Consider the following 72,089-nt stretch of genomic DNA (forward strand, 5'->3'; position numbering starts at 1 on the left):
ACATTTGTTGTGAGCAGTGGAGGATTGTTACTAGAAAAGGAAACAGTGACCCAAAAAGCCAGGGAACTATAGACGGGTGAGCATGATGTCAGTGGTGGGTATGTTATTGGAGGGGATTCTGAGGGATAGCATTTACATACATTTGGGAAGGCAAGGGCTGATCGGGGTAGACAACGTGGCTTTCTGCATGGGAAATCATGTTTCGTTAATTTGGCTGAGTTTTATGAAGAGGTGACAAAGAAGATTGATGGAGGCAGTTTGGTAGACATTGTCTACATGGATCTCAGCAAGGTGTTCATTTAAAGAACAAAGAGCAAAGAAAATGTACAGCCCAGGGACAGGCCCTTCTCCCTCCAAGCCTGAGCTGATCCAAATGTAATGTCTAAATCTGTCAGTCAATTCCTAAGCATCTGTATCCTTCTGCTCCCCACCTACTCATGCATCTGCCCAGACACATCTTAAATGAATCTGCCATGCCTGCCTTTACCACCTCTGCTAGCAATACATTCCAAACGCCCACCACCCTCTGTGTGAAGTACTTACCGCGTGTATCCCCCTAAACTTTCCACCTCTCACTTAAAAAGCACGACCACTCGTTATTGAATCCTTCACTCTGGGAAAAAGCTCGTCTCTATCCACCCTGTCTATACCGTCCATGATTTTGCAAACCTCAATCAGGTCCCCCCTCAATCTCCTTTATTCTTGTGAAAATAAATCTAACCTACTTATCCTCTCTTCATAGCTAGTATTTCATTCCAATTGGTAGACAGATTAGCAAGTTTCAGTCACGTGGGATACAGAAGAAGCGAGTCACAATTGGCTTGAAGGAAGAGGGATATATTTCAGACTGGACGCTTGTGAGCAGCAGTGTGCTGTAAGAATCAGTAATGAGTTCACTGCATTTCATCATTTATGTAAAGGATTTAGATGTGAATATCGGGGCCATAGTTAGTCATGTTACCGATGACATCAGAAATGTGTTGTAGTAGATTATCTCAGAGTACAACGAGATCACAATTAGATGGGAAAAAGGGGCAAGGAGTGACAGATGAAGTTTAATTTAGATAAATACGAGGTTTTGCATTTTGGAACGGCAAATCAGGGCATATGTTATACACTTAATGGCAAGGTCCTGGGACGTGTTGTGGAACAAAGGGACATAAGGCTGCAGGAGCATTGTTCCTTGAAAGTGGTGTCACAGGTAGACAGAGTGGTGCTGAACTCATTTGGCACATTTGCCTTAATCAGTCAGAGCATTGAGTATAGGAGTTGTGGTGGCATGTTGCATCTGTACAGGATGTTGGTGAGGCCACTTTAAGAATACTGCGTACAACTGGGTTTTCTGCAGAATTGACTTACATGGATGTCCTGGGAGGTTTTAGCTTGAGGGAGAGGCTGATTACGTTGAGGTGTTCCCCCCTGGAGTGTCAGAGGTTGAGGGGTAACATTATAGAGGTTTGTAAAATCGTCAGGGGCATGGATATTCTGAACAGCCGTGTTCTGCTCCCAAGGATATGGGAGTCCAGAACAAGAGAGGATAGGTTGAAAGGGAGAGGGCGAATTATTTAGAAGGGATCTGAAGATAAATGTTTCACACAGAGAGTGGTGTGTGTACAGAAAGTGCTGTCAGAGGAAGTGATCAAAGCGGGTACAATCACAGGAGTAATATTGGCTAAATGCTGGGAAATGAGACGAAATCAGATTTGATATCTGATCGGAGTGAACGGATTGGACTAACGGGTCTGTTTCCGTTCTGTATGACTCTCTGATTCTATAAGAGGGATGACGAATAATTCTGAAAGGCTTTTCAAGTCGGAATTCTCTTCACTGGAAGGTTATCGTGTCTCTGTGTTCACATTGATTGAAAGCTATGTTAGTTAAATATTTGACAAAGAAGTGAGTCACGGATAATGTGATACAGACAGGAAAGTGGGGCTGAGACCACAACCTGATCAGCTACAATCTTAGTGCCTGGTGGAGCAGACTCAAAGTATCTAATGACCCGCTCCTGTTCCTATGACCCATGTTCCTGTGTTCCATTCAGCTCCTCAAACTAATAGATAGGAGCAGTTGGAGGCTACTTTCTCCTATAACCTTTTGCACAGAAACAGAGGAGACCTTTTGGCCCTTCAAGACTGTGCCACACGCTTTGAGGTGATTTGGGAAATGTAATTGGAAAATCCAGGCTGGGTATGAAAGAGGCCCCTCAACTCTCTTTACAGAGCTTCCCTTCTCTGCAACTTGTGCTTCATTTGTTGGTCATGTTGTAGACCCAGACTCACTGAGAATACAGCCCCCATTCCTCACCCAGAGATGGGGCATAAAATGCTCTGGTCTCCCTACCTGCAACATTCAATAACAGAACATTCATGAAAATAATACTCACTAACTTTCCAATAACAGAATGTGAGAACATCAGAAACAGGGGCAGGTCATTCACTCCCCAGGCCTGCGTTATTCTTCACTAAGATCATGATTGATATGCTCTTGGTCTCAAATCTTCTTTCATAGCCAATTCTTCATAGCCCTTACCTCTCTGAAAAGTCAATATCAATCTACCTGCTCTTCAAATACATTCAGTCATCTAGCTCCCCAACGTTCTTGAGAAGAGAAATCCTGACATTCAATAACACCTGTTTGAAGAAAACACTTGCTACTCCTATATCATGGCCTATTGATATGAACAAAAGAGGTTGACACAACGGTTCAGGGACAAATGACTGGTCCCGATATCAAGGCAGTGATTGACGCCTGTTGACATCAAGGAGCTTACCAAAACTGGATATAATGGGAATCAGAGTAAACTCTCCAGTGTTCATCATCTTAGTCCTGGGTCACCTCTTTTGGAGATCCTCAGGGTAGCTTCCTCTTCACAAACATCTTCAGCTGCTTCATTAATGACTCCCTGCCCCATCCCTCCCCACCACAAGATCAGAATTGTGAATGGTGGCTGAAGATTCCACAATTTTCAGAACATTTTGTTCCCTGTCAGCTCATGAATTGGTCTGTGTTTGTGTGCAGCAGGACCCAGACTCCACTGAGACTTGTGCTCTTCAAGTGTCCGTAACATTCATGTAACAGGACTGGCGGACACTGCACATTGCCACAGTAAAAGAAGAGTTCATTCAGCATCTCATGCTGTTTTGAAAGGAATATGAGGAAGTCATTCAGCCCATTGACACTACTGGCGAAGAACAGGGACAGCCCATTCAGTGCCTCCAGCCTATTACTCAGGAAGAGAAGGAGTCGAGTGTGATGGACCGCACCAGAGCCTCTCGAAAATATTTGAACGTGGTTTCCTAGACTCAATTTTTTTATATTTTAAAAGAAATGTAAAGTGTCCGTCCCAGATGCAATGTGACAGGTCAGACTACTCGGTGTGAAGCAAACCACCATCTATTTAAACATGAAAGTGAAAATGAAACCAAAATAAGAGGAATTTAGAATAATGTAATTCTATTGGACAAGTTAACAGAATACTAGGTCTAGGAACTATTACTAATAAACTTTTCCAAATTAGGAAAATCCCATAAACACAGCCCTTGGCAAAAAGAAATATTCAGACACAGATTGTCACAAACATTTCTCCAATCCAGGAATTAAAAACAACATCAAGAAAATAATTCAGAGAGAGTAGCAGCCAGGAAATATTCACTGAAGCTTCCAACTCTGTGGAGACCCCAATAGTTTCTGATGTAACTGAGAATCCCAAACAAAGAGAACCTCATTTATGAGAGCTGGCCACACCCATTCAGGCTGCATTCAAATAAACACAAGGCCTCCCTAGCTGTTACTCAAGTGGTCTTAACTAGCCAGCTTGGTAACGATCGTTCAATCTCTCTCTTAAAAGAAACCAGGACAAAATAACCTCTTAAAGGTGCAGCATTGTCACACTAGTCAGTACAATGATTATCAAACAGGAACCAGGGGTAACAAGTCAGGCCCTAGGCCCTGTCCAATCGGACGAGGTTGAAGACAGTCAGTCCCTTGAGTCACTTATACAGGAACAATAGGAGGCCATTCCCACCTCAATGCACTTACAAGGGGGCAGAATGAGGTAATTTATGCTGATTCATGATGAATGTCTTATGCCCAAAACGTCGATTCTCCTGCTTCTTAGATGCTGCCTGACCTGCTGTGCTTTTCCAGCAATCAACGCTCTCCTCTGATCTCCAGCATCGGCAGTCTTAAGTGTCTCCTAATTGATGCTCCAAGATGATGACCAAGTGGGGCAGAGGCTGCACAGACAAACTGCTCCACGTTGTTCCTCCTGACTCCGTTGCTCATGATATACACATGGGACTTTGACATGGTTCTCTCGTGGTGAGGAGGGAAGCCAAATGTCTTGTGTGAAGTGTCAGGAAGGTACCCTCCATCTCCAAGAAGCCAGCCTCGTGTTGTCTATATAGAGTGGAAGCTGGTGGGAATGGCTACCTGTTTCAGATGGAAGTTATTGTGGCTGCGATTGGGGATTGTGAGCAACCTGACGTTCAGTACAGGGTTCACTCGCCGACTGCACAATAACGTGGGGAGAGTTCATTTATGCATATAAACTATTAGGAAGGCCATGTTAGACTGATGAATGGACTCTCGAATTTGAAATAATGTTGATCTTGTTCACGTTGATCTTGTCTAGTGCACGTCCTGTTCAGTGTAACTTGTATGCCTTACTCTGTCCAAGTCTATTTCCACCCTGTGATCTGTGTGGCCATGCTTACTATGATCTTCCTCCACTGCTCATAAATAAAGTGTTTCCCTGTACTGAGGTACATCTGACAATAAATCAAACCAATCAATCCTGGGTAAAGTATCGAATTTCGCACCCTATCAATATCTCTTTTGGAATTAAGAGATCGCTGCCACTCCTTGTGTTTCAGCATCACCATTTCTTCGTCTCTCACAGCTCTACAGATTAAACACTCAGCTTATTCAATCTATCCTCATGTTATCATCAGCCGTGTCTGTGGAAAGGAGATCATTCCTTGGAAAGGAGATCAAATCTGTACAGAGTGCCCCTAATGCTCTCTCAGCAAGGCTCTACAACAGCAGGATGATGGCTTTACTTATGTACTCGAATCATCTTAAAATGAAGCACAGCATACCATTTACTGCACCCATTACTTACACAGGGTTTGATTCGGAACAGTCAGCATAGACTTGAGAGTAGGATATCATATTTCCCATATTTCTTAGAGTCCTTTGATGAAGTGACGAGGAAGTTTGATGAGGGCAGAGTAATAGACGTAGTTTCTATGGATTTTGGTTAGGCCTTTGATAAGGTTCCACACGGCAGGCTGCTCTGGAAGGTTACATCACTTGAAATGCTGGGGGAACTGGCTAATTGGACACACAGTTGGTTTGATGGTAGGAATCAGAAGTTTTAATGGAAGGATGTTTGTCAGACCATAGGCTTGGTCCTTGGCTGTTTGTTATCTATGATTTGTTTCAGAATGTACAAGGTATAATTAGTAAGTTTGCAGATGACACTAAAGTAATTGAGAGCATGATCAGTGAGGAAAATTATCAGAAATTGCAGCAGGTCCTTAATCAGGTGGGAAATGGGCCGAGAAATGGCAAATGGAATTTAATTTAGAAACGTGAGATCTTGCATTTTGGAAACTCAAGTCAAAGTCGGAGTTTCATGGTGAATGGGAGGGTCTTAAGGGGTGCAGTGGGCAGAGAGACCTTGGTGTTCAGGTGCACGCTTCTCTAAGAGTGGAGTCACAGGTAGACAGGGCAGTGAAGAAAGCTTTTGGCACACTGGCCTTCATCAGGCAGGATATTAGGTATAGAAGTTGGGAACTTATTTTGCAGTTACACAGGACTTTGGTAAGGCCGCACTTGGAGTATTGTGTTCAGTTTTGTCATCTTGTTATGGGGAGTATGTTATTAAATTAGAAACAGTGCAGAAGAAATTTACAAAGACATTGCCAGGACCCAATGGTCTGAGTTATAGGGAGAGGTTAGACAAGCTAGGACCTTTTCTTTCGAGTGTAGGAGATTTAGGGAATCCTTCTAGATCTGTATAAAATCACGAAGGGTATGGATAGGGTTAATACTCTCAGTTTTTTTCCAAGATATAGACAATCGAGGATTAGAGGGATCAGTTTAAGGTTAGAGGGGAAGGAATTACAGGGAACCTGAGGGACCACCTTATTACACAGAGGATGTTACGTGGGTGAACTGCCAGCAGATGTGGTTGAGGGGGATTCATTAACAACATTTCAAAAGCATTTGGATAAAAATGTGTATAGGAAAGGACTGGAAGGATATGGGCCAACTGCAGGGAAATGGGGTTAGCGTCGATGGACATTTACAAGGTGGACTCGAAACTCTCTGTGAAATAAAACCAAACACCCAGAAAAGCTCGACTCACCTTGTAGTCTGTTAAAATATGAGCGACACAAATCTCCTAGATTACACAATTTGACAAAAAAATTAACAAGTTAGTTTCTTAACTTTAATAGTAAACGCTATACAACAACTATTCACAAATAAAAGCCCCTCTTTTCTTAGCTACTTACTATCTGACTCCAACTCTGTAAAACTGTGCTATTCCAACACCCACATATTAAACATTACAATCTCAAGAACATACAGTCTCTACCTTCCCTGCTGTGTTCACTCTTTCAGCTGCTGATCTCCCTGGGTCATTTTTTTATTGCAAGTAACTTTACATGAACATGTATCTTTGATAGAGACTGTTTGAGATGGTCAGTTAGCACTCCTGCTCTACAGCAGTTACTCTGCTGTTGGATTGCAGTTGCTCTCCATCCAGTGTTCAAAATACTGGGTTTATATGCTCCACATGATATATTAATTCTCATAATTTGATTGTGTTCCAGGAGTCCAAACAATAATATTCAAATTCTGTTGGCTTCTGGCATCCTGAGCGTTATTTACACTCTTTGGTACATTTGAATGGCTGTCAAAACAGCAACCAAAACTCAGGTATCCATTTCTCAGCTATTGTTGACATGTGGAATAGTGTGACCTTTAACTGGCAATTGTGGCTTTAATTTATATTCAGCAAATCCCGTTCAGTCTTAAAGTGCCCATACATGTTTTTGGCCTCATAACATCTCCACGCTTCAGAAAATAAAATGAACCTGCAGAATGAAAAGATGGATACATTTCTTCTCCTCTAATTCTTAATCCCAATTTTATGAAATGCGAAAGTATGATTCTCAGTTATATAATTCATATTAATTCTGCACAGATATATAACACTGAAATAAGTCAAATCTTATCTGCACTTTTTCCTTTAAATCCGCGAAAACCCATCTGCTTTCACATTGTAGGAGCCACAGCATGTACATTTTGTAAGTTTAAAGTCGGTAAGATAAGACTCCAATGAAATAGTCTCATATTCTAGTTTTTAAATATTCCAAAAAATGCGAGATATTTGTCGTTGTCCACAACCATCTCCGACAATATGTTTCTCACGTAAATATTAAAATATTGTCAGGCCAGTACGAAACTTAATCATTCTTGTTCAATAATGGGGACGTTGTGTTTATTTCTGGTGGATATTGAGTTTTTTTCAACAAGTAGCTACTGGGCCACTCAATTCCCTCATCATATTTCTGTCTCAATACATCTCCGAGCCCTATATACCAAGCATCAGACACAATTTTCAAAGGTTTTCAAAATATTTGGTGCAGCTAAAACTGGTGCGGGGTGATTAATCCTTCTTTAAAATTCTCAAATGCCTCCTGGCATTGTTCTGTCCACCACAATTCTGTGTTCTTCTTTAGTAAATCCATCAGTGGTGCCCCATAAAGTGCTGAAGTTTGGAACAAATTTTCCGAAAGAATCCAGTCAGTTCCAAAAATCGAAACACCTCTTTCTTCGAGGATGGTTGTGGAAATTCCTCAAAGCCCTTTGTCTTTGTGTGCCTGTGGTCAACCTTCCATGTCCAATGTCATGTCCCAAGAACGTCCCTTTTGCCTTCTCAAATTCTGTTTTCTTTCAGTTTATTACCAAGTTTGCTTCTTGTAATCGTTCAATCTGCTCTGCCTACTGTAAAATATGAGCTTTCAATCACTTGCTAAAGATCACTACATCATACAGATAAACTGCACAATTTGTTAATCTGGCCACAACTCTTTTCCTGAGTCTTAAATATGGCTGGTGCATTATTCATTACTATGAAATACTCGATTAAGTTTTTCTGTCATCTCCAGTATCTTTACTAGATGGCTTAACTGACTCCACATTTTTATTTAATTTGAAATGGGCGAATAAACTTGTCTTTGAAGGGACTTATTACCACTGGTTGCAATACTAATACGTCATCCCCACGGGAAATCTTCAAAGTTTCAGAGTTTTTATCTGCCACCTGCTTCAGTCTATGTTGTGCTCTTCAGGTACCGTTTAGCCAACTCACCTACTCCATCTACTCTCTCCTTCACCTCACACACATAATCTAAGTGTGAGATTTCCGACGTCGGTCCTGTTGATTTATATTTAATTAATTTGAAATGACCTCTCACTTCATGTACGAATATTAACTCAAAGAAAGTAAACGGAGTAGATTTATTTGGGGCATCTCTAATGGCAAGCAATATAATCGAACACCTTTGTTCCACTCATTCAGGTAATCATAACAGTACGCACGTAACATGGTCTTTAGCATCTGATGCCAACTTTCCAAGGCTCCCTGGGATTCAGGATCTGATGCACTTAATTTAAACTGCAGTTTGCTGAAGCTATCCATGACTTCCTTAAATAGCTGAGCGGTAACATGAGGCCCTTGGTCGGACTGAATCTTATTGCAAAGCCCACAATCAGTAAAGAACACTACCAAGCCCTCCACCTCCCTGTTTATCTTTACACACCATAATGAATTGCCTCTGGAAATCTGGTACGCACATCCATTATGGTCAGCAAATATTGTTTTCCACTTCTATTTAAGAAAGGGGAGCTACACAATTAATCATAATCCTCTTGAAATGTTCTTCGAATGCAGGAATTGGCAAGAAAGGTGATGGTTTTATTACTGCCTGTTACTTATCTACCATTTAGTATGTATGTCATGTACGAAACAAAAACTACATCTTGTGCATTCCATGCCACTAGGAATGCTTCTGTACCTTAGCCTTAGTCTGTACACCTAGGTGCAGTTAGTTTATGAACTACCCGTACCACTGTGTGCTACCGGTAACACAATCTGGTGCACTTCGGCACATTTCCCTTCTGCAGTAACCTATCGGGGTCTCCATTTTAATTTTAGGATTATATCTTTAAGTTAATAACGTTCGACAATATATTCTGATGTCTTTCCTTTGTGTGTGCATGTGTATGTGTGTGTATACATCTGTTGTAAGTCCATTAGCCTTCCTGGACTAAACACCTCTGCCTGATCCTCTGCCTGTTAAGGTTTTTCTTCTACATCATCACATCAAACAGGGTGTCAGTTCACTGAGCATCAACTCATTTGTCTTTTTAGTTCGTTTTTCCGTCCTGCTGTAACATTTGACAGTGGGACCTTGTTACTATACAGTTTGCAAAGATTCCTGGGTATGTTTCTTTTAACACCCCACTTGCCTAGTCTTCCTTTGGCTTCTCCACCACAAGGGGTACCTCTCCCACCTCGGCTCCTGCGAAATTGTTCCCAAGCACAAACTGTATTCCTAGGACTGACACTCTGTTACTCCCTGTCAATGTTACTTCCCCAATCTTGATTTGGCATTCCTTCCTGATGTTACAGAAGAGAATGCTAAATTTATGTCCCTTTTCCACAAATTATCACGTTTTTGACTAACATGCCAGAAAGAGTGAAAATACGTTCACCTCTTATTATTAGCGGCCGAGGGAAAGTGAGGGATGCAGATGCTGGAGATGAGAGTTGAATACTGTCGGGCTGGAAAAGCAAAGCAAGTTGGTGGCATCCGAGGGGCAGGAGAGTTGACGTTTCAGGCGTAAACCCTTCATCAGGAAAGTTGGGGGTAAAGGAGAGGGAAGGGGGTTGAGAAATAAATAAGAAGGTGGAGGTGGAGCTGGGTGGAAGGGAGCTTGGAAGGCGATAGGTAGATGCAGGTGGGGTGTGATAGTGATCGGTCAGAGAGGAGGGTGAAGTAGATAGGTGGTAGGATAGCTGTAACCCTCAAACTGTACAGCATCAACGTTGACTTCACCAAATTCCCGAACTCCCCTCCACAACCTCTCCCAGATCCAACCGTTCAACCTAGCACTGCCCTCTTGAACTGTCCTAATTGTCCATCTTCCTTCCCAACTATCCACTCCACCCTCCATGTCACTATCACTCCCACCTACATCTTCTTATCGCCTTCCCAGTGACCCTCCCACCAGCCTACCTCCTATCTTCATATTTATCCTTCAGCCCCATTGTCCCTTCACCACATGCCTCAGATCGGTTTATGCCTAATATTCGATTGTCCTGCTGTTCGGATGCTGCCTGATTATTGTGCTTTTCGGCCCCACACTTTTAAACTCTCATCTCCAGCATCTGTAGCCCTCACTTTCTATCGGCCTCTAATAGTTAGTGATGAAAGTATTTTCACTCTTTCTGGCATGTTAATCACTTTTCAACTATTAGAGACGGAGCAGATCCCGTATTTCACAAAATTATAACGTCTTGTCCTTCTCTTCCGTTCTTTCTGAGTAAACTTTATCTTCAGAGGCGAATTCTTTCAGAGATCAGGCACTGCCTCCAAACCTAGACCCTGCCTCGGTTGTGCACTCTCCTGCAGCTCTTCGCCTCCACTTGGGGTCTCCTTTACCAGTTTCACTAATGCCACTGGCTTAGCCTCTTCTACCACATCTTTCCCCAAAGTGCCTCCCTTCAACGAGCAGCACTGTGTGTCCCAGCTTACTGCAGTGAAAACACTATTTTCCTGTTCCCTTCTTAAACCATCAGCAGTGTAATTTTATTTGTTCCACTCCCTTATAGTGAGAGCACCTGAGGCCTTTCACCTCCTTTCAAACCCCTTGGGCTTCTTTTCTCACCTGTGGTAAACTATTGTGTGCTACTGTTCGCTTTGTAATGTGTGATCTTCCCTTCTCCCAATTTCCATCCCTCACAGGATGAAAATCCTCCCAGACGTTAAATTTCTTCTCATGCACCGATGCATATTTACCTGCCATTCCTGCCGCGCTTCTCGTTTCTTGAAATTCCTGTTCATTCACATGAATTCTTACCATCACTGGAAGTGAGTGTTTAAACTTCTCCAGCAGAATAATCTCCCTTCGAGACTCACAGATCTTCTCCATTTTTAAGTTCAGCACCCATCTATGAAAATGACTGCGGTTAATTCTTTCAAACTCAACGTAAGTCTGACCTGGTTCCGTCTCTATTTTTATGAACTCCTGTCTATATGCTTCTGGTACCAATTCATAACCAATCAAAATAGCCAATTTAACATCTGCATAATCTCTTGACCCCTCATCTGAAAGCTCTGCATATACCTCACCAGCTGTGCCCACCAGCTTACTGGCATTACCCGCAAGTTCACTGGACATGTCATCTGCCGAGCCATTTTTCAAATGAAATAAAAAAAGAGGTTTTGACATTTTTCTCACCGAAATTAGGCAAGGTATTAATTTAGTTGTGTACATCCCTACGTTCTCCCTTCATCTCCATCCTGTTAATTTAACTTTCTTGTCTAATTCCCAACTTCTGAATTTGAAATTCTCTCTCTCTTTCTTTTTCCTCTCTTTCTCTTCCTTCTCTCTCTGTTTGCATTTCCTTCTTTATCTTCTAACTTCAGTTGCCACATTTGCAATTTCGTTTTTTCTAACTCCACTGCAATTGTCTGTTTCTCTGATACATCAAAATGCTTGACCAACTCCATTACAATTTCAGGCTAATTCTCTGGCAGCTGGTGGAAGTTAAAATCAATTGTCAAAATATTAAGATGCAAAATCTGGTGTCCGTAATAGTGACTTTGACGCCAATGTCGATTGTCAACACCAATTTGCTTCGCAAATGTACTTTCAGGAAATGAATCTCCCGTGCTTTCCTGGTCTGGCCTAGACGTAACTGCAGAGACACGGACATGTGATAAACTTTTCAATGATCAAGGAATCCACCAACCAAGACATTCTATTGTATCAAACTGTTCCGAAATCTCAAGGATAAAACCAGACAGAACACCAGACCCCAGCCTCAGTATCGGAAAAGGGAATGAGAAACTCCACCCTGTTGACACTGTAGAGACCTCCTTCCTAACATCTGAGAGATTGTGACAACATTTACAGACTACACAGAAACATCGGGAATGGCGTAGGCCATACAACACATTGAGCCTTCCCCATTCCAGTTCATGTTCAAACATCTCCTCAATGCACTTTTCCCACACACTGTACACATCCCTTAATGTGATTAACTTGTGAAGCTATAAAATAGAAAGAGCAGTCGTTCCATTGGTCTGTCGATTTTCCTCTCCAATTGAATATAATGATACCGGGCCCTTTATTTCCACATCGTAATCCTGCTCTCCCACCACCCCTTTACTGTCTCTAAATTCTTATTTATATTCAGTGTCTTGGCTACCAGGTGTGAGCGAATTCGCCAGGGTCACCAGTGTCTGAATGCAGACATTATTCTCATCTCATGAAGAATGGCCTGTCTGTACCTAATTCTGTGGCTCTTGTTTTAGACATCAGAGCCTGGTGAATTATCATCACTGCTTCCAATCTGTCTCTCCCTGTCAGAGTTTTATATATCTCACTGAGATCTCCACCCATGTTTAATGGATATTGTGAACAGCTGGGGCCTGAGCACCGATCCCTGTGATACCTCAGTAATGTTCCTCTGTTAAAAGAAATGTTGTTTCTCTCCTTATTTCCTGTTTCTGGGTGTGACTGGCTGGGCCATTATTTATTGCCTGTCCCTAGGTGCTCTTGAGAAGGTGATGCTGAGTTGCCTTGTTGAACCGCTCCAGTCCACTGTGGATTCAGTGATGGTACTACCATTTAATGCCAGGGGGCAGTGGTTAGATTGCATTTTAGTGGTGATGGTCACGGTCTGGCATTTGTGTGGCCTGAATATTACTTGCCACTTGTCAGCCTGGATACTGTTCAGATCTTGTCGCATTTGGACATGGACTGCTTCAGTATCTGAGGACCCACAAATGTTGCTGAACATGGTGCAACATTGGCGACCATCTCCAATTCTGACCTTAAAATGGCGTTAAGGTCATTGATGAAACAACCCAGAAGATGTTTGGGCCTAGGCCACTGCCCGAGGGACTCTGACAGATTTGTTCTGGAGCTCTGTTGACTGACCCTTTATCAATCATGACCATCTTCCTACATGTCAGGTATGATTCTAATCCAGCGGGGTGTTTGCCACTGATTCCCATTGATTCCAGTTTTGTTAAGGTGCCTTGATTCCTAACTTGGTCGGAGGCAGCCTTGTTTTAAAGGGCTGTCACTCTCACCCCACCTTTGGAATTCAGCACTTTTGTACATGTTTGAAACAAGGTAACGAGATCATGAGCTGAGTGACCCTGGTGGAACTCAAACTGGGCGTCATTGACTAGGGTATTGCTGAGCAGGTGCTGCTTGAAAGCACTAACACCTTCCATCACTTTACTGATGATAGAGAGTAGACTGATGGGTTGGTAATTGATCAGATTGTATTTGTTCTACTTTTTATGTATGAGGATACCTGGGTAATTTTCCACAGAATCGGCTAAATGTTGTTGTAACGATGCTGGAACAGTTTGGCTAGGTCAGTGACAAGTTCTGCAGTTCAAGTTTTCAGTACTATTGCCAGAATGTTGTCAGGGTATGTCCCGTTTGGAGTATCCAGTTTCTCCATCTGAATCTGGAGGAATCTGGATATCACATGGAATGAATTGAATTGGCTGATGACTGGTAACTGAATTACTGAGGACCACTGGATGAGGCTGAGATGGATAATCCAGTCAGTACTTCTGACTGAAGATTGTTGTGAATGCATCAGCCTTATCTTTTGCAATGAGGTGCTGGGCTTGTCCATCATTAAGGATGGGGATAATTGTGGAATTTCCTCCTCCAATGATTTGGTTAATTGTCCATAACTTTTCTCAACTAGAAGTGGAAGCACTGCAGAGCTTAGATCTGAACCGTTGCTTGTGGGATCACGTAGCTCTGTCTATCACTTACTGCTTCTGCTGTTTGGCACACACGTTGTCCTGGTTGGCGGCTTCACCAGGCTGACACATCATTTTCAGGTATGCCTGGTGCTGCTCCTGCCCTCCTGCACACTTCATTGAACCAAAATTGATCCTCTGGCTTGATGGTAATTGTTGTGAGGGAGATCTGCCAGGCCATGAGTTTGCGCTGGCGTACAATTTTGCTGCTATTGCTGAGCAACAGCACCTTGTGGAAACACAGACTTGAGCTGCTAGATGTGTTTGAAGTCTGTCTTATTTAGCACGGTGATAGTGCCACTGAAAATGATGGAAGTTACTCTCAATATGAAGGTAGGACTTTGTCTCTATAGTGACAATGTGGTGGTTACTCTTACCGATACTGGCATGGGCAGATCCTTCTACTGCTGGCAGATTAGTAAGGACGTGGTCACGTATGTATTTTCCTCTTGGTGGTTCCTTCATCACCTGCCATAGACCCAGCCTAGCAGTTATATCCGTTAGGACCCGACTAGCTTCATCAGTAATGTCGCTGCAGAGCTACTCTTGGTGGTGGACATTGAAATCCCCCAACCAGAGTACATCGTGCGCTCTTGCCACCCTCAGTGCTTCCTCCAGATGTTGGTCAGCATGGAGGAGTACTGACCCATCAGTTGAGAGAGGCTGGTACATGGTAATCAGCAGGAAGTTTCCTTTCCCTAATGTAAACTAACGCCATGAGACTTCATGGGATACAGAGACACTGTTGAGGACTCCCAGAGCAATTCCCATCCAACTGTATCACACTGTGCCGCCATGTCTGTTGTGTCAGTCTTCTGGTGAGATAGCAGATATCCGGGAAAGGTAATGGGGAGTCTGGGACATAGTCATCCTCAACAGAATCATACCTTACAGACAATGTCACGCTGTTGCTTGACGTGTCTGTTTATTTTCATTCACTGTTTCCTGCCAGCTGTCCTATTCTAGAAACATGTCCATATCTTCGCCCCAATCCACTCAGATTTGATTTTGCAAACTGGGCTTGGAACTTTACCAAAACCTTTCTGAAAATCCACATGTTTTACATCCATTGGTTCTCTTTCTTTTGTCTCCCAATCTGTTTCTCAAACATAATTTCCATTTCATAAATCGATGTTAGTGTTGTCCACGGACATTACTTTCAGTCCCAATAAATTCTCCTAAACCATTTACTTATTATGTTCTCTGTTCCATGTACTATAACATTTTTCCACACCAGACCTGGTTTGTCTAGTATTCTTAAAAAGTTCTATAAAGACAGAACTGAATAAGTCGTTTCATAGTTCTGCAATTTCCCTGTTTTCCCTTCTCCATTCTCTGGTTTCAGATTGTAAGGAAGCTGCACTTGTTTTCTCATATCTCTCACATTGACATAATTTGACAAGCTATTACAGTTCAGACTTATAACCCCTGTGAATATAATCTTCAGATACGCATAAATTCCTTCCTTAAGCTGCTCAATAACTGACCATCCGCAACACACACTCACAGGAGCATAGATTCTGTGCCAAAAGAAATGCAGCAAAATCTACATTAGTCCCACTTTCCCACACCAGGCCCATAGCCTGGAATTTTATGACACTTCCAAGTGCTTGTCCAAACACTTTTTATTGGTTGTGAGTTTAGCTGTGATAACCCCCTTCTCAGGGAGTGCATTGCAGATTCATATACCCTCCTAGTGAAGAAAAAATTAAACCCCCTGTAACCCTCAATCCTTTCACTTTAAAGGTGCGTTCCCTTGACTCTCTGCCTAAAATGAACAGCTGCTGTCTATCCACCCTGTACATGCTCCTCGTTAGCTTATCCTTCTGAATGACGTCCCGCTAGCCTCTCTGTTCCAAAGTAAACAAACCGAGCTTATCCAGCCTCTCCCCAAAGCTGATATATTCCATCCCAGGGAACATCCTGGTGAATCGCCTGAGTTCCCCCTCCAGTGTAATCACATCCTCCGTGTAATGAGGCTCCAAGAACGGTAGACAGCATTCCATCCCTGCCGAACCAAAGTCCTGTATAACTCTTACAATCGATGTGATGATGAATAAAGGCTATACCGACAGCCGCGTGTGACTTCTTAACTAACCTATTACCCTGTCTAGTCACATTCATGGATGTGTGGAGAAGCACCCTCTGAGATTCCTAGTGTGCTGCCATTCATTGAGTCCTCCCCTGTCTGGTTCCTTCTTCCGAAGTGCATCACTTCATATTTATCAGGGTTACATTCCATCAGACATTGATCTGACGATCTGACTAATCCATCTGTAACTTCCTCTAGTATTAACCTTCCTCCTCACTGCCAACCACTGGGCCATTCTTTATGTCAAACATAAAGTAACTTACCACAACTCCCACCTCCTCTATCCACACCCCTCCAGATTCACAGCTACACCATTTATGAATACCACAAACAATAAGGGACACAACACTGATCACTGTCGTACACCAGGGAACACTGGTCTCCAGTCACACAAACAGCTTTCTCCCACCAAAGGGGCAATCTGTGTTTTCTGCCACTAAGACAATTTTCATTGTAACTTGTCATGTTATCCTTGATACTGTAAGACTTTATTTTAATTTTTCAGTTTCCCATATGGAACTTTGTCAAATGCCTCTCTGCAAAATTAAACAAGCAGCCTTCTCAAACTAATTCAATCAAATTCATTAAATGTGACTTCCCTCTGATAAAGTCCTGATGATTATCCCGGATCAAACCTTGCGACTCTGATCCGAGTTCAATTTTCTCCTTCCCTATTTTCTTCAGAAATTTCCCTAGAAGTCATCTAATACTCGATCGTCTATAGTTCCCTGGTCTACCTCCACCACCATTACTGTGAAGTGGAATCATATTAGCTTTTCTCCAGTTCTCTGGTATCTCCCCTTTTGTCAGATTTTAATTAATATTTTCAGTCAGGGTCTTTTCTCCCTTGTCTCCAACAGTAGCCTGTGATAAATCTCATCCTGAACTGGGGATTGGTCCAAATTTATTCCAGACAAAGCATCAAACCCCGGCTCGTATAGTAGATCAATCTTTTCAAAAGCTTTCCAGTCCAGCTTCTCGAATTCTGTCCCTGTCCCCTCCTTCTCCGAGGTAAAAGAGATGTGAAGGTCTCATGTCACAATCTATCAACGTTCTCCAGCTTCACACACAGATTGCCCCTTTGGTTTCTAATGACACTAACTGTTTGCTGATTGTTCTGTCATACTTGTACATGTCGAATATCGTGGGATTCTCCCTGATCTCGCCTGTTTGCACTTCGCCATATCCCTGTGTTATTCAGTCCCCTCTCTGCTTCTACGTTTCTTAGTTTCACTGCAATCACGTCACATCTTTTGAAACTCGAGATCACAGGCTGAGTGTCCCCATCAGATAATCTTTCCATCTTAGGAGTTAATCTGGAGAATACCTTTTGCAGTTCCTCTGCAGTCAGTATATTCTATTTTAGATTGAGACTCCCAACTCTAAGTTTATTCTCACCAACATTCTGTGCAACTGGTGCACGACATCTTCTATATTCCAATTACATTCACATGAATGTAACCCTAATTTTTACTTTTTCATTTGCATATGTTCATCCTTTTACCTTTCGCTTTAACATCTCTTATAGGCTGACTGTGTGAGTTCTTGAAAAAATGCTCCTGAATATCTAACTATACGTTATCCATTGGTTATTCATTGCCTATGACAAGTTAACCGGTCTGTAGTTTACCACTTTCCATCTTCATCCTTTCTTCAACTGTTGCGTATTATTATTTGCCTTATCCAGATTGGCTAAATATCTTTCGGGAATGTATTGGAAAATCACGTGAAAATCCTCAATGCAATCAATATGTATATTGATGCTTCCTCTGAAATTCAGATGAAGTACATCTGATCTGTCAGATTTATCAATACTCAATCCAGATTTCTTTTCAAAGATGAGCTCAACACTGATAAATGATCTTAGACTTTACTTGCACAAGTCCCATGGTCACTTGTTATTTCTGGGAGTATTTCTGGATATTCTTCCTTGAAGATAGACACAACGAAACTGTTTCTTTTCCCGGCGATTTCTCTGTTCTCTGCAATAAATGATCCTGTCCACACACCCACTGTCTCATATTTGACCTTGTTTTAATTTTTATTTCATACATTGATAGAAGCTTTTTTAGCAGTCTTTATGTTTTTCTTTTTTTTTTGCATGCTTTTTTCCTTTTTGATTTTTTTCTCAGTTTCTTGGTCCGACTTTGCTGGTTCCTACATTTCTCTGAATCCACTGTCTTACTGCATTTCTCGGAATCCACTGTCTTACTTCGGGTTTTTCTAAGATGCTTCCTTTGATTCAATAGGTAGACGAAAGTGGGGCTGAAAGTAATAGTCGGAGAGGAGCGTGGACCAGATTGATGGGAAGGAAGGTGGACAAATAGGAACGTTCAAAGGGTGGTACTGAGTGGGAAGGTTAGACTGGGATAAGATCTGAAAATGTGTTGCTGGAAAAGCGCAGCAGGTCAGGCAGCACCAAGGAGCAGGAGAAATGACGTTTTGGGCATGAGCCCTTTTTCTGGAAGACTGGGATAAGGTGGGGTGATGGGAAATGGGGAAATCCACCATGAACCCTGGTGGTTGGAGTGTCCCAAGGCAGAAGTTGAGGCTTTCTTCCTCCAGGCTTCCGGTGGTTCGGGTTTGGCGATGGATCAGGCCCAGAACCCTCATGTCTTTGGCAGAGTAAGAAAAGGAGTTGAAGTGTTTAGCCACAAAATAATGGAATTGGTCAATGTGGCTGTCCCAGTCATGTTATCTGAAATGATCAACAAGTTGGCGTCCTGTCTCGCCAATGTAGGGAAAACTATATTGAGTTTAATGCATGGAGTCGATGAGGCGTTCTGTCTCCCTTCAACACCTATCACTTTCAACCCCACCTTCATCTGCCTTTCACATTCTCAGCTATCTCCCCCTGCCGGACTACCTTTCCATTTATCTCTCAACCCCTTTGGCCCATAAGCCTCATTCCTGATGGAGGGCTTATGCCTGAAACGTCGATTCTCCTGCTCCTAGCATGCTGCCTGATCTACTGTGATTTTATAGCACCACACTCTTCGACTCTGATTTGCGGCATCTGTCGTCCCCACTTTCTTCTCACACCTTCAGATCTTGCATGACTCAGATTTACAACAGTTACTTCAAATAAAACAAAAACTGTCGTGTACTCAAACATCAGAAACCCAATACATTGTGTTCACTGTTCCCAAAAGGTCCTTTACAGCAAAGTTTTCAATTAGCTCTTCTGATCATCCAACAACAATTCCTAAATAACCTGATCTCGAGCTCGGTGCTCGACATAATGTTAACGCAAACCATCTCAAACGTGTTCATGAAATGCATTTTTCCCAGCATTACCATTCAGTTGAGTTAACACAGTTTAGATACAATTTAAACAGTACATTATTCCTGCAGTACTCACAAATGTGTAGATCTCATGCCCAACATTTGTATTGCAGCTTTGACTTTGATATATAATTCCCATCAATGTTTGCTCCTCCTTGCTTTGTTTTTACACTCCACGTTACAAGACAGTGTGGAATCTGATAACGTGGGCTCTGGGGAAATTAATGGTAGAGATCACCTCGCCACACCATTTATGATCTACTCAAGTGTCATTGTGAGATTTTCCCCAGATCTTCCGTTATGCTGATGGATTAGAAAAGGACAATTATTTTAAACAATGCAGTGTTTTCCCCGAGACATGTGAGACTGCCCTAATCTGGGTAGGAACCTTACACCAGGCTGGTAAAGTGTTGCTGCTGCTGTATAGGATCTTAGTGAGAATGCATATGGAGTGGTGTGTACAGATTTAATCTCCTCACTGAGGAAAAGATATTGTTTTGTTTGGAAGAAGCTCAGAGATGGTTCCCTTAATTGATTCCTGCAATGAAGGTGTTAACTTATAAAGAAATGGTGATCAGGTTGATCCAAATGTCGTTGGAGTTTACAAGAATGAAAGATTATCTTATTTTAATAAAGATAACAAGGAAGAAGTCAACATCTGAAGCCAATTGTACAAGTAATGACGGAATTCATCCGTTCTCCAGTCTGTTACACAGGAACAGCAGAAGGATATTCAGGCCTTCGACCCCGTTACGCCAGAATAGGACAAGGTTATTCAGCTCCTGGAGTCTGATATACATTTACAGGAGGAGGTCAGCCAACCCCATTGAGCTTATAACATTGGACACATCAACAGGATCAGTCCATTCAGCCACCTCAATTCTGTAACATAGGAACTGGAAGAGGTCACACAGCGACTGGTGAATTGTTACACTGGGATAGTAGGAGGTCATTCAGACCCATCGATCTTGTTGAAAGGGAAATGGATAAGGATACAAACTATCTGAGAATTCTTCCATGAGGAAGGTGAAGGTAATTCAGACACGTGTCTGTTGTAAGGGAAGGGGAGAAGATTAATCACTCTCTTAGTCCCATCTCCGGGATACATGTGGAGACAGTTCAGTATCTCCCGCCTATGATGGAGGATTATGAGAAGACCCATCAAACCTTTAAACTGTTACACAGCAACAGGAATATTCCATAATCCCCCAACCATCAAACGCATCAACAGGAGGAGGTCATTCTTGCTTTGGAGATGACAACATGGGAACAACTGAAAGACGTCAGTCCATCGCGTTTGTACACCAGCAGGATGATGAGTCCATTCAACCACTCATCGCTCTTACACAGCAATTGGAGCAGATCTCTTAAAAACGTGTGCCCATTAAACAGGTAGTAAAAGAAAAAATAAAGGTTTATGAAGGGGAAGAACTTAGAATAACTGTTTACCTTAGGGAGTAAAATGTAATAATAAACTATTGTAACTTAAAGCAAATTATTAGAATCCATTGTTGAGGAAATTTGCAAAGTTAAACTACAATCCATCCGAATCAACATGGTTTGACAAAGGACAAATCATCAGAATTGAAGTGTTTATGAGATTAGATTACTTACAGTGTGGAAACAGGCTCTTCGGCCCAACAAGTCCACACCGACCTGCCGAAGCGCAACCCACCCAGACCCATTCCCCTCTGCCTAACACTACGGGTAATTTAGCATGGCCAATTCACCTGACCTGCACATTTTTGGACTGTGGGTGGAAACCCACGCAGACACGAGGAGAATGTGCAAACTCCACACAGTCAGTCGCCTGAAATAGGAATTGAACCCGGGTCTCTAGCTTTGTGAGGCAGCAGTGCTAACCACTGTACCACCGTGCTTGAGCTTGTGGGAGCTACTTTAAGATATGACAAATAAGGTGGATAGTGGAAACCTTGGAGATGGAATATATCTGGTCTTCCAGAAGGCATTGGATGTGTCGCTTCTCCAAAGAGTAAGTGGTAAGATCAGATAACATCGGTTTAGGAGTATTTTATTAGCTTGGATAGACGATTGGTTAACCAACAAAATATAGTCAGATGAATTAAATGTGTCATTTCCTTTTTTGGAAAATGCAATTTGTGGGCGCCATAGATTTCACTTCTCATGCCTCAACTATTTGCGATCGATATTATTACTCGGTTGACGGGATAGAATATAATACACCTACATTTTTGGACGACAATAACATTGGTGGGAAATTACTTCGGAATAATTATGCAAGAGATTTAAAACTGTATGGCTAGTTTGGGTGAATGGGCCAACATTTGGGAATGAAAATTAAAGTGGATAAATATGGCCAGCGTAATAGAAAAACAAATTATTATCGACATGGAGAGAAACTTAAAAGTGCTTAGGTGCAGGGGAATCTGGGTGTCTGCTTGCATATCACAGAAAACCTGTCTGCGGGTACCTCAAATAATGAGAAATGCAAACATAATTTCAGTGATTATTTTTAAAGGATATAGTAGAAAGATAGAGAGTGTTGGTGCAGCTATGCAAGGCATGAGTGAAGCTTGAACTGGAGTACAGTTTGGGTATCCTGCAGAATGAGGTATTTGCATTGGAAGCAATTCAGAAAAGGTTCATTAGATTGATTCCATATTTGAAGTGTTTGTCTTATGAAGAGAAATTAAGCCGTTCTGGCCTATACTCTCGAGTTTATAAGCGTGAAAGAAGATCTCATTGTGGTCTCTAAATTGCTAAACGTAATTGGAAATGGAGGTGCGGAGTGGATTTTTTTCATGTGGCGCAATCTACAACAAGAGACCAGAGTCTTAGTTTGGAGAGATAGCAGGAAAGTGGAACAGAGGCCGCGATGACATCAGCCATGATTCCATTCAATGATGGAGCAGGTTCGAGGGGTTGGATTCGTCGTTCATATTCAGTCTTTCGACTGTGCTCCACAGTAATGGGGGAGTACTGTGTATCAAAGAGGAAGCAGGCACTCCGGACAAATCAGTCTTAGTCAGTTTGACAGATCATCACCAGTAGAGTCTCACAATGATGAGTGCTGGGTCCTCAAATATTTCCAATCTATGTCAATGATCAGGAGAATGGAAAACATATACAGATATTGAGTTTGGTGATGTCCCTGTGATAAGCGAGAGAATAAATTATCAAGACAGAGTGAACAGTGTGCAAAAGGATACAGAGAGATAAAGGCAATGGATAATACTTTGGCAGGTGCAATGCAACATTTAATTTACAGCAATAATGGAAGGCCATATGTTATTGAAGTGGAGAGGGATTACAGGGTTTAATGATGCTGTGTACTGGGGGTTCACTCAGACCCGTTCAGGCATGGGAGGTTTTGCTTCATCCCTGATTATCCGCTCCTTGATACTCCATTTCTCTCCATACACACGGAATGTATTGAAGTGTTTGGTTGGTGGTGGGGATGCTGTTTAGGAAAGTGTATCAAGGGGATGGTCTTTATCCAAGATACATTCATTCCTTTCTTCATGGAGCCCCGAAGACGATGGGAATGGCTGCCTGCTTACGAATAAAGAGACTGTGGCTGCTGTCAGGACAAGGATATTCACCAACATGATATACTCTGCATGGACGCACTGTAACATTAATAGAGAGAGAGTTCCTTCTGTTCCTCTACCTCTCCCCATTGACATGGCTACTCCGCAGATGCCATGTACACCATCAGGAATCCCACTATACTGAGAAAATAAGGAAAGCAGCATTTCCCTGCTGAGGGAGAAACTATATATTAACCTCATCCACTATTTTTATCTTCCTTCTCCGAAAGGTGACATTGATTTTGACGTACTGGGAGATGATGATAAGTCACCCAGTCCTGTCTGGCAATTTCCAGATCATTGAAGCTGAATGAAACATGAACCTAACAATCACTGACAGCACTGTTCGCCGCCCCCCCCCCCCCTTCCCGGTGTGAAGCTGCAGGTCATGTTGAAGGAGGTGACACCGCTCTGTGACCAGCTCCTTGTTCAATAGGGGTCCCCTCACACTTTACTCCTGGGTTGTGTCCCTTGGGAAGTTGGTTTTGGAATCCCAGAGGGCATCCCTTTCCCCGCACACACAGACTCCGTGGTTTCAGAGCTTCCTAAGAACATTTTAGGATCGCACAAAAATAGATACCGTACCTTTTTGGTATACACTGCTTGGCACAAAGACATATTCAAGTACAGATTCTTACATGCAGTTTTACAAACGAAGAGACGTCAACATCAACAGAGATCTCAGAGAAAAGCAGTTGGTGATCATGTATTGACACTTCCAACCCTTCTGGGACCCCGAGCAGCTTCTGAATGCTGCAGCTAAAAACGAAACGAGAAAAACTGGCATGGGATAGATGGGCACTGCCCTTCCATTGTTACCACCGTTTAAATGAAACCTAAAGGCTTTCTCAGTTATTTACTTAAACTGTTTTCAGACAGCAGTTCTGCACCTCTGCCTTTTAAACCTCTCTTCAAAATAAAACTAAAGCGAAAGTAAAGTTTTTATAGTGATAGTATCCTCACAACTCCACCTTTAGTAAAATCATCCAGCAATATACAAAGTTGGATTTTTTTAGACCTCCTAATCGTCCTCTATTATTAGACTGCTATGCACATATATTACATTGTCTCTGAGCATACAAACGCTCACAACTCGAGACGATTTCAGTCATTTTACTCCTGCCGCAGACTTCCTTTGTCTTTTTTCATCCAAGTCTCCACAACGTGTCGAAACTTTGGTTTTCTTGCCCTTTCAACTATATAATTTCAAACTGTTTGACAGCACTCGAAACATACGGGAATTTTCCTCACTAAACTTCTCCAAAAACTTTAAGGGGTCACAATCAGTGATAAAGATTTGCCTCATGTATGTTATTCGCAATTTAAATGCTGAAATGTTGGAACGCCAATACCAAGCTCAAGGCCTCCTTCCCCATTGTAAAATAAATCTGTTGATGTTTCCACTGGACACTCTGACCACACGTTACATAATGGATCACTTCTTATCTCTCCAATACTCGCTCTGAATGACAAAGCTTCTCATGTTTCAGCATAAAAGAATTACATACTTCTGTACCTCTTAATGCTGTAATCTCTTTATCTGCTACTCCTGGCCTATGCCACTAAACCTTACTCTCACAGTGATATGTTTTAAGACGATCTCGCACATTCTTCTCAATCTCTCACAGAAAGCAAACATTGATTTCTGAACTGAATCATCACCATCAGCCACTTCAGCTCCTAATCTTGCCGTTGTAACTCTTTGCTCTTCCACACGAGTTCTCACGACTGCAGGAAGTGAATTGTTGAACTTCTCCAAAGTAAGTGTCATAGCTTTGCTCTGTTTATATTACCCTTACCACCTTTCAAAATCTCTTTGTTTGATTCTTTCAAACTCAATGTGCGTTTAACCAGGGAGCCTTGTTTAGATTCCCGAGACGCTGTCTGTTGGCTTCTGGTACAAGCCCATATGCACTTCAAATGGCTTACTGCACCTGCTCATAATGGCCAGATACCTCCTCACATAGGGATTCAAGTGCCTATCAGATTTGTTTGGATCAACTAAATCCACATGGTCACTGGCCACTACATTGGTTTAGCCACTTACTCAAATGAAATAAAAAAACGGCTTCCCCATTCTTCTCATCAAATTTAGCTAATGTCTGGATGTATTTAAACAGAACCCCATCAGGTTTTTAGCTACTAAAGAGTTGCTCATCCTGAACATACTCCTCATCCAGCCTACCGTCTACCTTAATCTCCGCCTTTTATGTCAACTTACCTCTCAAATTGCTAACTTTTGAAGTTGAAACTCTCTGCTTTTCTTATCTCTATTTCTCTTTCTTCTTCATTTTCTTTCGTTTTATTTTTACTTTTCATCATAATTCAAACTGTTCCCATTCCTTCTCATGTTCAAGGTGCCCCATTTGAAATTGAATTCTAGCCATTTCCAAAGATTCTTTAGTAGTCCCAACAAATTTAATTAGAGTCATAGAGTCATTGAGATGTACAGCATGGAAACAGACCCTTCAGTCGAACCCGTTCATGCCGACCAGATATCCCAACCCAATGTAGTCCCACCTGCCAGCACCCAGCCCATATCCCTCAAGCCCTTCCTATTCATGCACCCATCCAAATGCCCTTAAATGTTACAATTGTATCAGCCTCCACCACATTCTCAGGCAGCTCAGGCCATATAGGTACCACCCTCTGTTTGAAACAGTTGCTGCTTCGGTCTCTTTTATATCTTTCCCCTCTCACCCTAAACCTATGCCCTCTAGTTCTGGACTCCCTGACACCAGAGAAAATAATTCGTCTATTTATCCTATCCATGCCCCTCATAACTTTGTAAACCTCTATAAGGTCACCCCTCAGCCTCCGACGCTCCAGGGAAAACAGCCCCAGACTGTTCAGCCTCTCCCTGTAGCACAGATACTCCAATCCTAGCAAGATCCTCATAAATCTTTTCTGAACCCTTTCAAGTTTCACAACATCTTTCTGATAAGAAGGCGATCAGAATTGCACACAATATTCCAACAGTGGCCTAACCATTGTCCTGTTCTGTCGCAACATGAGCTCCCAACTCGTGTACTCAAAACTCTGACCAATAGTGAAAAGCGTACCAAACGTCTTTTTCACTATCCTATCTACCTGCGACTCTGCTTTCAAGGAGCTATGAACCTGCACGCCAAGGTCTCTTTGTTCAGCAACACTCCCTAGGATATGACCATTAAATGTACAATCCCGCGAAGAATTGCTTTCCCAAAATGCAGCACCTCGCATTTATCTGAATTAAACTCCATCTGCCAATTCTCAGCCCATTGGCCCATCTGGTCCAGATCCTGTTGTAATTTTAGGCAACCCTCTTCGCTGTCCACCACAGCTCCAATTTTGGTGTCACCTGCAAAATTACGAAGTGTACCTCTTATGCTCGCATGCCAATCATTTATGTTAATGACAAAAAGTAATTGCCGAGGTATAGTTGTAATTATCCCTCGTTTTCTCACAGACAAAAACAAACCCAACTCTAGCTTGTTTGCCAATTCCTACAGCTTTGCCTTCATTACCTTTTGTAAAACCCCCAACTTCGCTTCTTCCACGCCCAGAGAACACTGAGGGACTTAAAAAATCTTTATACACAAAACACTGTTGAAACCAACCGAATTCACCATCCGGAAAAAAAGACAATAACAATTATCATACGCGACCTTTGAATCCAATAGTCTCCCAGTGCATACTCTCCAGTGTCTGCATGAGCTTATTCTGGATTCTCTGGTTTCCTCCCATAATCTAAAGATGCACATGTCAGGTGAATTGGCTATGCTAAATTGTTCGTAGTTTTCAGGGATGTGTGGGCTAGGTCCCTTAGTTGGGATGGGTTCAGGAATAGGTCTGGGTAGGGTACTTCTCGGAGGCTCGGTGTGGACTTGTTGGGTGGAATGGTCTTTTTCCACACTGGAGGGATTTTAATTCTTAACCCAGTTTGGTATTATCGAATTCGAACCGAACAACCGCCCCCAGTTTGCAATGGACCACACAGACTGCCTTAAACAATTTTGAGAATCTAGCTTGGATGCCAACCTTTTCTTATTTTAAAGGTTGAACATCTGGATTTCCAGATGTGAAGTTACTAGTCAAACCACACATCATTAATTAAAACACAATATACTTAAACACTCTAATGAAAATCCATAATAATAATGAAGAATTTAGAATAACTTAACTCTTGGAAACCTGAGCTGAATCATGGACACAGTACCTTCCACAAAGTAACTGCCCCAAAATACTAACATCACCAAAACACACCCCTTGGCAAAAAGGAGCATTCAACATACATGCTTGTATACAGTTCTCCAATACAGGAGGAAATAGAATGAAGAAGTGTTTCAGGGAGAGTAGCAGCTCGGGATAATTTACTAAACCTTCCAACCCTTCTGGGACCCCAATCACCTGGTGATTGTTACAGCTACAAGAAAAAAAATCTCGAAAGCCTGCTCTGTGCGAGCTGGCCATTGTTACTACTATTTATTAAAAACACTAAATGCCTCTTCAGGTATTGTGGTTCTGTTCGCTGAGCTGGGAAGTTGTGTTGCAGACGTTTCGTCCCCTGTCTAGGTGACATCCTCAGTGCTTGGAAGCCTCCTGTGAAGCGCTTCTGTGATGTTTCCTCTGCATTTATAATGATTTGTACCTGCCGCTTCCAGTTGTCAGTTCCAGCTGTCTGCTGCAGTGGCCGGTATATTGGGTCCAGGTCGATGTGCTTATTGATTGAATGTATGGATGAGTGCCATACCTCCAGGAATTCCCTGGCTGTTCTCTGTTTGGCTTGTCCTATAATAGTAGTGTTGTCGCAGTCGAACTCATGTTGCTTGTCATCTGCATGTGTGGTTACTAAGGATATCTGGTCGTGTTGTTTCATGGCTACTTGGTGTTCATAGATGCGGATCGTTACCTGTCTTCCTGTTTGTCCTATGCAGTGTTTTGCGCAGTCCTTGCACGTGATTTTGTACACTACATTGGTTTTGCTCATGCTATGTATCGGGTCCTTCGTCCTTGTGAGTTGTTGTCTGAGAGTGGCTGTTGGTGTGTGTGCTGTTATGAGTCCTAGTGGTCGCAGTAGTCTGGCTGTCAGTTCGGAAATGCTCTTGATGTATGGTAGTGTGGCTAGTCCTTTGGGTTGTGGCATGTCCTCATTTCTTTGTCTTTCCTTTAGTCATCTGTTGATGAAATTGCTGGGGTATCGTATTTGGCGAATACATTATATAGGTGTTATTCTTCCTCTTTTTTGCAGTTCTGCTGCACTGCAGTGTGTGGTGACACTTTTGAGCAGTGTCTTGATGCAACTTCTTTTGTGTCTGTTGGGGTGGTTGCTTTCATAATTTGGGACTTGGTCTGTGTGTGTGTCTTTCCTGTATACCTTTGTGGTGAATTATCCGTTCGGTGTTCTCTGTAGCATCACGTCTAGGAATGGTAGTTGGTTGTCATTTTCTTTTTCTCAAGTGAATCGGATTACAGTGAGTGTGGCGTTCATGATCCAGTGTGTGTTCTCTATTTCGGTGTTTTTAACGATTATAAAGGTGTCATCAACTTATCTGATCCAGAGTTTGGGTTGAATTTGCGGTTCGACTATGTCCTAATCTTTGCATTATCGCGTCTGCTATGAGTCCAGAGATGGGTGAGCTCATGGGTGTGCCGTTGATTTGTTCATATATTTGGTTGTTGAATGTGAAGTGTGTTGTGAGGCACAGGTACAGTAGTTTGAGTATGCCGTCTTTGTTGATAGGATCACCGTCTTGTTGTTTGTTCTGTATGTCTAGCAGGTTGGCTATTGTTTCTCTGGCTAGGGTTTGTCGATATAGGTGAACAGTGCCGTTACATCGAATTAGACCATAGTTTCTTCCTTGTCTATGTGTATGTTTCTGATGATGTCCATGAATTCCTTTGTTGACTGTATAGAGTCTCTGAATTCGCTGATCAGGTGTTTCAGTTTCTGATGTAGTTCTTTAGCCAGTTTGTGTGATGGTGTACCTGGTCGTGATACGATGAGACTGAGTGGATATCTGGTTTGTGCAATTTAGGTAGTCCATAGAATCTGGCGGTATTGTTGCTTTCAGGTTTCATTCTCTGTAGGCGTGCACATGGATGACAGATGGATGGGAGTTTAGTGTGATTTCGAAGCCGGGAACGTCAGCAGCAGATTATTGGCTTCCTTCAGACTGCATTTCGAGCTCAACGTTCAAAAAGCAGATGGAATAAGCACATAAGATATATTCTGTTGAGTATTTCAAGTTAGAAATGGTCAGGGCATGGTGTCAGTAATCAGCTCATAGTCAAAGGGATCTCCCACAGTTATGACTTGTCTGCTTCAACCGCAGATATTGGCCAGGGATGGGATGGGAACAGTGGAAGGAAGTGAAGTTTGTAACCAGAACAGTAGACAGTGACCTTCATGCTCTTAATATTTAAATAACAAAGGCAAAGATACAATACATTATAGTTCTCCGCTGAAACTGTGTATGTCACCCATGAGTAACACTGCCAGAGCAGAGGGAGACAGTAATTGAACACATTTATTAATGTAGTTAGTAGTGGACTGTACAGTAATTATAAGGATTCAGAGTTTCAACAGGAAGAATAATAGTGGCAAGAAGTGTAGACTATATGAAAGAACAGTAATACAGTCATAACTGATTTATAGAAAACAAATCTGGACAGTGACAATTACCAGGGACACCAAGAATAGCCAGGAGGGGATAATAAAAATATTGAATAATGAGAAGAGCATAATAGATCTGCATTGATAATGACAACCAATTAAATGCAAAAGAATCCAAACGTAATCGGATGAACTCCTGTTTATTATTGGAATATTCCAGTCTAACGTTCTCAGATTCGGATCCATTGTTGGAACCTTCCAGTGAAATGTTCTCAAATTCTGCTCCATAGTTGGAAAATTCCAGTCAAATATTCTAGGATTCTGATCCTTTTTTGGAACATTCCAGTTTATTGTTCTCATATTCTAAACCATTGTTGGAACATTCCAGTCTAATGTTCTCAGATTCTGATCAATTGTTGGAGCATTCCAGTGTAACGTTCTCATGTCCTGATCTCTCCTCCCCCTCTCTCTGGAGCTGCTGATCCCTGTCAATGCTGTCGGTCATGGTCCCACTCATGTTATGGAATAACACATTGATGGAGTCCATTTATCATTAAAAGATGGAAACCGTCCACTGGGATAACTAGAATCCATGGGGTTGGCATTAATCACAGTCACTGAGCCAACAGGCTGAGGTAACCAGTTCCATGCATCACTTTTCATATCACTATAAAAGGGAACATTTACTGGGTTTGGATGGAATGGATGAGCGTTGCTGAGGGATGGACCATAAATCTTTCAATGCTTTTGATCTTTTTTTTCATGTATATAAAAGTATCAACAGAACACTGTAGGGGTCTATATATGTTCCACTCTGTTTACGAAAGGATACAGTTGTAAAATAACAGGTCGGCTGTATAAAAAGGTCGGGTGGGCAAGTGTCTAGGTACATTAACACAAAGTACGGTACTTATTGACCAGTGTGAGGCTACTCCTGGTTTTAGGTGCTCTGTTATCAAATCCTTTCATAATCCTTGGGAAAAAGCATTGGGACTGCAGCTCAGAGACAGGACGAAGCAATTCTGTCCCAATTGGCCTCCTATAGAGGGAGAGGAGAAGGCCTTTCAGCCCATATTAGCCTCTTGCTACTTGAAAAGGTTGAAAGCTGGACTATTGGCACATTTTGCCAAAAAGATCATTCAACACAAAGAGATGTGTCTCTGCAGCTCTACGAGGTGTTACTGAGAGGGCACCAGGAGTACATTGTGTTGTTTGCGTTTCTCTAACTGAGAAGGGATAGACCTTCATCAGATACTGTTTAACCGCTGCTCGTAATCCACAAGTTGCTGTGTCATTTAATGTCTCGGGTCAGTGACACAGGGACAGGAGGAGGACATTCAACCTCTCGAGCCTGTTACAGTGGAACAGGAAGAGGTTATTTAACATTTCAAGTCTGTTACGCACTAACTAGTAGTTTTAAATTTGTTATGGAATAGGAAAGACCTGATGTATACATTAAAGTTCTATTTTTAAACAAGGCCAATTCTGAAAGTGTTAGGCGAGATTAAGAAACTCTATTCGCAGGTAAAGGGATGGTTGGAAAATGCAAAGCCATCAGAACTTGGATTCAGAGAGTCCAGAGCCAACGTGTTCCTTTCAGTGAGATGGGCAAGGCTGGTAGGTGCAGGGAGTGCTGCATCGCTAGATATATTGATGCTCTAGTCAAGGTAAGGAAGGAGGCGTATGTCAGGTAAACAGACCTGAGATCAAGTGAATCCCGAGAGGAGTTTAATGGCAGTAAGTGTAGAATCAACGGGACATCAGGCCAGAAAAATGTGGATATGAGATGGCTTTAGAAAAATTGTTGATGAGATATTGAGGAAATTCCACAATTCCTTTAATGGCAAACGATTAACTAGGGAGAGATTAATGCCCCTTAAAGATCAGTAAACATACATATGTGTGGAACTGCAGGAGATGGGAGGGACACTAAACAAATATTTCTCCTCAGCATTTAATGTGGAGGATGTTACAAGAGCGAGATAATGAAGAAATATATAGTGATATCTTGAAAAATGTCTATATTACAAGGAAGTGTTGGATATTTTAAGCACATAAAGGTGAACAAATCCCTGGTCAGTTGTATCCACAATTTTCTGAGAAGCTAGGAAAGAGATTGCTCACCATTTTTCTGATATTTTTGCATCATTGATTTCCACAGGTGAGGTGCCAAAAGACTGGAGGGCTGTTAACATAGTTTCATTATTTAAGAAAGTAAGGAAAAAACAGGTAACTATAGACCAGTGAGCCTGACGTCAATGGTGACTAAATTGTTGGAGGGGATTTTGAGGGAAAGAATGTATACGCATTTGGAAAGACAAGGACTGAAGAGGGCTTTGTACATTGGAGATCACGTCTCACTGACTCGGTGGAATGTTTTGAGGAAGTGATGAAGATGATTGATGAAGGCAGGAGAGTGGATGTTGTCTTTATGGAGTTCAGTAAGAAAACCAAAATATTCTACTTGGTAGACTGGTTAGCAAGGTTTGACTGCCTGGGATCCAGGGAGAGCTGGTCATTTATATCCAAAATTTTCTTGAATATTGGAGACAGGTCGTGACAGTGGACATTTGTTCATAAAACTTGGAGACCTGTGACCAGTGGCGTGCCGCAAAGATCAATAGTGGGTCCACTGCCTTTTGTCACTTATACAAATCATTTACATTTGAGTATATGAAGTACGGTCAGTAAGTTTGTAGATAGCACCAAATTTGGTGGTGTAGTCGACAGTGAAGAATGATATCTCAGACTATAATGGGACTTTGATTAGGTGAGCCGAGGAGTGGCAGATGGAGTTTATTTCGATAAATGTAAGATGCTGCATTTTGGTAAGACAAATCAAGACAAGACATGTAGGTAGGGTCCTGTCGAAAGCTGCCAATCAAGGAAACCTCCATAGAAATTGTAGAATCCCTACAGTGAGGAAACATGTTATTTGGGCCATCGAGGCCACACCGAACCTCTAAACAGAATGCCACTGGAAAAAACCCAACCCTGTCCCTCTGAGTCTGCATTTTCCATGGCTAGCCCACCTCGCCTACACATCCCTGGGTACTTTACTCAATTTAGCATGGCCAATCTACCCTTACCTGTATATCTTTATACTGTCGGAGGAAAACATAACATACGGAGGAGACTCATGCAGAAGAATGTGCAAACCCCACACAGGCTGACATTGAAGGATGGAGTTAATCCCAGATCGCTGCGTTCTGAAGCAGCGCTGCTAGTCACTGAGCTACTGTGTCACCTTGTCGTGAAGGTTCTCCGTTCCTTGAAAGCGCCGTCAGAGGTGGACAGCGCAGTGAAGAAGGCACTTGCTGATCTTCCCTTTATTGCTCCGTGTTTTGAGTCTAAGCATTTTCTCGACATGTTGCATCTGTGCAGGACATTGGTTTGGCCACTTTTGTAATACTGCCTTTAACTCCTTTCTCCCTGCTGTCAGAAAGATGTTGTCAGACTGGAAAGGGTACAGAAGAGATTTAAAAGAAGGTTGCAGGTTTTGGAGGGTTAGAGTTACAGGGAGAGTTTGAATAGGCTGGGACTATTTTCAAGTGTTGATGCTGAGGGGGTGACCTTAAAGAAGTATATAAAATCATGAGTGGCATAGATAAGGTAAACACTCAATGCCTTTTCCCAGGATAGGCGAGTCCAAAGTTAGAAGACAAAGGTTTAAGGTGAGAGGAGAAAGATTTAAAAAGGGACACGAGGGACAACATTTTCACATAGAGACTGCTGTGTGTATGGATTGAACAGCCAAAAAGGTGATGGAGGCAGGTACATTTACTTCATTTAAAAGGCATTTGGATGGAGACGTGCATGTGAGGTATTTAGAGGGAGATGGGCCAAGTGGTAGCAAGGGGGCGGGGGCGAGATTTATTTAGGATATTTGGTTGGCATGGACGACCGGACTGAAGGATCTTGATCTGTGCCGCACATCTCTGAGACTCTATGGCGTCTTGAGTGTATAACACAGGAACAGGAGGAGGCTACTCAGCTTCTGAATTCAGTCAGTCAGCTTGTTTGCTCAATTGCTGAGAGTAAAATACAAAAATACATCATTAAGATTTTGATGGTGTTTTACAGAAACAGGAAAAAGGCTGTTAGTCAAGAGAAGCTGTAAGGAATGTGAAGAATCCATTAAGGCCCTCGACTCTATTCCACAGAAGTAGCAGGTGAGCACAGAACTATTGGAGCCTGTGACACAGGAACAAGAGGAGGACATCAATTTTCACAAACTTGGGATCAGGAGGCAGTCATTCAACTGCTTGACACTGGGACACAGGAAAAGGAGGCAGTCATTCTCCCGCTCGAGGTTGTGACACAGGAATAGGAAGGAGTCACTCAACTGCTTGAGACTGGGACACAGGAACAGGAGGCAATCATTCAACTGCACGTGACTGGGACATAGGAACACGAGGCAGTCATTCAACTGCTCGAGACTGGGCCACAGGGAAATCTGGCCCCAGGGTCCTGTTACGCAGGAACAGGAGGCGGTGCCTCACTCCCTCCCAGTATGGGACACTGGGAGAGAAGCGGATCTTGCTTGCAACAACCATAAATATATGAATAAGTTGCATTGGTCGTCCATTCAATCCTGCCCCACTATTCACTAAGACCATGGCTGATCTGATTGTGATTTCCTCATTTCATATTACGGAGACTGTCCTCTCTGCAGCCTCTGCTCCATTTGTTCGTCATGTTGCAGACTCAGATGCTTTAACAACAGTCACCATTACTCATCCAGAAGGTCGGGTCTGAGGATGAGTCAGGATTTGAAGGGTCAAATCACAAGAATGAAAACACAAAATAAAGGTATTGCCAGATGTTTAGTTCTCTCACACTCGCAATCACATAACCAGCCCATTCATAATACATTCAGGATGGAGCACTGTGTAGATATGGCTAGCGTACTGCTGAATGCAAACCAGCAATATCCAGAAAGGAACTCTGTGCAGCCCACATCAATGCTTGATCTATAATCCTGGGATAAATATCCAGCGTGGGGAGCTGTGCAGACCGCACTGGTTTATTCATTTTTCAACACAGGCTGTTCCATTTTTCGGTAACACTGTTAGATCATTGCCCAGTGTGGGGAAACTTGCAGCCCATGCTGGAAGTGACAGGATGTGCAGCTCCCACACAGTTACAGCTCCATATCTCCATTGTACCTTGACAAGGGATGTTGCAGATGTGAAAATCATTGCAAGGGAGAGGTGTAAATGGTAACAGTTGAAACACCAATAGTTCTGATTAAGGCGAGTATCACACACGTATGTAAAGACGAAATAACTGAGATAATATCCGATGACGTTTGTGAATGGTGCAAGGAAGTAAGAAGGAGATGGTGATGCTATACTGTTTGCACTATAAGCCTCCAAATCATGAATGCGAATTTGAGGAACAAATATGCAGGGAAACTGATGAGAGTTGCAGGAGCAATTGGATTTTCATAACAGGTGATTTAAATTCTCCTAACATCGACTGGGACATGCAGATGGTTAAGAAATTCGATGGAACGTAATTTCTTATGTTTGTTCAGGAAAGTTTCCCCAAGCAGTATATAAAGAATCCTACAATAGAGGGACAAACTCGACCTACTTTTGGGAAATAGCGATTGATAGGTGACGGTGGTAAAGTGACTAGTGTTATATTAATATTAAAATGGGAGGGACAAAATTGGTCCACAGATTCAAGTTCTAAATTGGTGCAAGGCATATTTTGTTGTAATTCGACAGGGGATTTCAGGGCTTAATTGGAGTAGTTTGTTTTCAGGTAAAAGAATGTTGGGCACGAGGGAGGGCTGTAAAAGTGAGATAGCTCGAGTTCAAAGTTTACATGTCCCTGTGAGGGTGAAGGGAAAGTGAGGCTCGAAGAGAAAACCCTGGATGACAAGAGATACTGAGGCTCTGACCAGCAAAAATGAGGCATGGCTCAGGTACAGGCAGCTGGAATCAAGGGAATCCCTGGAGGTAAACAGGGGATACTGGAGTTTAATGACGAAGGAAATCAGGAAGGCGAAAAGGGAGTATGAGAGAACCTTGGCTGAGAAGAATAGGGTGAATCCGAATTCAATATAGTAAAGAAAAAGAACAACTAGAGAGAGATAGGACACCTTAAAAACCAAAATACGTACGAATGTGTAAAACCACAAGAGATGGGTGAGGTCCTCAATTTCCTGTCTGTGTTTATCATGAAGAAAGACATGAAGACCTGTGACCTGTGGGAGGTAAGTTGTGATACCTTGGTACGGTCCATATCACAGTAGAGGTGCTGGATGGGCATATTAGAATGCAGAAAGTCAGGGAATTCTCTTGGTCCTGAGAGATATATTCAAGAGCACCGCAAGAGGCGAGAGAAAACTGTTCAGGGGACAAGGTCCCGGAAGATTGGGTGGAGCAAATGTAGTGCCCTTCTTCAAGAAGAGCTGCATATAAATGCCCGGGAAATATAGACCAGTAAGCTTCACATCTGTTTTCGGTAAACCACTTGAGAATGTTCTGAAATATAACATATGCATGCATTTGGAAAGACAGAGTTTGACTTGGAGCAGTCAGTATAGCTTTGTGCGTGGCAGATCATGCCTTATAAATTTTGCTAGAGATTTTTGAGGAAGTGACCAGGAACGTTGACGAGTGCAGGGCGTTGGACATAGTCTATATGGATTTCAGCAAGGTCTTTGGTATGATTCCACATGGAAGGCCTCTCTAGAAGGTTAGATTGCTTGGATTCCAAGGTAAACTGACAATTTGGCGACAAAATTGGTTTGACATTATGAAGCAAATGGCTACGGTGGAGGTACACTTGGCGGACTGGAGGCCCGTGACTAGTGGAGTGCCTCAGGGGTTGGTACTGTCCCCATTGCTGTTTGTTATCTATATCAATAATTTGGACTGGACTGCACAACGCAAGGTTATTATGTTTGCAGATGACACTTAAATAAGTGGCATCGTTTACAGTAAGGAACCTTATCAAAATTGCAGCAGTACTTTGATCAGCTGGGGAAGTGGGCTGAGAAATAAAAAAAGGAATTTACTTTAGATAAGTGTGAACTCTTGCATTTTGGAAAGTCTAATTCAGGTGGTAGTTTAATGGTGAATGAGAGGGCCTCAAGGAGTGTAGTGGAACAATAGGATGTTGGAAATTAGGTGCACAGTTGTCTGAATCTAAGTCGCAGATATACAGGACAGTGAAGAAGGCTGTTGGCACACGGGCCGACATCAGGGCATTGCGTATAGAAGTTGGGACGTTATGTTACAGTTGTACAAGATGTTGGTAAGGCTGCATTTGGAGTATTGTGCTCAGTTTTGTTCCCCTTGCCCTAGAAAAAGATATTTTTGAACAAGACAAAATGTAGAAAAAATTTACAAAGATGTTTCCTGGGCTAAAGTGTCTGAATTATAGGGAGAAGTTGGACACGTTAGAACATATTTCTTTACAGCGTAGAAAACTAACAGGACTTATATAGAAGTGTAGCTCTTATCAAATAATGAGAGCCATGCATAGGTGTAAATATTTCAAAATTTTTTCAAGGTTGGGGAACCAAGGACTAGAGGACATCTGTTAATGTTTGGAGAGAACAAAAATAAAATGGAAGCTGCGGGTCAACGTTTTTACACAGAGTGTGTTTTGCATATGGGCTGAGCAGCCAGTGGAAGTGGTTAAAATGGGTGCAATAACAACATTGAAAAGGTATTTGGATAAATACATGGATAGGAAAGGGGCAAGGGCAGGGAATGGGGTGAGTGTGGATGTCCATTTTTGTCGGCATGGACCAGCTGGGTCGAAGGGCCTGTTTTCATGTAGTAGAAACGTATGACTGTAAATACATGTGTTTCGGGATAGAGACAGAGAGGGACAGGCTGAGAAAAAATGTCATGGAATGATATGTTCACAGGTTTCAGAATGCTGAAATGAAGCCAGTTCGATAGTATCATGCAACACGGGTCAGTATGATGAAGAATTATGATTGAATGGAATATTGCTGTGTGTTCAGGCGATGGAGAGTTTTGAATGAGCATTTGTTCTGCAGCTTTGTAATTTGGAGTGAGGATAGCAGAGTCTTCGGCTCATTGAGCTGTATAAAATAGTAATTTGTCTCAGTGTCATTTTCATTGAGTGTGACAGAGGGATTGTCTCTACGAAGCTGAGCTATTTTCCTGGTGCTACCTTATCCAACTCACCTCATTAAATACCACCGACCCCACCCCCTCTCATTGAATGCCCGCCCGAATCTCCCATCCATCATGAATGGAGGTACTCACAGTCGCCCAGACGTCCCTAGATAGATGTCCCTAGATGGCACTGGTGCCATCTTTAAAAGGCCGAGGGGCACACAGCTGAGCTTTCTCAGTTTGGAGCTACCGTGTACAGTTTACCCCAAGAATGGAAGATAAGGGTCAATTACACTACATTTTGTAAACAGAGCATGGAGAGCATAGTGGATGGGCTGGTACAGAGGGGGACCATTCCCTTCCCAGAATGGGCCATACCACCAGGCGCACTGAGCGTGGTCTCTGCTCACCACTCAGCTCAGTGCAGTATCTGCGGACTAAAGATATGTCCACCAATACAGGACAACCATCAATAACCTTCCTCACTCTGTCAGGGTGAGGCTCACCGTATTTTCTCTGCTCACTCTCACTCACGATATATCTGTTATAACACGAACAAGGCTCATCTCCACCACTCTCACTGTCGCATGCAGCAGCTTCGCGCTCTCTCACCTTTGCAATACCCCCCACACAGTTAGATAATATTCCGGAGAATGCCAATTATGGAATGTTACACAGTGTTCCAAGTTCTAAATAATGCCCATTTCCATGAAATATGCAGTGCCCCAGTGTGTAACACATAAGAGGAATGTGTAGGGATGCACGTTTTCCAAATTACATACATTTCAAACCCTTTTGAGGCCATTCAGCCCTTCAACCGTTATCTAGCATTTAATAAGGTCCCGGCTGATGTGATGCTTTCCTCAGCTCCATGTTACAGGAACTTTCAGTCATTTTACCCCCTGGGTTCCTGTCACTGTCGTGACGGTACTAATGCACTTTTACCCCAGTTTTCTTCAAGCACCTATTTGAGGGCATTTCCCATGGAACCCACTCTTTTAACAGTGTATTCCATCAACTATATAATTTCATGCAACGGTCAGCATACATTGCACAGACCAAACAAAAATCTACACTTTTTTTCTGGTTATAGATATCCAATACACTTAGGTAATTCTGGTTATTTCATTTGACTCACCTTAAATATTAAACCAAAAACAACTTCAAAACACGTCTTGTTATAAAGTACAATTTCGAGCAGAGAACGTTTTTACCCTCAGCCGTTATCTTGACCGTTATCAGAATTGTACCACTTTCCTTGTTATTAAAGTTTCTCTTGCACTTTATCTGTGACTGTTTCTGTGTGCAACAGTTGCACAGTCTCCCACTCGGTTGGCAGAATGGCTGGTTTATGATACAGAGGGAGGCCAACAGCGCAGGTTCAATTCCTTACAATGAAGGCGACAGTCTCTCACCATCAACCCATCATCCGACGTGTGGTGACCCTCAGGATAAACCACGATGAGTGGTCACTCTAATGAGAGTTTTTTGGGACTCTATTCTATCAATGTTAGCATTTTAATATTTTTTGAAAAAATCTTTATTGAAAAATATATTTTTAATATTATAACAAACCAGTAACAACACAACTCAAATAACTGATCAAAATTACACCTATGTGCATGTACATACAAAAGAAGTTAAAAACACTCCAACGGACAGAATAAAAACAAAATTAAACAATAAATAATGAATAAATGATGCAGCTCAGCGTAACAAAATTATAGCTCGCGTTCTTCATGAGCATTAACTGATATCCATTTTTATGTCCATTAGTCTTCCTCTTTGATTATAAACTGCATTAGATAATATCGTCAGGGCAATATAAAAGCCCTTCTGAGAGTGGCAGATAAGCCTGTATCAGGGTAATCCACAAAGGTCTGCCATGTCTTTTAGGAATCTCTGTTTTTGGGTGCACCATGCCAGTGAAAAAGTCCAAAGGGATATTCTCCATAAAGAGCTTACGATGACCCGGGTGTGGGGGGGATTGGTGTGGTGGTGGGGTTTCAGACATCCAACACAACAGAATGCTTTTCCTAGCACAGAAAGTAAGGATATTATTTCGAATGTGCATCTGTGTAAAGTACCCTGGGCAGGCCCAAGGAAAAAGAAACCAGGTCCATCTCCAATTCAGTCCCCACGTTCCACTCTATCACACCTACCACAGAGCTCCAAAATACCTGAAGTCTGCAGCAGGACCGCAAGCAATGAGTAAGAGTGCCTGTAGTCATTCTGCATTTCGGACATGCTGAAGATAATCCCACTTTAAATTTTGAGAGATAATCTGTGGTCAGATAGAACCATTGAAGAATTTTCAAATGCATGGAATGGGTCCTATTACAGATGAAATCCTTCGAACATTTCCACAAATATCCTCCCATGTCTCCGAAGTGGCCTGAACACCCAACTCTCTCTCGCAGACATCACAAAGCTCTACAGTCTCGTCTGAGGAGACACTCTCCAACTAATCATAAATGGTACTGACAGAGAGTGTATTCTAACCAATAGGCACCCACTTCTCTTTATCGGATCTGTAAGAGTGTGTTAAAAGTGTGTGTTTTTTTAAAATCAAGCCTCTGCTCTGGAAAATAAACAGAAGACTAGCCAGTCCATAGGTACGAGTTATTTGATCAAATGATATCATTGATTCTCCCTCAAATAACACGTGGTGGCTAAGTGGTGAGCATTGCTGCCTCACAGCGCAAGGGTCCCGGCTTTGGTTCTGGCCTTGGGTGACTGGCTCTGAGGAGTTAGCATATTCTCGCCGTGTCTGTGTCGGTTTCCTCCCACAGTCCAAAGATGTGCAGATTAGGTGAATTGGTCATTGATAAATCACCTGTCGTGTTCAGGGATGAGGAGGTTGGGACATTAGATAGGGCAAATATGCAATGGAAGGGGAATCGGTCTGGGTGGGTTACTCTTCAGAAGGTCGAAGTGGACTTACTGGGCCCAAGGACTTGTATCCACACTGTACTGATTCTCTTCATTCAAAATTACTCAAGAAAGGCACAGCCCTCCCTACCCACGGTTTAAAACTGGAATCCCATTATCCCCGGTTGACAACCCGGTATACCAATTATAGGGGTAAGAAACATGGTAATGGCTGTATTGCCCTCGATCTGACGCATTGGCATTCATGCTTTAACAGTATTGATAATTATTGGGTTATGATAATACGCCATAAATATTGTCCGTTTGTCTCAGAACAACAAGGGTTGACTTTGTCTGAGAGGGTTCAATATCTGTCCATATTGACGCCGAGTCCTCAGCGGCCCAAGCACTAATGTAGGATAAAAAGAACTTAATTTATAGCTTTTAATCTGGGACATCCACTCCCCACAATCTATGGGGTAGTTGCAATTTGGTTAGCTTGATAAAACGTTGCCAAATAAAAGAGCTAAACCAGCCATTATGTCTCCGAAGTACCTGTCTGGGAAACACCAAAGGAAGCATTCGCATGGGGTATAGCAAATGAGGAAGGACATTCATTGAATAAGAGTATATGGATCGAGTCAGGATATTGGAAGTGCTTCCCATCTTTGAATGTCTTGTTTAATTCTGTCAAACACATGGACATCGTTCACGTTAAATAAATGATCAAAGACAGATGTAATGAATATACCAAAATGGAGACCCACCGCCCTGCCATGATTATTTCAATGGAAACCAGGATTTGCCCTCAACATCAGGTATTTTCCTAAGGCCTCCCATACGCATGTCCTCCAACGTCGTATAATTAATCTTATAGCACAAAAAGGCGAAAAGCGAATTAATGCATTACATCACGAGAGCTGCCGAAATTGTGGGATTGGACAAAAATCAAAAGACCCTCAACTGTCTCCAACATAATCTTATGTGGCATCTATCCTACTTCTAGTATATGTTGTGCTAATACTCCCAATTGTGCAGGATGCCACCGAATCAAAGATTGTTGCAGTGAAGGGGAAGAGATCCACCCTCATGTGGCATTTCTGTGGGTTAAAGAAGAAAGTAAAATCCCTCCTTGTGAGGTAGATCTGCCTCCAGACATACACCAGCTCTAGTTCTGCACACAACTCCACTAATTGCTTACATTATAACGAGGGTATTGGGGAACCTTTGGACATTATGTACACAGTGGGTCCATAAGACAGTTGAAGTCTCCTTCTACAATAATGTGCCATGATGCGAGATAACTTAATTTGGAAAATGGATTTTAAGAGGGTGCACTAGGGGGCAATAAGTATTCAAAATTCTGTATTATTTCCCAAAGTTCAAAGCATTGGGGATTATAATCCTCCCGTGAGTGCCTAATAATCTAGTAATTTAAATGGAAGATTCTTCCTGTCCTGTACGGTTTCTCCTCTACTCCTTGTATTAAAATACGAGGAAAAGAACCGATCAAACCCGCCCTGCTGTAACGCCAACTGTTCCTTGTCATCAAGATGCATCTCCTGCAATAGGACAACATTTACCCATTCCGTTTTAAGACGAGAAAGCATGTTTTTCCTCTTGACTGGCAGATGGCCCACCTTAATGTTCCAGGTACACCATTTAAGCACATCATTATCCACAACACACTGTAGCAACATTTCAACTCTAGAGTTGCACAATGAATTACACATTGCTGATCATTTATGAAAAAAAACTCATAGAGCCCCTAAAAACTGTACAAACTAAACTACTACAACTAACAAGCCCTCAAAACCTTCGAAAGCAAAACAAATAAAAAAAGAACGAAATATAATCCATAGTACCAATGACACTCGAAAGGGGAATTTACCTCCCCCCACCCCACCCCACCCACAGGGACGCTTACATATCTTAAAACTTTAAGTTCTGCCGGCTACCAATATGGAATCCAAGGCAACTAACAACAAAAATCGGGCTTGAACTGCCCTTCGGTCGAGACTTAGTCATCACAACTACCTTTGTAACTCCCTCAAGCTTGATCTGCCCCCAGACACGAACAAAGGAAGAGAAAAAGAGAAGTAATACTAACGAAGAAGTTAAAAATGAGAACTCTACCCATCCCCGACTATAATTGAGCACTGGTTAATACTAGAAAAATCCAACAAACTTTTTTTTTGGAGAAACATGATCATCTAAATATACTTGGATACTGCCTGAACTGCTGTGCTCTTCCAGCACCACTAATCCAGATCGAAATATCCAGCTTACTTTAAAATGTCCACAAAGTTTTCGCTTTCTCTGCAGAGCCAGTCGAGTTCGTGGATCCATTGAAAGCAGTACAGAGCACCGCTGGGTACATTAAGGAATACTGAATCCAGAGTTCCCTTACTCTTCTCTTGATCTCATCAAAATATTTTCTTTCCTGAATCATAGCCGCTTAAAAACCCTGAAAGAACATAATCCTGGAGCTCTCGTGAATTAAACCCATCAGATCTTTTCCCCGGGTTCTGAAAGCTTCCATCAGTCTTTGTTTGTCCCCATAACTATATAATCGCGCAGGGACAGGATGAAGGCGTTGGTCTGAGTCTGACTTCCGCGCCGTAACCCGAGGAACTGTCTCACTCGTCTCCTGTCCCTCCTCAGTTTCCACCTGAAGGAATCGCTGCAGCCAGTTCTTAAAAAAAACTCACTGGCTGACCACCTTCTGTCCGCTCCAGCAAACTGACAATGTGAATATTCTTCATCTTACCCCTGTTCCTGTGGTCGTCATCTTGTTCAGTAAAGGTGCAGACCTGTTTTTCAAGGGCGAGGATCCTCTGCCGAGAGGAATCGATCACGGTCTCCGTCGGTGCAGCTTGCCACTAGACATATTCTGTTCTATTTCCAAGGCTCTAGTCACGGCTGAACGGTTCTTCAATCATTTCGCGTAATTTGATGAACTCAGTGACCAAGGTCTGGTGAGTAACTGGGTCTATGGCACGAGCAGAGTGGGTTGCAGCTACAGCCTCAGGTATGCTCGATGCTGACGGGTGCACCGCTTGTTGGGACTTACTCGATCCTTTCCCATGTTTTGTCATTTCTCTTTGACAAATCGGGATTAGTGAAGATTCTATCGCTCTTTTAACGTTGAATTTTAAGTAAATGACTGGGATGGGGTGAGTTAGAGAACCACTTTGTCCGTGTGTTAATGCAGAGCCCAGCAAAGCAGACATTCTGGATTCCCACCATCTTGTATTCCCCCTTAACATTTTATCGATATTATCATTTTATTTTGCATTATATTCCTGGAGATTCTGAAACCGTGTTATTTGATACCACTGTCTATATTCCCCCCCAGACTGCACATTGCTGCCCATTCCTCGATAATCCTTGACTCTGTTGTTCTTTATGAACCTTCTGTCTGTGCCTCAAAAATATTCAGTATCTTTGCCTCCAATGGTTTTTGGGAAAGAGTATTCCAAAGACGCACAGCACTTTGAGAAAACAATTATACACATTATGCTCTGAGTGTGAGATTATTTTTTTGTGTCTCCTTATAGGAGACAATTACATTGGAAGCAGTTCAGAGATATTTCATTTCACGTATTCCTGGGATGAAGGGCTTATGTTATGAAGGCTTTAAAATGTTACTCTTGGAATGAGAATGAAAGATACACGACGTTGATAAGAGTGGATTAGGGATGTACCCACTGGGTGTTTGTATAGTCCAACTATATTGTCATTGTCTTGAATCTCTACAGTGTGGAGGCAGGGCATTCCGTCGATTAAGTCCACACTGACCCACCAAACTGCACCCCACCTGGACGCCCCACCCCGATCTTATCCATGTAACCCTGCATTTCTCATAACTAACCCATCTAACCTACGCATCCCTGGGCACTATGGGCAATCCACCTTAAACTACACATATTTGGACTGTGGCAGGAAACTGCAGAACTGGGAGGAAACCCACACAGGCATGGGAAGAATGTTCAAACTCCACATAGAGGGTTGCCAGAGGTTAGAATTGATCCCAGCTCCTTGGTGATGTGAGGTAGCAGTGCTACCATCGATCCAACATACACCTCCGTTCGTTCTGTTTATAACTTGTGGCTGACTAAATAAATCTGCCTGACTTGTTCTTATCACTGAACATGACCCAGTCTGAGAACTTTATCATCGTCCATCTGACCAACCTGATTACATTTAAAATGTGTTGTGAGCAGTGGAAGAGTTGGACTAGTAAAGGAAAGAATGACAACGTCCCTCTTCAGTCACAACTGGAGTGAGAAAAAAAATCATAAAGTGGTAATTCATTCAAGTGGGAATTCTCTTTCCCAGAAGTTTGGGATGGCTGAATCTTTATATTATATCGAGTCTAGCTTCGTCTGATTTTCCATAGACAGGTGAATCAGGGATAATGTTGCAAGGAGAGAAAAGTACATCTGGGACCACAATGAGATGAGCCACCACTTTATTTACTGCTGGAGTAGTGTCAAAGGGCCGAACGGCCCATTCGTGTCCCTCAGCCCTATGTTCCGATGTTCCTTTCAGTCCTTCGGACCTGCTACACAGGGGCAGATCAACGCCACTCCGATGGTTAGGTGCAGTTTTGGAAATGTACTTGGAAAATCCAGGCTGGGTCAGGAAGTGACACTCACCCCCCAATCTCTGTTCCCAGGCTTCCCCTCTCTGCAACGTCTGCTCCAGATATGGGTCGTGTTACAGCCCCAGATTTACTGTGAATACAGCCCCCATACGCCACCAGCGTTAACACAAACAAATCATCTGCTCACCCGAACGTAGCATTACACAACACAACTTCTGGGAAAATAACCAGTTACTTTGCAAAAGCATAACATGTGAAATTAATAATTAGGAACAAGAGTAGGGTATTCAGCCCCTCAAGATTGCCCTGTCATTTAATTCGAACATGGCTGCTCTACTCCAAGTCTAACTCCACTTTCTTGCCAATCCTTGTATCCCTACACACCTCTCTGGCTTATGGAATTCCAGACATTCACTACCTTCTGAGGGAAGGCATCACTTTGCATCTCAGATAGAAATCAATGTTCCACATTCGGTATCTATGTCCTCGAGTTCGAGACTCCACTCAGGAATCGTAACAACGTTTCAGCATCTACCTTCTCAAATCCCTTCTGTGTCTTGTATTTTTCAGCAGTATCACTCCTCATTCATTTAAACCCGAATGAATAATCGCCTCACATTTCAGAGATTCTCAATAACACAACCCTTTCATTCCTGGAAGCTGGCTAATGAACCAATCTAGCTACTGGCTGCATCAGCATGCTGACCTTATGTTTCATACACAGGAACACTCCAATCCCTTTGTACTGTTCCTTTTCTGGAAGTGCTCTCCATTAAATAAATCTGGGACTGTAACACGACCCATATCTGGAGCAGACGTTGCGGAGAGGGGAAGCCTGGGAACAGAGATTGATTCTCTGTTTTGATTCTCAGTGTCATCCTCAAACTCGGATGCATATTGCACTCAACTCCCTCCTTCAGACTATCAGTATAGAGTGTAAATATCTGCTGCCATCGGACTGATAGCTGTGGTCCTCCAGCAGATACACCTTTATCATGAAGACCCATTAATCCTGATTCTCCGATTTCTATATGTTAAGCAATCATCATCCCATGTTAATACATTCTCCATCGTTCTACGAGCTTCTGTCTTGTTTAAGAACTTTTATTTTGTAATACCTTGTGGAAAAACTCTGGAAACCCTGGTGTCAAACAGATCCCCTTTATCAAGTCCGCATTTACATTTTCAGGCATCTCCAGAAATACTTTGCATGATTTTACAGGGGAAAATGTAATTTCCCTTTCACAAAACCACTCTGAACCTGCGTGAAGATTTTTTAAATGTCCATGCTGGGCAGGTTTTCCAAATTAAGCTCGACCCATCTGCTTTCATTTCGCCCATATGCCTCTAAATGTTTCCCATTCATATGTTTTATTCAAATGAGTTTTAAATGTTGTAACGGTACTGGCATATACCACTCTTTCTCTGGCAGGTAATTTCATACCCTCAGCACATTCTCTGCACAAACGTTGCCCCATCGTCCCTTTTAAATTTTCCCTCTTTCACCTTAAACCTATGCCTACTACGGGTGAACTCCTCCATCCGAGGAAAAGATCTTGACTATTCACCCTATCCATACATCTGATGATTTTATAAACTACTATAAAGGCATCCCTCAACCTTCTACACTCCATCCAATACTAACTTCAAGAACAAGCATTTGAAGATAAATACTGCAAATTTGAAACTATTTGAAACATGAGAGGTAAACAATACTCAGCCCAAACTTCATACTGTGATTTGTTTTTTCTCCCTATTACAATACTAAGGCAGCATGAAATGCTTACTAGTGCCAATAAGAAGTGAAGCACCTGATATCCTTTGGCTAAAGGAGGTGATGATGTCGACAGTGAAAACGTATTTATGACCAGATCTTTATGATGCCAAATAGTCAACAATCTCCCTCCTGGCCTCCGTATGACCTTGTGTGATTGTGTCTTCTTTATCTTGCACTTAATAGAGAGAACCCCTTTCTCTATTCACACCTTAATTTAAACCCATTTTATATCATCTTCTCGTTCACCACTGCTAAAAGCCGGTTTATCTTTGCCACTCCGTCTTTTCCCAGTCACCTATCTCCACCTCAGGCAAGGTATTAAAAAGCTAAGTTTCCAATGCTTTTCAGTTGTGAAGAAGTGTCACACTGGGCTTGAAATGCGAACGCTGTTCTCTGTCTCTGCAGGTGCTGACAGACCTGCTGAGTTTCACCAGAAATGAATAGACACAGAACAAATTTTCACAAAACAAATAACTATGGATACTGGTAATAAAAATATCAAAATTGTTTGAGAAAGTGGGAGCTTTGTAGAGGGTTACTGGACCTGAAAGTTTAACACTGCACTCATTCCAGAAGATGCTGCATCATCTTCAGCAATTTCTTCAGCAATTTCTGTTTTTGGACAATTTCCAAAGAAGTATGTCAAAGATGCCCACACATCCTGTCCAACGTGGAGAGCCATACACTGGGAACTGGACAATAACGCAAGGTGCACAAGTTTCTTAACTCTGAAACTACATAGGTCTGGCATCACTGACACTACAGAGCTCTTAATCATGGTTAGGGAGAAAAGCAGAGGGAAACACATTCACTTCAAATACAGAAGTTGACATTGTGGAAGAGAAACAATTTAGATCATTACTTTAAATGGATTGTATTGAAGTAAAAATTAGAGGCATGACACCAGGGAGAGGCCCTCAGCAGAATGAGGATTTGAAAATGCAAGTGTTACCGCATCACAAACCAGGTTAGGTATAGAATACAGGGCTGATATGTGAATGGGTCTCGGTGTGAACTGGGGGACAGTCAGTAGAATTGAATTGTAGATCTTGCAACTCAAACTGGGTTATCATTTAATGCTGCAGATCACAGCAGCAGCAGAAACAGAATCGTATTTAACGACAATCTGTAAAATTTTCACGAAGATAATTCATCAGTCTACCATTAGCATCAAGCCAATCTATGGTTCAGTGATGAGTGTGGGTAAATATGCCAGGGTTGGATTCACGTGCACCTAAAACTGTTGACAACATATTAAAGCTGCCTCAATTAACTGGTTACATTCTGACCAGCAGAACTAATGTCTGACGGAGAGGGGAAATGATTCCAAGACAAATAGGTCAGATCTAAGCTTTGTCGTCCTGCCAAATCTAAACATAAAGGTCGATGGACTATTAAACAATTTACTGGAGAAGACGACTCCACAAATATCCTCGCCCTAAATATCGGAACACCTCAGAACGTCAGTGAAAAAAGTCAAGGATGTGTTGTCTGCACTATCCGCAGCCAGGCGTGTTGAGTGGATGATCCATCTCACAATCATCATGATGCCCAGCGACTCACAGATGCCAGTCTTCAAGCAGTTCGATTCGCTGCACGTGACATGAAGAAACAGCTGAACATAGTAGATACCATAAAGGCAATGATCCCTGACATCATTCCTGCAGCAGGGCTGAAGACTTGTGCTGCACAATAAGCCGTGTCCCTGGGAAAGCTGTTTCACTCCAGCTCCAATTCTGACATCTCCCTGGCAATGAGAAAAATTACTCAACTATGTCCAGTCCCTGAACAGGAGAATAATTACAATCTGACCAATTACCACGCCCTCAGTCCCATCACGCCAGTCAAATTGGTGGGAATACTTTTTGAAAGAGCTGTCAATTAGCACCGAAATAATCAGGTCAGTGTGGTTTTCTATAGGTCTCCATTTGGAGATGGTGCTGTAGTGGACATATCATTGGATTATGAATCCAGACCAGGCCAATGCTCTGGCAGGTGGTGGAAGTTAAAACCAATTAATAAAATATCGAGACCTAAAATCTGATGTCAGCAATAGTGATCTTGTGTCCAATGTTGATTGTAAACATCGATCTCCTTCACCAATATACTTTCATGAAGTGTCTCTCCCGTACTTTCTTGGTCTGTCCTAAAAGTGACTCCAGACGCACAGACATGGTCTCTGAATCGGGCTGACAGAACACCCTGCATCAACCTCGTTACCAGAAAAGTGAATGGGAAACACAGTCCTGACCACCCTGCATAGACATCCGTCCTTACATCTGAGAGATTGTGACAACATTTACAGAGCTTTCCCAGAGACTGCACAGAAACATCGGGACAGGAAGAGGTCATTAAGCACATTGAGCTTTCCCCATGCTATTTCATGACCGAACATCTCCTCAATGCAGTTTTTCCCACACAATGTTCATATCCCAAAATATGTTTAAACATTATGAACTATAGTGCCTTCGGCCCATTAATATATAGGGAGTTCTCTGACAACGCTTGTTTACTAAGTCCGATTTGGCTGCAATGCGATTCGTGAACCGTTTTCTATAAAGTGAACAATCATCCCTGCTTCCAGTCTGTCACACCCTGTCAGAGTTTTGCATATCGAACTGAGATCTCCACACATTTTCCTAAAGCCCATGGAATACAGGCCCAGTCACCCCAAACTCTGCTCCCTCAACTAACCTGTCATCCCAGAGATCAGTCTGGTCATCATTCACTGCTCTCCCTCAATGTCAGGTTTGCCCTTTATTAGGTAAGGACACCAAAACTGAACACTACACTGCACAATGTTCGAGATGGGGTCCCAATAAGGCCCTTTACTGTTGTAGTAAATGACCCTTACTCCTGTATTCTAAGTCCCCCTGAAATGAAGGTGAACAAACCATTTAACTTTCTACCTGATTTCTGCTCCTGCACTATTGCTTTCAGTGACTGGCGTACAGGGAGATCCAGATTCTTTTCAATGCTACAGCTCCCCACTTACTGGGTCTATGTACACTGTATACAGCGTGCCAATGCCATTCCCAGTATTGACTTCCGTGTTCAGAACTCACTGCCCGACATGGACTCGGAAGGCTGCGCAGAAATAAACAAAAATGCAGCTAAAGTTCACTTATAGATCAACATTTTTCAACCAATCCCTTTTCAAATGTAAGGCTGCCATTCAATTGATCCCATCAAAGTACACAACCTGTCATCCCTGCCATTGTTCTCAATCTGCCAGGTATTTGCCCAGTCACTCCACTTGTCTCAATCAACTTGGAGCCTTTTTTGACATCCTCCTCATCCACTCACAATCTAACATCGTTTCGTGCTGTCAGAAGACTTAGGAATATTGTAATTGAACCCCTCAACAAAAGATATGATGTGTATCGAGAATAGCTGGATGCCAAATCTCGATCCTTGTTATATCCTCGAAGCCTTCCATTCCAAAAAAACATGGTTTTGTTGCTACTTACTGTTTCCTGCCAGCTCTCCCATTCTACAACCATGACCATGTGTTAGCCCCTGTCCCATAGGATTCAAATTTGAACAACAGGTTTGGGGCTTTATCAAAAATCTTTCTGAGATTCCAATCGTATTGTGTTGATACCTTCCCCATAATTTTGCTAAAAGTCACTTTCTCAAATAGGATTTCTATTTCATAAACCTCTGCTCACTTTGTCTATGCCCATTAATTTCAGTCCAACATTTTCTCTAAAACTTTTTAGTTGCTAACTTCATTCTCTTCTCTTTTTCTCACCAGACTAAAGTTCCCTAGTATTGCGAGGAAATTTTATTTTTGTTTTTTTTTGCTTCTGTGAAGGCATAACTGACGTATTTGCTCCATTGATCTGCTATTTCCCTGCCCTCAATTATCTGGAATCAGACTGTAAGAAAGCTGCACATTATTCTCTTAATTTTGCCATTGACGTATTTTCAGAAGATTTTACAAGTTCACTCATATACACTTTGATAAGATATTCTTCAGAAACCCATCAATTCTAAAGCTTCTGAATGATTGACCTTCTACAGCCATACAATCACAGAAGCACAGACTCTGGATTATCAGAAATTCTGCACGGTCAACGTTAGCCCCACTTTCCAACACAAAACGCGTCTCTGTGAATCTTATGGCATTTCAAGTGCACAACCATGTATGTTCTAATGGTTTTGAGGTTACCATGACAATTCCCCACTCACGAAATGCATCCCAGACCCCACACACTTTCGGTGAAAAACAGTCCTCAAGCCCTCACGAAGTCTCAAACCGTTCACTTCAAAAGTGTGTCCCTTTGATTAAAAGCACCAGCTGCTTTCTATCCACCCCGTTGCTGTCCCTCGTAATCATATCCTCCTGATTCACATCCCGCTTAGACTTCTCTGCTCCAAACTAAACAACCCGAGCTTATCCAGCCTCTCTCCATAGCTGATACGCTCCATCCAAAGGTACATCCTGGTGAATCTCCTCTGCACTCCCTCCAGTGCAATCACATCCTTCCTGTAATGTAGCTCCCAGAAATACATACAGTATTCCACCTTGGCTAACGAAAGTTCCGCATAGCTCTTATAATCAATGCTTCAATGTGTGAAGGCTGTGTTTACGCTCCCGTACGCTTTCTCAAATTGTGTGTTACCCGGTTCAGCCACATTCAGGGATGAGTGGAGAAGCACCCTCTAAGCTTCGTAGTGTGCTGGTATTCATTGAGTCCTCCCGTGCCTGGTTCCTTTTTCCAAAGTTCATGAGCTCAGATTCATCAGGGTTACATTCTACCTGCCATCGTTGTGACCATCTGACCATTCCATTTGTATCTTCCTGTAATATAACGCTTTCCTTCTCACTGCCAACTACCTGGCCAATCTTTGTATCAAATACAAACTTACTTATGACACCTCCCGACTCCTCTTCCATATTCACAGATGCATCCTTTATGATAAGGATTAAAATCAGAAAACATCAGCCTATAGTCCAACAGGTTTATTCGGAGGCACGAGCTTTCTTCACTAGGTGGCTGTGCGCTTTGATGAAGCACTTCGAAAGCTAGTGCCACCGAATAAACCTTTTGAAGTATAACCTGATGTTATGCAATTGTTAGCATTGTCCACCCCATTTCAACACCAACACCTCAGAATCACAAATATTAAGAGACACAGCACTGATCCACGTGGTACACCATTGGACTCTAGCCTCCAATCGCAGAAACAGCCTTCTACCACCACCGTCTGTCTCTTACCACTAAAGTTGATTTGGTTGCAACTTGGCAAGTCACTAATGAATCCTACCTATTCCCTGGTTATTCTGTTCCGCTGGACACACTTGGAGAATATCTGGAGATTCTCAGTAATCTTTCCTGCCAGTAGGTTTCCATGCCCCTGTGTTAATTAGTCCCCTCCAAGTGATGAATTTCCTCCTTATTGCAGTCTTAACTGGCCTGTCCCAGATCCTGCCATTATTTGCCTTGAATGTGGAATATACAGTGAGGGAAGCGTTCTGTTAAGTTCCAATTTGTCATAAGTTTTGTGAATTTTCTAAATTTCACTGTGACCCACCTCTCATTCTTTGAAACTCTAGAGAACACAGGCCGAGTTTCCTCATCAGGCAATCTCACCATCTGAGGGATTAATCTGGAGAATATCCATTGCACTTCCTTTGTGTTCAAAAGAGATTCGGTCACCAAAACTGTACACAATACTCCAGCTAAAGTCCCATCAACACGCTGTGAAACTGCTTCAACATGTCTGTACATCAATGTTCTGAATCCTCTTAAATGAAGGCGAACAAAACTTCAAATTTCCACTTACATATGTTCCTCCAAATACTCTTCACATTCATTGCATTTACGAACTCACTGAGATCTTATGGAAACACTTCCGAAAATCCAATTTATGCCACTTCTACTGTTTCCCCATTATCTATGCTGTAAGAAACAACTTCAAACAATTCCGAAGTTTATCAAGTATGATATCTCTATCAGAAATGAATGCTGATTCTCTCCATTGTTGCTGTTCATTTCTAAATAGCAAAAATGTCATCCTGTGTAATAGATTCCAACAGTTTCCCTACAAATGTCATGTTAACTGGTCTGCAGTTCTCCATACTATGTCTTCTTCCCTTTGTAGCTGTTTTGGTCCCTTCCATTCATCTATTGTACTTGATTCATGTTTATCCACAATAGTTTCCGATCTCTGCAGAATGTACAGGAAAATAAAACACAGTCATTGACAGTGTAATTAATATTACTATTGGTGATTTATTTCCGACATTTTGATAGGAAGTTCACCTGTTTCGTCAGACTTAGCAATGCTCAATCCAGCTACATGTTCAAGTTCTACCTTGTTACTGATATGAATAGAATTTATGCCTTTTGCTCCAGGAGTCCGATATGATCAATTGGTGTTACTGGGTGATTTTCTGGATCTTCCTCCATGAAGACAGATGCAAAGTAACTGGTTGTTTTCTTGGCCATATCCCTGTTCTCCACAATGACCTCACCTCTCCCGATTGCAAATTTACACATTTGACCTTGCTTTTATTTTTTTTCCTTTGAAATATAGATCGTAGATTCATGAAACTTAGTGTTAATGTTTGTTAGCATGCATGTTCACTTTTTAAAATTTCCTTGTCAGTTTCATGGCCTTCCTTTTGTGGATCGTTAATTTCTGAAAATTCTTAGGTTTCCACAATATTTCGAATTCTTCTGAAGTCACTTCCTATGATTAACATATTTTCTAATTTGTTATGTTAACCATCATTGAGTCACTTTCAAACTCTTTGCCGTTTGTACCTGAAATAAATAGACTTTGCAGGATTTCGAAAAACTCCTGGTCCTGACCAATTATATTCAGGAATACTGCAGGAGGATAGGAGGATAGAGAGGAAATTGAGGGAGCACTGCTTGCCTCTTCTCTACCATCACCGGCCAACGATTGAGGTCCTGGACGCCTGGACCATAGCGAATGTTGATCCCGTATTCAAGAAATGCTACAAAGATAAACCTGGGAACTAAAGACCAGTCATCCTAAAATATAGTGGGTAGGTTACTTTATAAGATTCGGAGAGATTGGATATACATGCATTTGGAAAGACAGGGTGTGGTTAGGAGTAAGATTAGAATGGTGCTGGAAAAGCAGAGCAGGTCAGGCAGCATCCGATGAGCAGGAAAATCGATGTTTCGGGCAAAATCCCTTCATCTAATTCAGCATGGGAGTTTGTGCAAGAGAAATCATGACTCACAATTTTGTTGGTATTCTTTGCTAAATTGAACAGCAACGTTGAGGAGATCCGGGTGGTATACATAGTCTATATGGACTCCAGTAAGACCTTCAATAAGGTTCCGTATGGAAGGTTAGTTCGCATGGAATTGAAAGGGAGCTGTCAAATTAGGTACAAAATTAGGAAGCAGAGATTAATACTGGAAAAATGCTGGCCAGATTGGAGGCCTGTGAATAGTGGAATGCCTCAGGGGTTGATGCTGGCACCACTACACATTACATATATCTATGATTTACACGAGAATGTACAGGCATGATTTGTAAGTTTAAAGAATGTACTAAATCAGGCGGCATCATGGAGAGTGAGGAAGATTATCAGAAATTTCAGAAATTACAGCAGTATCTTGATCAGCTGGAGAAGTGGCTGAGAAGTGGCAAATGGATTTTAATATAGATCAATGTAAGTACTTGCATTTTAGAAAGTCAGATCAAGTTTGGAATTTCGTGGTGAATGTTTGAGTCAGAAGGAGTGTAGTGGAACAGAGGGGCCTTGGAATTCAGGTGCATGTTTCTCTGAAAGATGATTCAGAGGTAGACAGTGAAGAAAGCCTTTGGCACACTGGCCTTAAGCGGTTTATATCACTGAGTATCGAAATTAGGGAATTATGTTGCAGTTATACAGGATGCTGGTGAGGCCATATTGGTAGCGTTATGTTCAGTTTTGTTCACTTTGCTATAGGAAGGAAGTTATTAAACTGGAAAGAGTGCAGAAAAAATGTACAAGGATGTTGCCAAGTTCTTAATGGCATGAGTTATAGAAAGAGGTTGGACAAGCTAGGACTTTTTACTTCTGTGTGTATGAGACTGAGGAGGATCATGTCTGGCATGGATAGTGTGAATGCACCCAGTCTTTTTTCCCAGGGTTGGGTAATCACAGACTAGAGGGCATCAGTTTAAAGTCAGAGAGGACAGAATAAAAGGGAACTTGAGGAACAATTTTTTAACACGGGGTCTGTTACACATATGGAATGAGAAGTGGTTGAGGCGGATACATTAACAACATTTAAAAGGGATTTGAACAAATACACGGATATGAAAGGATTAGAAGGATTCAGGGCAATGGCAGGGAAATGTAGTGAGCGTGGAGGGACATTTTGGTCGGAATGGATCAGTTTGGGCTCATGTGCCTGTCTCCGTGCTGTCGAACTCTATGACTCTAACAACCATTGCTTGTCTTCCACTGAATGTAATATTGTACTTTCCAAATTCCCTGAAGATATCTTGACACCCTAGCCTCCAGTCTTCTATGATGTTTGACTAGAATATTCAAGCATTCCATATTGTAGGCATACTCCTTGTAAAATGCATCTTATAAACGCCATTATTACTAAAAAGCTGCTTCAGACCAAGGTTAATAATTCGCCCTTCTGACCGCACCCATCAAATCCGAAATAACCTACTCTCTAGTTTGCTTCATGACATACTCTTCAACCCACCTCATATACACTGACGGAACTTATTTTTCACAGCTTCAGCTGTCATTGTTAACGCAGATCAGATACAATTTTAGACCATTCAATAAGACTGCGGTATCCACAATACTTGCCTGTCTAATTTCCAGAGCATATGATGCTCAGATTTTCTGCTACTGTTTTGTTTTCGATATATAACACACCAATATTTTCTTCTCCTTGCTATCTGTAAACTCTACCTAAACTGATTCTGTGGAAACTGAGGGACAGGTCTGTGTCGTTATTAGTGACCGACTTGGACAAGACATTCGGGGAGGCTCACTTCGACGCTGAGATGATCTGAAGAAATGTCACACAATACTGGACAAGCAACAATATCCCCCTCGCTCTGTTAAGATAAGAGTTACCATATACTTTCTGCTCCCTCACACTCACTGTATATCTATTATAGCACCTAACCCCGAACAAGGTTAACACTCTGTCTCCAAATAAGGCTCAGGCACTACCACTCTCACAATTGAATTCAGCCACTAATAATACGATATGGATTCAAAACCGTCGACTGACTCATTCCAGACACCTCACAACTCGCCCCACCTACACCTGCACAAACAGCAGGATCACCCATTCCCCAGGAGAAACAGCCTGGAATAGGACAGAAAGGGCCAAGTCGGGTAGTGGAGTACCCGATATCCGTTCCCTCACTCCCCTCCCCCCGCCATGTGAGGAGGACTCGTAAAGAGCTGGAGAGGACCAGGACGCCTCGTGTGGAAAATCTGAAACATCCACGTCCTACTGACCAGTTAGGGAGCAACGTTCAGTGAAAGACAATTCTCACTTTAAACCCACTGGCAGTTCCAACAACAGTCCTTTCACTTCTAAAAAAAAATACAGATACCTCACTGCACAGAGACGCAGACTCAGAAATACACAGACGGATACATACAATACTTACAAGGAGATAGGTATACATTCACGTATAAACACACAAATACATATACAGTCACATACATATCGACATAAATACAGATCGAAACACAGGCTGAAACACAGCCAGACAGATTTAGACATCCAAAAACACAGATAAAAAGCACATGGACGCACACACGCAAACACGCAGGCGCACACACACACATACAGACACACACACAGACACAAATACACACAGACACACGCACAAACACTTACTCACATTCCGATGCACAGAGGCACAGACGCTAGTGTCATTAAGACACGAAACGATATGTTTTTGATCTGTAAGGGGATCAAGGATTCGAGGGAGAAGGCAGAAGAATGAGGTCGAGGTACACATAAAAATTATTGCACGGAATTTCCCACTTGATAGGCTGAATGGCCTCAATCTGCTCATTTCCTTAATGATCCTGCGGTATTAGGCTACCAGGCATTCTCTTCCTGAGACAGCAGCAGAGACTGGGTACGATATCTATTTGATTGGAAAGGGTCAGTGGGAATTTTGGGATAGGTTTGGAGTCCAGAATGGATTATGTTCCTAAATACACCTAATTATTCTGTCCTTATGTCTGAAAAGAGGTGGTGATTTGATGTTCAGTTAACACAGTTTTAAAATAACAGTACCACAATGAAATAAGGACGACCCCTTCACGTTAGTGTTATGCTACCTGTGGTGTCCTCATCCTCAGGAAGCAGTGAAGACTCGGTCATTGAAGATATTCACGGCTGAGCTCGACTGATCTATACTGGACAGAAGTGTCAGTGTTTATTTGGAACAGACAGGAAGTGGATGGTCAGGCACACACGGATCAGCCATGAACATTCTGAATTGTGCAGCCGAATGGGCAATTTCTGCCCCTATCCCATGCGTTGTTCCCTCAATCCAACCCTTGATGCAGTTACAGGGTTGGGGACCACTTCATTCTGTCAGACAGGATCGTTACAATGACATAGGAGGAGACCATTTCGCCCCTCTAAGGAATTACACAGGAGTATAGAATGAAGGAATTCAGCTCGTTCAGTACACTACACAGTCCAGGAGGAGGCCATTCAACCCACCTGGGCCGCTACATAGGAATAGGGAAGTAGTCGCCAACAGGAAATAGAGATTAGAGATAAATGTTTATTTTCAGGCTGCAAAGCTTTAACTGATGGAGTGCCTCAGAGATCACTGTGGGGTCATCAATGATCAATAATCTGTATCAAAGATCTGGAGGAAGGGGAGGGAATGGCTTTGAGCTAAATTAGCTCATACACCAAACTGGTTATTCAATGTGTCGCCAAATGAAGGTAGTGAGTCTGCAATATGATACAGGTAGGGAAGGTTAGTGAGAAAACCTTCAGCAGAAATAACATAAGGTAAGTTGTCTATTTTGGCATGAAGGATGAAAGAATGGTAAACAATTTAAATGTAGAGAGATTGCAGAACGCTGTGATACAGGAGGTTTCCATGTTCTTGCGACATGAATCACATGAAGTCAGATGCAGCAAGTGATTTGGAAGGTAAGTGGAATGATGCTGTTTTTGGCAAAAAGGTATCAGGTTTAATTCCAGGAATGTTTTACTGCATTTGTACAGGGCATTGCTGGGACCACACCTGATGTACAGTGTGCAGGTTTGATCCCCTAAACTAAAATAAAAAGATATAATTATTTTTGAAGATTTTCAAAGAGGTTTCCCTTTACTCATTCATTTTGTTATGGCGGATTATCAGTTTTGATCTTAGGTGAGAAATAGTATTGAACCGTCCATGACTTTCTGAAAAGTGTATCAGCTGGATGCATATTATCTCCTGTCAGGGAGACTAAAGCTAGAGAATAAACTTTAAGAAAAAGATGCATTGATATGAACACACATGCTATGAAGACACCTACCAATATTTACAAATAACTCAGGCACATGTAAGCATATCACCTCATCCTTCCTCCAATCATTTTAAGATTATGCCCTCTCAAGATTGCCATTTCCACCATGGGAAAAGTCTCTGGCTATCCACTCTATTTATGCCTCGCATCATCTTGCACACATCTATCATGTCACCTCCCATTCTTCTTCGCTCCAATGAGAAAATACCTAGATCACTCAACTTTTCTTTGTAAGACTTGCCCTCTAGTCAAGGCAGCATTTTGGTAAATATCCTCAGCACCCTCTCCAATGACTCGTCCTTCCAGTAATGAAGCAACTAGAACTGAGCGTAATCTACAACTAGTCTGATTAGAGCTTTTTTGAGCTGCAGCACAACCTCGTGGCTGTTGAACTAAATCCCCCGGCTAATCAGAACACCATACGTCTTAACAATCTTATCAACTTGGGTGGCAACTTTGAGGATGCTATGACATGGACCACAAGATCCCTATGGTCCTCCACACTGCCAGTAATTCTGCCTTTAATCTTGTATTCTGCATTCAAATTCGACCTGCCAAAATGAATCACTCCACACTTATTCAGGTTGAGCTCCATCTGCCATTTATCAGCCCAGCTCTGCATACTATCAATGTCCCATTACACTTACAACAGCCCTCCACACTATCCACAACTCCAACTATCTTTGTTACATCATAAAACTTACGAAAGCACCCTTACCCTTTACCATTCAAGTCATTTATGAAAATCACAAACAACAGCAGAAGTCCCAGAACCGATCCCTGCAAAACACCACTGGTCACCAAGCTCCAGGCTGAAAACTTTTCATGTACTACCACCCTCAGTTTTCTATTGGCCAGACAATTCAGTATCCACATCGACAGATTTCCCTGTATCATATGCCTCCTTACTTTCTGAATGAGCCTACCATGGCGAGCCTTATCAAACACTTGCTAAAATCCATGATCATCACATCCACTGCTCTAAATTCATCAATGTATTTTGTCACATCCTGAAAGAATTGAATAAAGTGTGTGAGGCATGATCTTCCCTCACAAAGCATGCTATCTCTAATCAAACTATGATTTGCAAAGTAATCACAAATTCTGTCTCTCAGAATCCTCTGCAATACTTTACCCAATACTGAAATTCCTTGGAGTATCCCTATTACATTTCCTAAACAAGGGATTAACATTGTCGCCCCCCCACCCCCCAATCATCTCACAGTATTTCAATGGACAGTGAGGATGCAAAGATCATCGCCCAAGGCGCCACTTCCTGAAATAACCTCGGGTGTTTCCTGTCTGGCCAAGAGGATTTATCTGTCCTTATGTTTGTACTTCAACAAATCTGCACTTCACCTCACTTAGTCTATTCCCTGCCCAACCAATTGTCTTATTGACTGATTTCCATTTCAGTGTTGCCCTCAGAAGCAAATACTGTTCACAAAATCATGTGAATCACGGAATGGAAAAAATGTGATGGCACTAGTGCCTTCCTGATGAAGGACTTCTGCCCATAGTTTTCACTCTCCAACTCCTCAGATTGTTTCCTGGCTTGCTGTGCTTTACCAGCGCCACACTTTTCGACCCTGATCTCCAGCAGCTCCAGTCCCCATTTCTCCATTATTGAGGACTGACTCCTCTGCACATTGAACAGGGAATTAATCACCAGGGATTCATTGTATGTGGGGCTGACTGTTCAGTTCTAGAATGTTGCATTTGATGTATAGATTAATTTAATAAGAAATTACAATTCAACAGCCCTAGAGTTACAATTTCGGTTCATGGATTATGCAACTTGATAACAAACAGTTAACGACTGAAGAACTCCGAGTTACAGAGTATTCCAGGTGTTATATTCCAGGCTGGATGTTCTTTAGCTTAATGGTGGGAACATTATCAGATAGACAGATGTGAATATGGAACGACGTGACATGTGGAAGTGTTACTTTTCTGCCGTCACAGAGACGTGTCTGAAGGAGGTGAGGGCTGACAACTGAATATTCTGTGGTACAAGAACGAGAGGCAGGGCAGGAGAGGGATAAAAGAGGAGGTGGGATTGCATTGATAATGATGGAGTCAATGACTGCAGGAAGGAGGGACAATACCTTGGAAGATCTTCTAAGGTGTACTGTTCAGGATCAAAACCATGACAGACAAACTGCTGGGGATATACTGTAGACCCCCAGATAAAAGAATATACAGGAGCAGATAAAAGAAATCAATTTTTCTGTGGTGTGTAAATACAATAAATCATTATATTCAGGTATTTCAATTCCAAATATTCATTAGGGCAGTGATAACTTTTTAAGACGGGGAAGATGTCTTGAAACGTAATCCAGAGACCTTCTTATATCAACATGGAGCAGATACAAAAATGGGTGCTATAGTGCTGCGCATCACTGTGGTGAACAAAGCCAGTTAGTTATTGCAGACAGAATTGGGAATGCATTGGAGCACCAGTGACTGTTACTCATGCATTTTTAGCATGTTAAGGAAAAGACCAAAAGAAAAAGCTCCCAAAAATGAAAGGTTGTTAGACTGCTGAGGCAGATTGAATGGTGGGAAACAGTAAAAGGGAACATCAAGTGTGTCTTCACCCTCAAAGGTATTCAGGAGGCGAGAGAGAGGCGGGCGGAACTATCCCAACTCCAGGAAGGTATGCAGAACCTGCTCCTGCTGCAGACGATGGGGGTCAATCTCATGGATGATCTCCAGGAGGTGAAGGGCCAGCAAGCCTCGCTCTTTGCCTTGAAGGCCTCCAAGATAATCTTCTGGTCCAGTGTCCGCTCCGTGGAGCAGGACGAGACAGGCTCACGTTTCTTCTTCCAGAAGGTGTACAAAGAAGGAAGAAGATGGCTCACTAACGTCATCTCAGGCTGACTCCATGAGGATCACCAAATCCATCTATGCCAATCTGTATGACTTGAAGCCAACCGACAGTGTGGCCTCCCAGTCGTTCCTGTCCTCTATCACGGAGGTCATAGACGACAGAACACGGGAGAGGCTGGAACAGCCATTATCGCTGGATGAGCTGAGCAAGGAACTCGAGTCCTTCGAAAAGAATAAAACACCCGGAAGTGACGGCTTACTGATCGTATCTATTCTGTGCTGTGTGGCTTGATTGGCCAGGACCTGCTGAAGATGTATGTCAGTAAGTTTCGGGAAGGGACTGTAAGTGAATCCATGAGTAAAGGCATCACCACCCTCATCTACAAGCGGAAGGGGGAGAGGAAATAAATCAGAAATTGGAGACCAATCTCACTATTGGATGCGGATTACAAAATTCTGTCAAAGTTCATCGTCAACTGTGTCAGCTCTGCTCTGGAATCAGTGATTCATCCTGATCAAACCTGCGCTGTCCTGGGCAGGAAGACCGCTGAGAGTCTCGCACTCCTCAGGGATACGATCGCCTATGTGCAGGAGAGGAGGTTGGAAACCTGCCTCATCAGCCTGGACCAGGAGAAAGCCTTTGACAGGATATCACATACGTATATGAGAGATGTTCTCTCCCAAATGGGCTTTGGGGAGGGAGTCTGCAATTGGATCAAACTGATCTACATCGACATTGTCAGTGCAGTCTCAATGAATGGGTGGGAATCAGATAGCTTCCCAGTCAGATCTGGAGTCAGGCAGGGCTGCCCTCTCTCTCCTGCCTTGTTTGTGTGCTGCATAGAGCAGTTTGCCAAGTCTATCAGGAAGGATGCAAGACTGACAGGGGTGTCTATTCCTGGCAGTGTGGGCCTACAGGTTAAGGCCTCCCTGTACATGGATGGCGTCTCCGTTTTCTTGCTCGGATCCGTTGTCCATGCACAGCGTCATGTGCACATGTGACCAGTTCGAACGGGCCTTGGGGACCAAGGTAAGACGAGGCAAGAGTGAGGCCATGCTTTTCAGGAACTGGGCCGACCAATCTTCCATCCCCTTCACCATCAGGACTGACCGCCTGAAGGTGCTGGGTATTTTTCTTTTGGGGGGGAGTGCTGGGGTGTGTGCCAAGTGTTGGGAGGAGCGTATCCAGAAAGTTAGGCAGAAATTGGGCAGATGGAAGCTACGGTCGCTCTCCATCGCGGGAAAAAAACCTGGTCATCAGATGAGAGGCACTGTCATTGCTGTTATATGTGGCACAGGTCTGGACTGTTCGAAGAACCTGTATCGTCACAATCACCCAAGGGTCTTCCATTTTATATGGAGATCAAATATGGACTCGATGTATAAAGATTTGGGCAACGGGAGAGAAAACACGCCCAATGCCTCCCTCTCCCTGATGGCCACATTTGTATGTGGCTGCATCAAGCTATGCGTGGATCCGTGGTGCGCAAATAGCAAATGTCTCTATGCACTGAGATTCTACCTGTTCCCGGTTTTGCGAAGTATGGGCCTGGCCTCGCACCCGCGAAATGCTCCAAGTTGTTGGACCGTTCCATATCACCTGTTCTTCGTGAAGAAATGTCTGAACAAAAACAACTATAGCCACAAGTCCATCAGGAAGTGATCAGCACGTAGTGTCCTTGAGACCCTTCGAGAAAAAGAGAGGGCGGACCCTGTTGAGCACTTCCCTGGGCAGACTGTCAAAGACATTTGGCAGACTGCCTCATCGCCAGAACTTTCCAACAAGCACCAAGACATGGCTTGGCTGGTGTTGAGAAGGGCTCTGCTTGTGAGATCCTGTATGCAGGCCCAGACTATCTTCCACTCTGCACGCTGCCCTCGAAGCGGTTGTGGAGGGGACGAGACTGTCACACACCTCCTTCTGGAATGTGTCAATGCATAGGAAGTCTGGTGAGGAATGCAGTGGTGTTTGTTGAGGTTCGTTCTGAGCAGCTCCGTGCCACAGGACTCCATGGCCTTTGGTCTGTTCCCTGGGACATACACCGAGACGAACATCAACTGTGCCTGGAGGATCATCAACTCGGTCAAAGACGCTCTTTGGTCTGTCTGTAAACTGTTGATCTTCCAACTGAAGGAGTTGACTCCGACTGAGTGTTGCAGACTGGCACATTCCGATGACCAGGACAACGTGTTGAGGGACGCATTGAATTTTGGGGCAGCTGCCGCCAAGGTGCAGTAATCTCTGTACACCAAAGGAAAACAATGGGCCCACTCAGTAAGTGGGATCCGCTGACACCTCAGCGAAATATATGGATGGAAAATGTACAGGCTTATATATGTGAAGGATTAATTCTAATCTCTGTATCAAAAGAAATGCAATGTGCTCATATGAATTGCATCATCAATTGTATAGATCATCAAAATATTTTATGAATAAAGTATATCTTTGAAATAAAAAGAGTGTTTCCCAACTTCTCTAACCAAAACTATGTGTGGAGTGGTCGATTGACATGCTGTAAGTAGCAGAGTACGTAGTAATGCTTTGGTTCGAGAGGCTTCAATGAGCAGCAGCTCAGCGAAAAGTGCAGGTAAGCTCAGGTAAAGTCCATTTAATGCTCGTCTGACAGCAGTCGAGATGGCAGTTAGGCCAGTCACATGTTCTACCTGCGGGATGTGGGTGCTCAGGGAGACTTCCACTGTCCCTCATGACTACACGTGTGTGGGAAGTGTTCGGGAGCTGTCGCTGGCTGCTCTCAGGGTCATCCGAGATACAGAGAACTTAATAGATAAGAGATTTAGTGAGGTGGTCACACCCAAGTCCCTCCCTTAGCCTGTTTCTGCAATGACTGTTATATCCCAGTCCCATGTAAAGATCCATGCCGTTGTTCATCTGGCCTTACTTGGCAGCCCTGTTTCCTTTAAATAAACGCTTTTTAATCCTGCAGGCGTTCCTTGCTTCCTGTCGTGTTCCAGGCAGAGACTAGGTGGGGACCACTAGAAATAGCAAAGGGAGTAGGCAGAGAGTGCAGGAGTCCCCTGTGACTATTTTCTTGAAAACAATTATACTATTCTGGATATTAATTTTTGGGCTGGGGGAAGGGAGCTACAGATAAAGAGGCAGGAGGAGAGAGGAGGAGGCAGGGTGGTGAGGTGGGGCTAGATGATTACAGGTAAATGAGTACTACTGGGTTGGACGATGGGAGGACTGAATCCAGTTGAATCTGAAAGAAGGGTAGCCAGAATGAAAGGGAGGAGAAGGGGTTAGGAAAGGAGTTGGGGAATGGGAAGGCAGGTTAATTGAAATTGGAGAACTCAATGTTGCCTGACTTGCTGTGTTCTTCCATGCCCCTGCCTGCCTGCTATTTCACAGGAAGATAATGAGCTCAGTCAGTACATTACGCTGGTAAGCAGGAACCAAGGGTCGCCTAATAATGTCCTTGAAACTTTTTCCCTGGTGCACACATGTTATGTGAACGATACCATGGTTTGCTAACAGTGAGGAGGGACAGCGGACGGTTTGTGCCAAGAATCAAGGAAGCATCTTCCAGAAGGCTGGCTAGTGTTCTGAATGAAGGGCAGACGTTGGTGGGAATGGCAACTTCTATCAAAGTGTGGTTTGTGAACAGCATTACGTTCAGTGCAGGATCACAAACCAACTGCACATTGAGGCAGTGACAGTTCATTTAGAGCCTGCAGCTCTCGCTGAACCAACATGAGGTCCCACTCAGGTAAGTATAATATCATAGATTCGTCGAGTCTGACAGAACGAAGACAGTCCGTTCAGCCCAAACTGGTCCATGCAGACCAAAATGTCCATCCATGCTCACCCCATTTCCCTACACATTTCTCACATCCTTCTAATCGTTTTCTTTCTGTATATTTGCCGATGTGAAAACATGCATCATGCAAAAACCTATGCTTTAGTTAACACTGACAATGTTTTATTTTGAAACTAACGAGGGTTGGTCCATAACTCTCAAGTTTTAATGCAATCACCATTTTTTTTGCTTTTGTAGTGATACAGATTATTTCATTCACAGTCTCCTTATGATACCATCATCACACGGATTAGTCTGGTGAAACTCTTTTACACTGGCTCTCTTTGGCAAGGTGATCATTCATTATAAAGGAGAGATAATCTGTACACGGTGTCCCAAGTACCTTCTGAACAACACTCTTGCACTGCAGGAAGGTGTTTCTCTCCTATTCTTGATTCATTTTGCAATGAAGGACAGTATATAATTTACTGTGTTGATTACTTGCTGTTTGGTATGAATTCTGATTGTGACTCCTGACCAAGGAACCCAGCTCATTTTCGTGAAAGGCCCTTCTGATCCTCTAACGTCCTAATTAATACAAATTTAAGAAGGATGGTATGTTTTGCCAAATCATTCCTTAGCCTTGCGACTAGTGTGCCTCATGCGCAGCCACACAAACAGCAACACCACTATTGCTAGTTGAGATGGTTGGAGATGCCGGGAAGGCAATGTCCTCATAACATTATCTCCAGATTATTAATCCAGGAACCTGGGTGCTGATCCCCATCCTGGATTCGAATCCCACTATGTCAAATTGTGGCATTTAAATTCAATAAAATCAAATGAAGTTACGAAACAATTGCCGATTATGAGAAAATCCTACCTGACACTCTAATGTTCTTCAGGGAATTAAATTTACCACATTCAGCTGGTCGGACTGACATGTGAATCCCGCAATGCATTTGACTCTGAATTGCCCTTTGAAATAGCCAAACCAGCCGCTCAGTTATATTACTGACTATAAACAACAAAGAAATGAAACCGGGTAGAACTAAGCACTGACTCCTTACAGCCCACAGTCAGCAGTGGGTCCAGAAGGCAGCTCACAAACACTTTCTCAAGGACAATGAGGAAAGGGAATTGCAAACAGGCCCAGCATCCCATTAATAAATAAAGGAAGATGATCACACTCAGGGAAGACAGACAAAGCGACTTAACTCACTTTAACCAGGAATACCCTACATGGGTATGATTTGCAGTAATAGGGGAAAAGGAGAAAAAATAAATAAGATTAATCTCATTTTTTAATTTCCATTCCAGCTGATCATCTTCAATCCCTTTGTTTGCTTAATTTCTTTTTTCTCTCTCTTTCTCTGTCTATTCAACTCAAGCCATGTCCTCTTCGTAATAGATATCCCTGTCACCAATATCAATCACAATATTTTCCAGCTGTGTTCAGTTATGATGGTAGGTCAGCGGACTCGAAATGTCAATTCTATATTTCCTTCGACCCAAGGGTGTCAAATCTGATCAGTTGTTGCGGCAGCTTCTCGTTTGTTTTTATTTTCTTTCTGATCTCTTGCATCATTCTTTGCTTTATTTTAACTTCAATATTGTTATGACATGGGATATCTGCATCGTTGGAAAGGCCAGCATTTATTGATCTCACTAAATGCCCTTTACTGTGAGGTCATTCCTTCAGACAGTATAGAGCCAAGCACATTGTTGTGGGTCTGACGTCAGTCTTAAGACAGTCCGGTAATAATGCTACATTTCTTTCCCAAAGGACATCAGTGCTATAGATAAACCTGTTGACAAAATGCTGGTGTTGTTATTGTAATATTAGTGAAATTATCTTTTATTTCCAATTCCTGTCATTTGATTTTAAGTTCTGACGTATGTTAGGTAAGTTTTAAAACAGTGTATTTTGTGCAGTAACCTGGGCCTCTGAATTACATATCCACCGACATCACTTCTCTGACACATTATCCCTGTCATGAATTTACTTTAGAGACAAGAACAAGGTTGTGATGGACATATTTGTAACGGAAAGAGTGCTTATAAGAGAACTGGAACTATAAAGTCTGAATTTTATCAAGGCATGGAAATTGGTTTATTTAGTACCCGCACTGAGTCAAGGATTGCTGATATTATGGAGCTGGTAGTGGGTAGGTTTAGTGATAGAGAGAATACCGAGAAATAAATCAATGTGGGTCAAAAAGGTACTTCGGGATTGTGAACAGTCTTGTTCTCAGATGTTTGTGTGGACGGGCTTGTTGGGCGGTTCAGACGTTTATGCTAATGCATGTAATTTGTATTTGAAACTGAAGACAATAGATTCTGTCTTTGACAAATATAGATAACAGAAATAGCAATGACGTTCATCATGCTGTATGGGATTAATAAATAGATAGAGAGGAAGAGACTTACCAGGAACACCAACAATAGCGAGCATGAGATCGTAGCCCGCCTGAATAATCATCAGTGCATCCATATATCTGATCTGATAATGTGAACCCAGACCAGGAAAAATAGGAAAGATCCCAGGATAAACTCTTGTCCATTGTTGCAGCATTCCAGTCTAAAGTTCTGAAAATCTGATCATTTAATGGGACATTCCAGACTATCCTCATATGTTTATCTCTCCTCTCCCTGTCTCTGCAGCTGCTGATCCCTGTTAGTGTTGGACGTGATGCATCTGCTGCTACAATGGGATAAATCATTGCAAGAAGCCCCTTACAATTAGAAGAGGGAAACCACCCAGTGCCACAGTTAGGATCCATGGAGACCGACGTCAATGACAGCCACTGAACAAACGGATCCAGTTAACTCCTTTCAGTATGATACCTTCCGTTCACAATAAGAACTGGACTGGATTGAATGCTGGCATCATTGGCTATTGGTCACATCTCCCATTGCTAATTGCTGTCGTGACGTTAGTTGTGAGGGACAATGAGGATGTTTTCCTATGACAGGTCAGACGATTCTGCTATGTTATCCGTTTGCAATGTTATAACCAACTGAACCTCCCACCACCCCAAAATACATAATCTGGATGTTGTTACCGTACTCATGTATCCTCCACTAGAACAGGCACCAGCCAATAGATTTACAGTGGGCATTTTGTCCTGACCATACACAGGATGTGTGAATCTGTCTGGACATTCCTGTAATTTCTTTAATAAAACAATCTCGCATCTTCAATACAAAATGCCCTTCAGCACTGTTTTATATAAACTCACACACACTGTCAATTTTTGAATTCAGTTCAATGCCAAATGTGGCATGTTGTCACAAAGCTGGTTACTTTTCAGGGTTAGGTTGTTCTTGTTATGTTTTTTTCAGAGATGTTCTAAATGACCCAAGATTCCAATATGTCTGATTTTTAAAAACGTTTATTGGCGTCCTTTCGTTTATATATAACAGATAATGCCTCAGGCAGAACGCTTTCAAGTCTTTAAAAAAAAAAACTGCATAATCAAGTGTATGTGGAGAGCCCTGTAGCTGGGCAGGTCTGTTCAGTTTGGGGGCTAGTTGATACAAGGTCACTGTTGAAATTGGATGCTCACCCCCTCCTTCTGCACTTCTGACCTCATAGCCTGCAAGCATTTTGTGTCAGATTTACTGTTTGTGCTCAGGGGTTTGTTCATTGCGATTGTTGCAAGTATTTTGGTGCAGCATCCTTAAGTTGGGATAGCCTGTCGGTTGTATGGTATAAGTTATTCGGTTATTATAGCTTTAGTTTGTGTGTTTCATGCTGTAATTTGGGGAATAAATACTGTTTGCTTAAAATACTCCAGCCTGACCAGCTAATTCACTCTGCGAATATCCAATATACACTTACCTTCAACAAATAATAAACTAACGGTCTGGGTTATTTGCTTAAAAATGTTTGAGTGGTCGGGCCTGGCCCATAACAGATTGGGGGCCCTTTGCAGGATTTAGGCAGCGAGTGGCAGGTGTTAGTGTTTCTTATTTTCTATGTTGATTTGGCTTGCTAAACAGAGCTTCAGATAGTAATGGCTTTTGGAGGACCAGAGGATGTTTTGGAGGTGGAAGAATCGACGTTGGGATTTTACAAAATGCACATAAGTCCAAGCTGTGTGAATTAGTAGACAAGCTGCATTTGAGTCTGCCTCCTAATATGAGGTAAAATGAGATGATTGCAGCAATAGCTCTGCATTAAAACTTGCTGGAACATCCATCATGATCTGTACAGATGATTTAACTTCCATTGCAAATAAAGCAGCTTGTGTTTAAAGCAGAAATGAAGCTGTTTGCGTTGCGACTAAAATTAGAAGAGAAAGAAAGAGGACGAATAGGTTGAATCCAAGAAAGAGAAAAATAAAAACAAAACAAATATTCAGCCGCAGAAAAAGAAAAAGAGAGAGCGTTTGAGTTTCAGAGATGGACATTTCGAATGGAAAGTCAGTTTAAAAGTATGGAAAGAAAGGCTGATGGTACGCTTGGGGATCTGGGGAGTATGAGGATCTAAAGAAAGTACACATGAACTTGTTCCAGAAGCCGATAGACAACATTTCACGAATCTAAGGAGTGGCCAGGGTCAAATGTATATTGAGTTTGAAAGGATCAAATAAAGTAGTTTCGATCGATGGATAAGAACTTTAAAAATCAAGCAAACCTATGATGCACTTAGAGAGTAACTATTTTGGAGGAAATCAAAAAATCGCTGCCTGAAGTAATGCAAACTCATGTGGAAGAGCAGAGAGTGTAAACAGCAAGGTTAGCAGCTGAAGTCGCTGAAGCTTATGAATTTGTCCATAAAACACAGTTTGGCTTCCAGACTCAATTTCAGTCCATGAGGGAATTAAACTGGGACAAAGATAAATCCTCACGTGGAAAGGGATATGTAGATCTCAGTGAAGATCATAAGGATAACTTACCACAGGGGTAAAAAGGAAAGCCGAGAAGAGGACAAGTAAGTTAATACACTCCACTGTTTTCATGGCAATAAATGATGTCAAAAGGAAATCACTCTGTTGGTGCGCTAGAAAAAAAAAGAAAAGATGCAGGAAAACAGGATAAGCCCGGGAGTTTTGTTGGAGTGGTAACAGAAAGCACAGTGGAGGCGAGAAAACTGCATCAGAGTGTACAAGCTGATCGAAGATTGGTCAAGGAGAAAGTGCCGAATCAGCTTATGAAATATACCTTCAAATAGAAAGTTTATTCACCTAGGCCAGAGGTAGCAGGAACAGACGATGCAATATTAAGAGACACAGGATCCTCTTAATCTGTGATGCTGAAAAATGAGGAGATATATACACCTGAGGGTCTATTTCTGGAAAAGGCATTATTAATGGGAATTCACTGTGAGACAAAAAAAAGCACAACGTTATGTTACGCGAGGATAGAAAGCCCAGTGAAGAGTGAAGAAATTGTGATAGGAGCACTGGACAGACTCTCAACTCCAGGAATACAGTTTTTCCTTGTAAAGTATGTAGCTGATTCACTGGTAGGAGTGCTGCCTGCTCTGGTTAAAAGCCAGTGGTGATACAGCCAACTGAAGCAATGCCTTATCCTGGAATCTTTTACGAATGTGGGGTAACGAAGTCCCAATGTCAAGAGTTCAAACAGGAGAGATAAAAAATGTAAATATCAGTAAGCTGAAGTGGCATGAGGAGAGACTTCGTTCTATCAGGTAGTTGAGACAAAACAGGAGAAAATAGCTGATCATGCAAACATGTTTAGTCACGCTAATTTAATTCAGTTACAGCAGAAATATGAATTTTTTAAGTATTTGTATCAAATGGCCATATACGTTAGGGATTCTGAATATATCCCTGACTGTTATTACCTTAAAAATGGTGTCTGCATGAGGAAATGGAAACTATCACATACTGAAGGAGATGAGAAGTGGGCAGAAATTCATCAAATTTAATTGCAAATGGGGTACAGAAAGAAGGTGCTGCAAGCGAAGCATGAATTACCACGTGGAGGTCATTTAGGAGTGAGTAAAACACCGTCTAAAATAGACGGCATTTTTACTGGACCGCACTACACCAGCATGTCGTTGAATTTTGCCAGACCTGAAATACACGTTAGGCAATTAGAAAACCACAGTGTTAACAAAACCTGCATCTTTAATAACAATTCCTGCAGTTGAGGAACCTTTTACGAGAGTTTAATTGATTGGCTATGTCCCCTATATCAAACAACGAAGAAAGTGAGAATCAGTATTTGTTAACAATAATGGATGTACCAACGAAATTTCCAGAAGCTATTGCATCACAGCGAAAAGGATTGTGGAGGAAATACTCTTTTTTTTAATATATACGGACGACCAATCGAGATACAGTGCGATCAAAGTTCAAACTTCACATCCAAACAGTTCAAGGAAGTTAAGGGCAGCCCAGTAATAAAGTAAATGAAATCTACTGTGAACCATCTAAAATCGCAGAGAGCACGTGAAAGCTGACATCAAACATTAAAGGCCATGTTGAATGTTTATGGTAATGATTATCCAGCTGATTGGGGTAAGGGAGTTCCATTTGTGCCTTTTGTGACCAGAGATGCATAAAATGAATCGACCAAATTCTGTCCATTTTAATTAGGTTATTAAGAGGAGCACCACTAAAATCGATTAAGCAGTAATTAGCAAATCAGAATTAAAAGTCCACACTATGTCTCAAATTTTCCGGAACAATTAAAAAGCGCTGGGGAGTTGGTTAGATGGCATTTAAAAGAATTGCAGAATGCACCTAAACAGGAAGTTAACAAGAAATGAAAAACTTGCAGTATTGCTGTCGGGGATAAGGTATGTATGTTACTTCTAGTGATGGGTGAATCTTTAAAAGGAAGGACTGGTGAACCTTATCAAATAGAAAGAATATTGAGTGGGGGTAACTACTTGATAGGGACTCCAGACAGAAACAAATTTCACAGAGTGTGTCATGTGAATATGTTCAAAAGGTATTTTGACAGTGAAGGAGAGCAACAGGAGAAGGTGTTAATG

Source organism: Chiloscyllium punctatum, chromosome 46 (assembly GCF_047496795.1).
Source record: "Chiloscyllium punctatum isolate Juve2018m chromosome 46, sChiPun1.3, whole genome shotgun sequence".
Lineage (NCBI taxonomy): Eukaryota > Metazoa > Chordata > Chondrichthyes > Orectolobiformes > Hemiscylliidae > Chiloscyllium > Chiloscyllium punctatum.